Raw genomic sequence first — 72,089 nt, forward strand, 5'->3', positions numbered from 1 at the left:
GCAGAAAGGAAAAAGAGGTGGTCCCATCTCCATCTGTTCTTATCCGTTAATTAAAAGTTTCCTCAAGCACAAGTTTTGAAACAGAGTTTGCATCTCATTGACCAGAACTGGGGTGAGTGGCTACTCTGTGAGGCAGGCCACCCCTGAGAGAGCAACTGTCTGACTTTACAGTTTCTAATGGAACAGACTGGCTAGGGCAAGACACCAAGTCTGCCATAGATTAGAAAAACAAAAACAAAAAGACAACAGAAGAGTGGATTAAGGTTAATTAAGATATTAAGGTTACCAGGTTTGTTGAAATGAGTATGCCGGAGACCCTGGGGATTCTAGGGTATCAGTGCAAATGGATACATAGTTAATAATTCACACTGAGATATTTTCTCAACATTGTAGTTGCTTGTAATGACATAATGAAATGTTCCAATCTTGCATCTCATCTCTCTCTCTGTGTTTTTCAATTATGACAGTTTTCCTTTATCTCCCATTCACCCCAACCTCACTTTGGTTCTGTCACTGCCATTCAAAATTTCTCAGAGTCTAATATTAAATGTTTCATTCTCTATAAATGCTTTCCTGATTTTAAAATATTTTTCTCATTTCTCTGAGCTATTAGCACTTTGTACCATTCATAAAATACTTAATATCTTAAACTTTGCATTACAAGAATTTGCACAACTCTTCTACTCCTCTCTTCCCACAGACTGCTAGCTCTCTGAGGGTACTGAATCTTCCTCAGTCGTACTAGGTTCTGAAAAATTATTTTCTGAATTGAATATTTAATTCGTTTCATTTGCTTAGTGTTAGAAGGAAGGAAATGGGAGGAAAGACCAGCATGTATAAACACAGGGCCACTGCTAGTCTATGTTTATGTTGAAAAAACTAGAAAAAAATTTTCCATTGTGTGTTGAAAATAGCACTGCTGTGTGCAAGGGCTAGAAAATAGTGCCTCCTTTGAGCTGATGCAACTCAGGTCATGGAACTTGTAGGGCTAATATTCCTTCTGTGCAAATTACTTAAAAAACAAACTAACAGAAAACACTCTTTCTTCTAGGAAACACAGTCCTGTACCAGAGCATCCAGTTGGGTGAACACAACAAGGCTGGATTTCAGTCCCCAATGTACTCCCTTGACCTCTGCTTATTGCAAAAAACGCTCAATGCTCTGCAGCAGCCATTTCAAAAGGATTTTAGAAGTTCCATTTTCACCCAGTATATCTACAAGTCTTTTGTGATTTCTCCAGGCTCTGTTAATAATGATGGTAAACTTGGAACTTCATGTTTTTGAATGGGTCTAATTGTCCAAGATACTTGCTCACAATAGAGTCAAAATTTGTCTTCCTGTTTTCCTATCTGATAACCTGAGACTTAACTTCTGATGCTAGATAGAATAATCATGTCTCAAAGCAGTGTACATATCTCTGGCAGGAAGCTGCCTCCTAAGCAACACATAATAGAATGGAATATAATTATTTATAGGTAGGTACTACCAACACTGTATTTGGTTATCCAACATTTGTGTTAATGTGCAAAATTTTCCTCTATTTTGTTACCTACCCATTTTATAGTGGGTAATGTGGGCTCACTTGCCATCCCACACAGCTCACTGACAATTTGACTATTAAATATGGGATTTTAATTTGAAAACATTATTGATAAAAAAATGCTTGCAGCTAAATTTATAGAACAATAAAGACTGACATTTAAAAGGTAGCAGTATTAAAAATCACTGTTTCTCATGTCCTCTAAGCATCTTGGGAAAGGCTTGAAATTAAGTTTAAAGATGATTTCAGAAAATGAGGGGAAGAACACCTTTAATTAATAATATTTTCTATTTGAGAATTACACTTTAGTAACCTTAACTGTGGCTGTATGTTAACAATAAAAGTGAGATTATAATGATTTTATGTGATGTGTTTTACGTTTTAAAACATTTTCTGTATAATTAAATCAAAGAAATACAAAGGCTAGCTATAGAAACACATTATGCATATGCTTAGAAAATTCAGAATATCCAAAGACTCATTTTCTTTGTTTGAGGTATTTAAATATCAGAACCGTGAAAGAGAACGAATTAACTAATATTATAAGATTTCATTTATTCAATGATAACTTACTAATACATTTTGGTAAAGAACATAAACTGAGTTACAGTTTATTTGTATTAGATACAGTAGAAGATTTGCTGTCAAAGTGTCATATACTTATGGATATATTTTTATTTTCTATATTTATAAATTTTATTTTAAGTCAAAACATATAAATAGATATTCATTTGTCAATCTTTATTAGGCCAAAGTCTTGTCTTTGTTGACTGACTTCCGATTAGGGTTCTGTATTGTTCTTCTAGTTCTAGGGTTCTTGTATCGTTCAGAAATCATACCAAAAATGTATCAGCTCTCATTTCCAGGTGGGGTTTCTTTAAAGTGGATTGAGAACTAAGAATGGCTATAAAATAATCCAAGGGCAGAATCATTCTAGACTTTTATAATTTTCTCCCAATCTTTCACTGATGACTCCTTTACAATGTATCAATAGTATTAACTCACCATTATGAGATCTCTCTAAAGTATTCTAATTAGTTTTTGTAGAAACAACTTTTTCTTTTCACATTCATATAACTAATTTAAATAAGCACAAGTGGCATCAATCTCTGAAAATACAAATGATACTTTAACTGGTAGCAGTTTAAGTCCACGGTAGTACCAGGGAGAGGCCTCTTAGGCACAAGCAGACCTTGTCCATGGGCATCAGTGTGCTTTACAGAGAGAATGGATGAGTTGGCTAATCCAGCAAGTGGGTTAAAAATAGAGATCAGTTAATACAGCTTCCACTTTTTGGAGAAAGTGGTTCAAAAAAATACTAATGGCGATGGAGTCTTTTATAATTTATTAAGAAAATTGTAAAAAATTACTATCAGGACAGTTACTTAACTACTGAAAAGCATATATATTTAAAGCCATTTTTCTTGGTTTCTATAATACTACATTTCCCTAATTTTCCTTCTAGCTTTCTGACCACTCTTTTTTAGTCCAGTTTCTCCTTTCTCAATAGACGTCTAAAGGTTCCTAGTGTTAAGTCTTGGATTCTCTTTATTTCCCTACATGTACTTTCCTCCTAGGTGATCTCATCAGTTTCATAGCTTTAAAAACCATATATAAGCTAAAGACTCTTAAATTTATTTCTCCAGCCCAGCTTTTTTTTTTTTTTTTTTGAGACTGAGTCTCGCTCTTCGCCCAGGCTGGAGTGCAGTGGCGCCATCTCGGCTCACTGCAAGCTCCACCTCCTGGGTTCAGGCCATTCTCCTGCCTCAGCCTTCCGAGTAGCTGGGACTACAGGCGCCCGCCAGCACGCCCAGATAATTTTTTGTATTTTTAGTGCAGACGGAGTTTCACCGTGTTAGCCAGGATGGTCTCGATCTCGATTTCCTGACCTCATGATCCGCCAACCTCAGCTTCTGCAAAGTGCTGGAATTACAGGCGTGAGCCACTGCGCCTGGCCCAGCCCAGCCCTTTCTTTTGACTCCAAACTGGTATAAACAACTTGCCAGTAACACCTTGACTTAAATGTTTCACAGGCAACTTATACTTAATTTTTTCCAAGGTTAAGTTCTATTTCTCAAAAACTGATCCTGTCTGCAATCCTCCTCGTTATACTAAGTAAATCTGTTCCAACCTCCTTTCATTTCTTTGAGTAGGCAGCTCTTTGCTTCAGTCTGGAAAGCTTTCTCCTACTCATCTTTTAAATCTTAAATCTTACAATGAAGGGCCCAGCACGGTGGCTCAAGCCTGTAATCCCAGCACTTTGGGAGGCCGAGGCGGGCGGATCAGGAGGTCAGGAGATCAAGACCATCCTGGCTAACACGGTGAAACCCCGTCTGTACTAAAAATACAAAAAATTAGCCGGGCGTGGTGCCGGGCTCCTGTAGTCCCAGCTACTCGGGAGGCTGAGGCAGGAGAATGGCATGAACCTGGGAGGCGGAGCTTGCAGTGAGCCGAGATCGCGCCACTGCACTCTAGCCTGGGCTAACAGCAAGACTCTGTCTCAAAAGAACAAAAACAAAAACAAAACAAAAGTCTTGCTATGAAGACAGACTTTTCTTGTCCTCCCTCCATTTCTATCAGAGCAACGTGTTCACCACAGCCACAGCACTTTCTCAGTTTGAAATTACATATATATTGATTTTCCGGTTTATCATTTGCTTTCCCAACTTAAGCCATAAGCTCTCTAAAGGTAGGGATCATGTCTGTTTCATCCATCCGTGCATACTATGGGCCTAGCAAAATGTGTGACGTATCATAGGCCCTCAAAAATGTTTGTTGAATAAATGAGTTGTGTTTCAGTTTTACTCCTTAGAACACTTACCACAATTTGTAATTACAACAGTAAACTTAAAAAAAAAAGTCCAGTTATTCCCTAAAAAGCATATGTTCCAGGAAGACGGTGTCTGTTTTATTTTTCATTCAACACAGGGTCTGACACATAGGCACTCAATCAATAGCTGTTGGTGAAAGGAAGGGAGTAGAAGTGATACTATGAGGGAGAGAACAGAATCTGAAGGAGATTGTTTTACACCAATACTCTGAGACTATGGCAACAATTCAGAAAAAGCTAAAAACATTCAGTCCATCATTCAGTTGTTTTGCCCACATAATGTAAACATCTGTACCTTTAGAAACAGCTGGATCAGTCAGTTTTTCACTTGAAAGCAGATGTTCAAAGTTATTTTAGATACAGATGAAACTATTGTGGTTTTTTTTTTTCGATTAGTGAAGCAAATTTGGGTAGACTTATGTTTCTTAAAGATATGTAACTTTTTTTTTTTTGAGATGGAGTCCTGCTCAGTTGCCTAGGCTGGAGTGCAGTGGCGTGATCTAGGCTCACTGCAAGCCCCGCCTCTCAGGTTCAGGCCGTTCTCCTGCCTCAGCCTCCCGAGTTGCTGGGACTACAGGTGCCCACCACCACGCCTGGCTAATTTTTTGTATTTTTAGTAGAGACGGGGTTTCACCGTATTAGCCAGGATGGTCTGGATCTTCTGACCTCGTGATCCGCCCACCTCGGCCTCACAAAGTGTTGGGAGTACAGGCGTGAGCCACCGTGCCCAGCCCAAAGGTATGTAACTTTAAATGAGAGTCGTGCTATTTAGTCAAAGTCAGGGTGTTGGGAAGCCTTGATCCTGTGATGTGTGTTCAGTCAAATGACCTTGAATTGATCCAATTTCCTAAGAGTAACATTATGGCTCAATGCTTGGCTAAGACCTTTGGTCGTCATCAAAATCTGAATGGGCTATAGAGAAAAAATTTTACAACTAGTCTTTTACAGTAATGGCTGAGAGAAGAGGAAAGGCTGAAATCTGTCATATCACTTGACATGTAATAGAAACGGATAGCTGTTCGCTTTCCATAGCGTGAATACCTCTTACAAAATGAGATCATATGGTAGATTGTAATAGCAGGAAAGACTCTTCTAAGAGACAATAGATTAAAAAAATTGCTGGCCGGGTGTGGTGGCTCAAAGTCTGTAATCCCAGCACGTTGGGAGGCCAAGGCGGGCAGATCATGAGGTCAGGAGAGCGACACTATCCTGGCTAACATTGGGAAACCCCACCTCTACTAAAAAAATACAAAAAAATTAGCCTGGCATGGTGGCGGGCCCCTATAGTCCCAGCTACTTGGGAGGCTGAGGCAGGAAAATGGTGTGAACCCGGGAGGTGGAGTTTGCAGTGAGCTGAGATCACGCTACTGCACTCCAGCCTGGGCGACAGAGCGAGACTCCATCTCAAAAAGACAAAAAACAAAACAAAACAAAAACAATGCTTAGTAAAATGTCAGAGTCACAGTTTTTGCCTACCAAGAATTTCTTTTCTTTTTCTTTTCTTTTCTTTTGTTTTTACCGTCTTGAGAAATTATTTATTAGGACGATCAACTAACTGTCTCAAAAGTTGCCAATCCAAATGTTCTTAATGATTAAAGTTAAAATTACAATACAAACCCAATATAAAATAGAACACAATAGCCAACTCATGATTTTGAAATAATTAACAAAGTCAAACTTCCAGCTGCAAATTGTATCTAAGCGCGTATGGTTAAATTCCCCTTACAGAATTTTATCATATTTTGATAGTTTGCTGTTTAATATCATGTTTTCAAGATGACAGCAGAAAAGCTGTCACACAAATGATAATGGAATTTTGTACAAATATTTGACAAGCTGATGTGTTCAAGCTTTCATGGGCACCTGTTCTAGGGAGGGATAAAGGGTAAGAACTCACATTTGTCACTAAATGTTTAGTTTAGAGGTAAGACATATGCCCAAATATCTACACTCAATAAAGCAGGAGGGACAGTTACTACAAGAGAAGAGCAAAAAGGCACTGAGGTCACTCCAAGAACAGGATGCTCATCCAGAGGTGTAGAGGTGTGTTCCAGACAAGGCAGAGACACCAAACCTAGCTTTTAACCGAAGTATTATGCTCAAGCTAAATCAATGCTATAGGTAACTTCTCCAAATTAAGTAACCAAACTCCAAATCACAAGCTTTGGACTAGTTAGGTAATTTACAAAATACCTTTAGAAGCATTCTATTTCGTGATTTCTAATATATAAACACACCTTAGGCTCAGGAAAATTCACTTAGATCAGCGTCAAAACCTTAACATTGAATTTAGAAATGAGGAATACAAATCTGATCATAAAATATGTATACGTTACATATAATTACTGTACATATTTTGTATAAAATTATAAAGGGTATACAAATACACTTTTTTTCCCTAGAACTGAAACATTTCTATTAATCTGAGGCAGATGGCTTAACAGTAGCAAAATCTGCAGTAAAAATCCAGAAGCAACTACAAAATGTATTAAAACAATAAATTTGTTTTCACATTATATTCCTTTTTAATGTTTCCTACCTTTTTTTTGAGACAAGGTCTTGCTCTGTCACCCAGGCTGGAGTGCAGTGGTGCGATCGCAGCTCAGTGCAGCCTGGATCTCCCGGGCTCAAGCGATCTTCCCACCTCAGCCTCCTGAGTAGCTGGGACTACAGGCCTGCACTACCACACCTGGCTAGTTTTTGTATTTTCAGTAGAGGTGGGTTTTCGCCGTGTCACCCAAGGCGGGTCTTGAACTCCTGGGCTCAAGGGATCCACCTGCCTCAGCTTCCTGAAGTGCTATGATTACAGGTGACAGCCACCACTCCTGGCCTGTTTCTTAACTTCTAAAATTACACCTACCATTTATATGTGAAAATAGCTTGTTTTTTATATGCAAAAGATGCTGTGAGCATGGGCTAGACAAAACAGAAGAGGTTGGTCTTTCAAACATGGCTGAGTGGTCTTATATGAATGAAAATTATAATAAAGCAGAGTGTGATTTTTTAATTGAGATTTATACACAGAATATAAACTTCCCTTGATGACATTCAGCTGTCCGAGTGAAAATACCTTACACAAATCAGCGACTCTGGACATTATTCCTCCAGCCTTCATTAAGTAGCTAAGAAAAGTGCTGATATAAGGAAGTTTCACTGGCTTATAGTGATACTATTTTAGGTGGACTCTGTAATTCTGTATCTGCATTTGTCTTTCCCCAAACCTTCTGATACTCTAGCATGCAAATGCCCTCCTGCAATGATCTTCTGAAGCACAGTAAAAAGTAAAATTGGAGTTACCACTTCCTTTATGTTTGCTTCTTTCACTTGAACATCTGAATAATCTTGATAAAGCTGTTTTACATTAGATAAGAAATATGCTGCATTCCTAAGGGAAGACTTTCTGTCTTTAAGTTCATCATATTCTGTTTGTAGTTGTTTCGGCTGAGGCTCTAACCTAAAACAAAAATAAGTGACATATAATAAAATGTACCAGCCTATCTTGTGTGAGACTGAGGCTATAAGTATGCTGAGTGAGTGTGAAGAACCAGGGTTGGCCAACTAGATGACTTGCTTTGGCTCTGAAACTATGAATGTGTAAAATATTCTGAGTTTCAGTTTAAAATGTAGGAAATAAAAATCTCTGAAATACAATGCACAATGAATAATTAGCATATAAGAATATGCCTTATAAATGCTGAAATTCATCAAGCCATTCAAGTCTTGAGAACTACTGGATCAAATGTATGCTTGGCTATCATTCAGATGCTCATGCCTGAGGAACCAGGCACTACAGTCTAACACAGAAACCATGGACAGAAAGCTTTCCCAATGCTCCTTCCTTTTATCAAATCTTGTCCACTTTCCAAAGTCTAATAAAATCAGTGGAAGACTGTCAGTGCCTGGATGAAAATGTGTGACCTTGGGCAAACTGTTTCATCTCTCCGTGGCTGAGTTTCTTCACTTATGCTCTAGGTGTGTTTTCTCAAATTCAGGCAAAACAATATTCAACTCCATGATGTCACTGGTTTTCATTCCTTCTAGACACCAAATGTGCACATCATTGGAAGTATCTAAGCCTATGGCTTTACTTCTTGATTTCTTCCTTTTGTCACGAGACATTGTCCCTTTTTTCTGAGTTTTCGACTGACTTTCTATTGCCAAGTTCTCTTTTTTCAACAGAGGGCTGGGCACTAAGGGGTCCTGTCTTTTTAGAAGTGACCGACTCGGCTGGTTTCTCTGAAAGTTCTGAAGATGCTGTAGTTGGAATAACCTCATGTCATTGTGTACTTATTTTCTCTGCTGATTTAACTTCCCTTCTTGTATCACTTTCTTCATCACTAATGGGCTTTCAGTCATCACTAATGGGCTTGAGCTTTCTTCCTGGTTTTTTGCACTAATTGTTACAGATTCGATTTCACTTGCTTCATTTCCAGAATTGTCTGAACAAAGGTCTCATAAGGTTCTTCATCATTCTCATTTTCACCCGGCCCGCCAGTGCTTGAGACATCAGAATTATCAGGAAAATGGAACACGTCAATAGGCTTGCACTTTCGACCAGCTTTATCTTTCATGAAATGTGTTCCTTCTAAAGTGTTCTTTGAACATGTTGCACCCTCAGGCCTGTGAGGCCGAGCCTGCTGCCACCTCGGGGCCATCTGGGCTGTCCCGTGCACTACAGGGTATGTAGCTGCATCTCTGGGCTCTGCTCACTAGAGGCAACTGGCCTGGCGCCTCCCTAAATCATGACAATCCAAATATCCCCTAGCATTCCCAAATATCCCCTGTTGGGGGAACAAATCCTTCCCCGCCACCCAGTTGATAACTACTGGGCTAAAAATCACCAGCCGCAAGCCAGGTTCTGTGGCTCATGCCTGTAATCCCAGCACTTTTGGAGGCTGAAGCAGGCAGACTGCTTGAGCTCAGGAGTTCTAGATTAGCCTGGGCAACACAGTGAGACCCCATCTCTGCAAAAAATACAAAAATTGGCCAGGCTTGGTAGCAGGTGCCTGGGCAACACAGCCAGATCCTGTCTCAAAACAAAAACAGAAAACAAAATCACCAGCCCCAACTGGTTTGCTGGGTGAGAGCTCCAAATTTGCAAGGAGCAGAGAGTTCCCAACTCACCCAAACTGTTCACCAGCATAGAAAAATACACTAAATGGCCACTCAATTTATAACTAACAAAACCCTGGCCCCAAACCCAGATAGGAGAGCAAGGGAGGAGAAAGCTATAATTCAATCTCACCTGTAAAAAGAGATGCAAATAGCAAAATGAAACCGTGATTGTATGAAAAGAACAATATGTACATGATCAGGTAACTTTTATACTAGGAGTTTTAAAAAAAAAACTATCAATATAGTGTTATATTTAAACAGATTAAAGACCAGACCATATAATTACCTTAATATAACCACACTGATAAATTAAATTAATGTTGCAAGTAAATGCTTTGTAGGCAAACAGTGAGGCCCCAGCACACTTACCTGCAGCACCTTGTCTTTGGTTTCTGCTTGTTTATTTTATGCATCAATTTATCTGTTTTAGCACACAGATATACACTGTGTTATTTTCCAATGACTGGAGACTATTCCATTATAAATGGACAGTTGTTGGTTTATTTAAGCAATCACTCTGCCCAGTGGAAATATAGGTATTTCCAGACATTGCTGTTATTCAACAATGCTGCGTCACGTGAGCCTTGTCTATGTGTTATTGATTACATCTAGATAAATTCCTATAACTGAGATTTCTGGGTCAAAGAGCATGTGCATTTAAAACATTGTTCGATATGAGGAAATTGCCTTCCAAAGTGGCTCGCCATTTTACAGCAGTACAGGGTGCAAGTCCTCAGGGAGACCTGGTGACTGAGAGAAATGGGAGTGCTATGGGTGGTATGCAGGAGAAGAGGGAGCGTAGAAGCCAGCCAGGTCTGTAAGGGGCAGCTTTTGCTGGAAAAGACACTTGCAAATGACATTCTTGTAAACTTTGCTTATCATCAAAATCAAAAAACATTTTACATGCAAGGGAGTGATTTTAGAGCTTTTTGAGAAAATAAATATGCTTTGGGTTGCAAAAATTCCCTAGAAGGACCAAAAGCATCCTATTTAAGTAAAATGCCAGAGAAGTGATCAACATTAATTGTAGGTGGGAGAGGTGACAAACTGGTGGCCCACTAACTGAGACCAGCCCACAGGGGGGTTTCACACAAGCAGTCTTAGTAATTTGGGAGAGATGCCGACAGATGCTCTCGTGAGCTCCTTTCTCACTGAAATCTAGGGATGCCCCCAACAAGATGTATCTGGAGGCCAACTCTGGGTTGAGATTGTTTGGCTGAGGGAAGGAGCAGGCAGGGGAAGTGTTTTAAAGCCCTGGTTCTCAGTGTATAGGCCTTAGACCAGTAGCATTGCAGCACTGGGGAACATGTCAGGAATGCAGATTCTTGGGTCCCACCCCAGATCTACTGAATCAGCAATTCTGGGTGAGGTGGGGCCAGCCACTTGAGCTTTAACCAGCCTTCCAAGTGCTTTTCTGCACTCTCACATTGGAGAAGGAGTGTTCTAGGTACATCACCCCAGCCCATCCCTGATCAAATCACAATGTGGCCTTTGAATGTCACCAACCCTGGGAATGTTTTCTCCGCCTCTCTCTTGATTTGGTTCTCTTCTTACCTGCTTGTGTCTGTTTCTGCCTATGCATGTATCTTTCTGACTGCCTTTCTCTCTCTGTCTCTCTAACTCCCTCTTCTTACTTGGCCCTGTTGTTCTCTGCCACTCTGCCAATCTCTGTGGATGTCTTTGTCTCTCTGTCTCTACATCTTTGTGTCCCTCTTTCCAACTGTCTCTCTCTCTCTCTTGCTGTGGTCGCTCTGCATTGGTCTCTCTCCTGTGCTCTCCCGCCTCTCCTGGGCCCAGGCCATCCGTCTGAGAATGCAGCCCCCATATCTGATGATTCTGGGCACAGTCAGCTGCTCCTTTGCCTTCATGCTCCCAGTCTCGACGACCCCCAACTCCATCGCCTTTGCCACTGGACACTTGCTGGTCAAAGACATGCTGAGTCTGGGCATTTCCCAGCAGAGGCCCTGGGAGGTAGGTGGGCAGCAGGGGGTGGGCAAGGCCTCTGTTCAGGACTTCTGCACCCTGACCCCACTCCCCAATCTCTGAATAGGTCTTTCTGAGTGGGGCCAGGAACATACATTTTAGCAGAGACTATGGGATGATTCTCACACTTAGACAATTTCAGGAAACACTGCCTTACTGATTACTTTCCAAAATTTGCTTCAAGCACGAGGGACTTCCCCCTCCCTCTGGACCCTACTTTGGGCCCAGAATCTTCAGGAGAGAGAAGTAGCAGACACACCCTGGGACTCAGAGGTGGGCCTCAGTGCCCAGCCAGCTGGGGAGGAGACAGAAGCTGAGGACTGTAGCAGTGGGAAGACCCCACCAGCTTTCAGCAGGGCCCAGCCATTGGCAATGTGTTCCCTCTCCTGGAAGCTCCCTGCTGAACCAGCTCCTCCCTCCCCGCTCCTGAATCCTGCAGCCTCTTCCCTCTCCACTGGCTTTGCAAATAATCCTTCCAAAACTGTCAAAGCCAAGAAGGGCAGCCTGCTTAACCAATTCACGATGCAGGCACTGCAGGCACAAGACCCCTGCAGGACACATGGGGAGAGAGAGCAAGAGTGAGAGAGAGGCAGAAAGGGAGACACAGAGTAAACAGGGAAGAGGGGAGACAGAGAGACAGAGACGCTCATTCATTTGTTCATTCATTCATTTCAGCAGTATTTACTGAGTGCATTCTATGTTCCAGCCACTGGGAGCACTACAGAGCAGGAGAGACACAGATCTGCCTCTAAGGAAGGTGCTTTCTTTTTTCTTTTTCTTTTTTTTTTTTTTTTTTTTTTTTTTTTGAGGCAGAGTCTCGCTCTTGTCGCCCAGCCTGGAGTGAAGTGGTGCGATCTCGGCTCACTGCAAGCTCCACCTCCCCGGTTCACGCCATTCTCCTGGCTCAGCCTCCGGAGTAGCTGGGACCACAGGCGCCAGCCACCACGTCCGGCCAATTTTTCTGTACTTTTAGTAGAGACAGGGTTTCACCGTGTTAGCCAGGATGGTCTCGATCTCCTGATCTCATGATCCGCCCGCCTCGGCCTCCCAAAGTGCTGGGATTACAGGCGTGAGTCACCACGCCCGGCCCCAAGAAGGGTGCTTTCTATTGGTGGAAACAGACGTCAACAAGTTCAGCAGATTTTCTTAAATTATGTAAATTTCAATACTGCTAGGTGCTCAGAAGGAAATAAAACATGAGGAAGTGGAAGAGGACGGGGGAGAGAGTTGGCAGGGAAGCCCTTTCCAAGGAGGTGACATGGGAAGCAGCCAGCCTTGCAACGAAAAAGGGGAAGGGAAGTCTCAACCGAGGGCGCAGCAAGTGCAAAGGCCTGGAAGTGAGGAACAGCAACGAGTGCTCCAGAAATTGAGGGCCAGGAGGCTGGGGTGGCTGCAGTGGAGTTGGGGAAGGATAAGGTTGGAGACGCGGGGTCAGGGAACAGCGGGGCAGGGCACAGACTTGGTATCTTATTCAAACCGCAGTGGGGGCCCTTGATAGAGTTTTAAGCAGGACAATGATGTGATTTCACTTCTGTCTGTAGAAGATCATTTTGGCTGCTGGCTGGAGTGGATCGTTAGGGTGGGAGGGACAAGTGTGCAAGCAGGGAGGATACTTAGAGAAAAAGACAGCGAAGAGGGCAGCAATGCGAACAGCACATATATGGAGAACAAAGACAGCCAGAGTAATGGAGAATCTCCAAGAGGTAGAGACTTGCAAGAGATGTGGAAGGGTACAAGGGGCACCCCCAGTCAGCCAGTCCCAGGCAGGGATGGCCCACCTGCAGGTTTGCTCCTGAGAGTAATGAGTTAGGTGTTAATCACATAACTAACATGGGACCAGCAGGAATTTCGAGCCCTGGCAAAGGCAGATGCAATCCTCCCCTACTTTCCCCAATGTGTCGGCCAGGCTCCCTCTAATCCTCCCAAGGTGCTGGGGCTTCCACCTCTGTGCCCTTAGAAGAGAGGCAGGACAGCACACACAGCATGTCCCCCACCTGTCCGTGGTAATATTTATTTAACACTTTTACTAAATCAGCTTGACATAAAAAAAAAAAACCTTAAAGAAGAGTATTCCAATACATGCATCAATGGAAAACCAGTATTATTAATATATGCCATGGCTGGTAAGTCTAAAATAAATGCAAAGCACAAAAACAAAAGAATTAAGCTCTCCCTGGTAGCAGCTGCCTGGAGAAGGTTCTGAGCCTCTCCTTGTTAAAAGGGCAACTGACAGGAGCAGAGAAGTGCTGAAGCCACGGTGGCCCCTGTGAACCCCAAAACTCTGAGACAGATCTCAGTAAGTTTAGGAAGTTTATTTTACCAAACTTAAGGACACATGCCTGTGACACAGCTTCAGGAGGTCCTGATGAGACATGCCCAAGGTGGATGGAGCACAGCTTGATTTTTTTTTTTTAGACGGAGTCTCTCTCTGTTGCCCAGGCTGGAGTGCAGTGGCGCGATCTCGGCTCACTGCAAGCTCCACCTCCCAGGTTCACGCCATTCTCCTGCCTCAGCTTCCCAAGTAGCTGGGACTACAGGCGCCCACCACTATGTCCAGCTAATTTTTTGTATTTTTAGTAGAGTCGGGGTTTCCCCGTGTTAGCCAGGATGGTCTTGATCTCCTGACTTCGTGATCCACCCACCTCGGCCTCCCAAAGTGCTGGGATTACAGGCGTGAGCCACCGCGCCCGGCCCACAGCTTGATTTTATACATTTTAGGGAGGCATGAGACATCAGTCAACATATGTAAGGTGACCATTGGTTTGGTCCGGAAAGGCGGGAAAACTCAAAGAGGGGAGAGGCTACCAGGTCACAGGTAGATGAGAGACAAATGGTCACATTCTTTTGAGTCTCTGATGAGCCTTTCCAAAGAAGGCAATCAGATATGCATTCATCTCAGTGAGCAGAGGGATGACTGAATAAAATGGGAGGCATTTTGGCCCTAAGTAGTTCCCAGCTTGACTTTTCCCTTCAGCTTAGTGATTTGGGGTCCCCAAGATTTATTTTCCTATCACACCCCTAAGAGAGACTTTCTCTGGGAAGAATAGACAGATGGAGAATTGGAAAGGAAGTAACTGTCTCACCATGTGATTCAGGCTGGGCTATGTGAAGGCGGGGCAGCCAGAAGACCCAGGTGGGAAAACAGGGATTTTCAGCCCAAGGTGGACTGAGCGGTCCAAGAGGCCAGCCAGGGTGGGGAGGAGACGGGCACTTTCGCCACCAACAGAAGAAAAATGCTTCCCAATAGGACAACGGTAGCCTTGACTAAGACTCCCTGACTGGACTGAACCTGAAGTGTGTGTGTATGTGTGTGTGTCTGTATATATGTGTACATATATGTGTTTGTACGTGCGTGTGTGTTTGTGTATATGTGTGTGGGATAGGGGTGTTTAATGATCAGACAAGATTATTTTCAAGTTAGGTAACCTTGGGCAAGTCAACTTCTCTAGGTCTCATTTTCCTCTTCTATAAAATGGGGATTAATAAGAATCAGCTTTGTAAGGTTGCTTTCTGGGTTAAATGGCATAATCCTATGACAACTGCATAGCACACAGCGCCTGGAACCTAGAGGCCATCAATGAAGGGGGACATTTGCAACTTTTTGAGTGACAGCCTAGGGTAACGTAAAGATTGAAGGGCCCAGGCATTGACTGACCTGGGTCTGTGTCCTGGCTCCATCGCTTCCCGTCTGTGCGATCTCGGGTGAGTGACTTCCTGTCTCTGAGTCTGAATGTTCCCATCTGTATGGTGGGTCAGGTGCTGACCCCTCCCTCTGTCTGGGCTTTATTTCAGGTGTGGACAGGCCTCCTGATGAACTTGATGGATGTCTTGTTGCTCAGTTTGGCTATGAATACCTAGGCACAGACCATCTTCCAGCTGGGCACCTTCCCAGACTCGGCTGATATGCACTCCATCAATGTCAGAGCATTGCCACGCACCTTGGCCAAAGACACATTTTGGACCCTCTGAGTCCACCTGGGGGACTCCCTTGAGGCCGAACCATCTCAAAGGGCTGTCACCATCACCTGTTGCTAAGACTCTACAAAACAATCAAACAATTCTTTTCTGTAATCCAATATGCAGCAAGCAAGGGTGACCTCCAGTGGTCTACTTGGGTCCACGAGCCATTATCTAGGACACTTTCTCTCTCTCTCATGCAATTCAAGGCCCGGATATCTCTCAGATCTGCTGCCTGAGAAATGTGCTCCTTTATCAGTGAGCTGTTTTATCGTTAGGATGCAAGAGAGCCCAGTTTCATCAACATTGAGCAAATGTGGCACAGTGTTTGTCTCGTATAGTTGGGATGAGAAGCTATTCATTCCCATGGGCACAGCTAACATTATCCCCCAGTGACTACTTTTGATTACACTGGAGAGACCACCTTGTCTTTAAAGATCACTTTCCTGGGATACAGTGTTCCAGTCCATTTGTTCCAGTTGCTCCAGCTGTTCACAAGCAGTGTGTGTTTTTGCTTAGCTGGTGTCCATTCTGCAGCAGTTGTTTTACCCCTGCCGAAAACCAGCAGTCAGAGATTCTTTTTTAATCCTTGGAGACAGGGAAAGGGACAGATGGCTTTCCAAGGACATGAGACTATGCAAAGCCTCTTTGCTGTTTCTCTGGGCTCCTGAGCACACCAGGGGAAGTTCTGAAAACTCCAGCTGACATCTCGACCTGAGAGATTTAGGATTCTCCTGTTTCATCTGGGTCAGTTTGGCCATAATTCTGGGATCAGGCCAGGCCTGGGTCCTGTCCTCACATGGGGTGACCCCTCCAGCCAGGACCTTCTTGCATGTGGCCCCCAGGGGCCTCTGTGGCTGCAGGGCGGTCAGCTGCTTCTTGTCCCAGCAGGTGGCCTTGACCTCCCCACACCCCACCTTAAGCGGTAAGCATGTTTAATGATCAAAGGCCCCATTTCTCAGGGGTGAGAGAAAAGTCAAAAGATAAATTGGGGCCTTGTAAAAGGCCAGGGTGAAATGCCTCAGGCAAGCAAAATGATTGTCCCCTTCTACATATGGGTGAAACAGAGACATCCCCATGAGCCCAAGGATGGAAATGGTGTCTGCCCTCAAGGGTTTAATCCCTCTTTGTTCCAAGCAGAAGCATTCTGGCATCCCAGTGAGGAGCGCAGGCCCTCAGGGAGTGTCTGCTGAATGGAATGGCCCAGTGTTAGCCCAGTATCAGAAAAGACACCAGCCCAGGGGCCCTGAATCATCACTCTTCCCCTTCCTAAGCCTCTGAGGGTGGAGATTCCCCTAGGAGCACTTGGCCAGCTGGGAAGGCAGCACTCAGCTGCACTCATTCTTGATACAGCACGAGTGAATCATGGGCATTTCCCTGAGAGCAGTGGGAGAGGCCCTCTGAGTTGGAGGTTGAGCTCTACCTCCTTTCCAAGCAGAGCACTCTGTTGAATCACAGTTACAACCCACTGGGGCTGGCGGGAGGTGCGCTTGTATGGGACTGGAGGCGAGAGGTTCATTCAAAGAGAAACCCGTGGGATTTGTAACAAGATGAATCATGATTTCAAAGACTTCTGATCAAAAATACTGTGAAATAAAGAATGTTCATCAACATTGGGCCTGGAGATGATTTACCTTTCTGAACATAAGAGAGCTTCAAAGCCCCAAATTCCTGGGCTGTGGATTCTACAGAATTGATGTCTTCGACTTCATTTTCTTCTGCTCTTCCCTCCCCTCTCTAGCCATCTACTCAAACTCTCCTGCCTCAGGGCCTTTGCACGTGCTGTTCCCTCTGCCTAGAACACTCTGCTTCCAAATATATGCCTGGTTTCCCCACTTATTCTATTCAAGCCCCTGCTCAGGTGTCACCTCCCCCGAGACACTTCCCTGACCTCCTGTCTAAAATATCACCCTCAGTACCCTCCACCCTCTTACTCTGCTATATTTTCTCCTTAATACTTAGGGCACTGTATAACTTATTTTCCTCTCCCTCTGGAATATAAATTTATGAAAATACAAATGGTATTTTTTTTACTGCTCTAACTCCAGTTCCTAGAACAATTTCTGGCACATAGCAAGTGTTCAGTAAATATTTGCTGCTTGAATGTGCACCAGAATTAATGAGAAAGCCATCTCACCCTCTGATCTGGGGTCTGTTTCATTCATTACTTTTTTCACTCCTTCTTCCATTTATTCATTCAATAAACATTTATTGGGAACCTGTCATGTTCTGGTTCATTGTCCTGCCCACATGGAACTTACACACTGGCAGGGGAGACAGGCAATAGGAAGATAAACAAATAAATACAACAACTCTGGGTCATGATGCCGACGAAGAAGAAAATGAAACTAACCAAGATGATAAACTGATTCAGAGGCTACTTTAGCCAGGGTGGCCCGGGAGGACTTCTCTGAGGAGAAGGCATTGGATTGAGACCTGAAGGAGTCAGCCAGATGCTTATGGCAATGTGGGAGGAAGGGAGAAAGTGGGAGTGATGGGGAGCCTCTGGGAAGAACATTCCAGGCAGGGGGACGGCAAGTGCAGAGGTTCAGATGAGCAGATTGCCTCACTTAGCTGGGTGCTCTGAGCTGGAACTTTGTGGCATTTGTAAATCTAGATTCTGCCTCTTATGGTTACCAGGTCTCTCTGCAGCTTTCCTGAGAAGCCATCCTAGCTTGCTCTGACCGGATGTTACTCAGTCCTTGAAGCCTGAAGGGCTTTGCCATTCTTAGTGAAAAAGAAGATCTGCGGGTAGAAGGCAGCACCATTGCAGTGTGCTCATGGCGGCATGGGAGCAAGGAGGTGGCAGGGCTGGTTCAGAGTCCTTGGAATACACCAAGGGCTCATGTCCAGAAGATATGAGGAGCACCCCAACTCAGAAAAGACAAGACAAACAAAACAGACAAAACCTTGTTTTTGTTATCTGTGGCTGCATAACAAACCATCCCCAAACTTACAGCTTTGAAACACAGCAATTTCTTGGCTCACGTTTCTGTGTTTGGACAGAGCTCTGCAGGGATGGCATTGCCTCTGCCCCATGAGCTGGGAGTTTTGCTAGGGCTGGAAGCTCTGCAGTGGCCACTGACACTTCAGGGCCTCTCTTCACGTGGCTTCTCCAGGAGTCTATCCTGGACCTCTTTACATGATAGTGGTCTTCAAGGAGGACAAAAACTGAAGCTAAAAGGCCTCTAAGGGCAGGATGTGGAAGTCTAAGAACGTCAATTCTGCCAAATTCTATTGGTCAAAGTAGCTCACAGGACTGGCCTGGTTCAAGGGGAAGGAAATAGACTCCAGCCCTTGATGGCAGGGGCAGCATCCACCAGGGAGGGGAGGGACAGTGGGCTGCCATGTTTGGAAGCCATTTACCATAACCCCCAAGAGAAAAGTGGACAAAAGTTGTGAAATATCATCCCAAAAAGGGATATCTACATGGCCAACAGGGTTGTGAAGAGACACCCAAACCTGTGTGTTTATAATTTGCAAATAAATGCAAATTAAAATAAAATTCAACAACATGTCAATCAGACTGGCAAAAACAAGAAAAGTGGACAATAAGTCCTGGTAGGATATAAGGAAACAGAAACCCTGTCAGCCGGCCAGCAACTTGGCAGTAATTAGGGGTGCTCATTATCTGTATTTCCTACGACCCAGAAAACTACCCCATGGGCCCTAAGGAGACAGTGACAGAGGACGTTTGTGCCACTGTTGTTTGAGGCCACCTCGGTGGCCATCACCAGGGGAGTATTTAAATAAAATATAGAGGAAATACACTAAGAAAAACACAGGAACACATAGAGGTGATGAGCTACAGGTACACAGAGTGACAGATTAGACATAGACATATTCCAGTATGGGTGTCAAACAGATACAGAGTCAAGTAGGTGGAGAAATAGAGGTGGTGATGGTAGGTGTAAAAGAAGAGATGAAATAAAAGTCACTAAACAAGGAGTTCAATAAGCCTCATTGGAATCCTGCCTCCATCTCTAACATGCTGTGTGGCCTTGAGCAGATCTCTTTACTATTTTTGTTTTTTTTTTTTTTTTGAGACTAGGTCTTGCTCTGTAGTCCAGGCTGGGGCACAGGGTGCAATTATAGCTCACTGTAACCTTGAACTCCTGAGCTCCAGTGATCCTCCCACCTTAGCCTACTGAGTAAATAGAACTACAGTTGTGCACCACCATGCCAGGCTTATTTTCTTATTTTTTGTGGAGACAGGGTCTTGCTATGTTGCCCAGGCTGGTCTTGAACTCCTGGCCTCAAGCAGTCCTCCTGCTTTTGCTTCCCAAAGCACTGGGATTATAGGCACAAGCCACTGCACCTGGCCTACTATTTTGGATTTTGACTTTTTTTTGTCTGAGAAATGAGAGCACATAGGTGGGTCTCAAGAGGAAATAGAAAGCATGCAAACTAGCTAATTTGTGGAGAGTTTAGTAAAAGGTCAAGTTGCAAGGTGAGCAGAGAGTAGGAGGACTACAGGAAAAGTGTGGGACCCCAGTGCTGAGAAATCAGGGAGTGAGGAGTGGAGGAGCACCTCCCAGCCCAAGGCCTCAAGGGAGCAAGATCCCTGATGGGATCTGGTTCCAGGGACACAGCCGGCTCTTGGTGGCTGCAGGAAAGGGTGGGCTCTTCCTCTCCTCCATCCCTCAGCTCTTCTGCTGGGGAGTCAGGGCTCTCTAGAGAAACCAACCAACAGGGTGGGTGTGTGTGTGTGTATGTGTGTGGGTGTGTGTGTGTGGGTGTGTGTGCGCGCGCATCTTATCAAGAGAGGAGAAAGAGAGATTTCTTTTAGGAATTGGCTCACACCATTGTGGAGGCTTAGTGAGTCCAAAATCTGATGGGAGACCAGTAGGCTGGAGAGCCAACAAAGTGCTGCAGTTGGAATCTGAAGGCTGACTGCCGCAGAGCGCCCTCTTACTCAGGGAGGGTCAGTCTGTTGCAATATTCAGGCCTCCCACTGATAGATGAGACCCACTCACGTTCTGGAGGGTGATCCACCCTACTCAAAGCCCACTTATTCAAATGTTAATCTCATCCCAAAGCATACTCACAGAAACATCAAGACTGATGCATAATTAAATCTCTGGGCACCATGGCCCAGCCAAATTGACACATGAAATTTTATGTGTTGCACCAACAGGAGCCAGAATGCAAGAGGGGCTTTGATGCAGCCCGTCCAGGTCCACCTCCCGGATGCAGGGCAGGGAGGAGGAGCATGGGGAGGGGTCTGGAGAAACAAGCTTTGAGAAGAATGCGGCACAAAGGGCTGACACCACATCAGAGCTTGCAATCTGGTGGCAGCCCTCAGCCAGGTTTTGTTTGTTCTCTCCCCTGTGAGGTTTTCTTGTTTGTTTGTTTTTTTCTGTTGTTTTTTGAGACAGAGTCTCACTCTGTGGCCCAGGCTGGAGTGCAGTGGCCTGGTGTGATCTCAGCTCACTGCAACCTCCATGTCCCAGGCTCAGGTGATCCTCCCACCTCAGCCTCCGGAGTAGCTGGGAGTGCACACCATCACACCCACCTAATTTTTCTATTTTTAGTAGACATGGGGTTTCTCCATGTTACCCAGGGTGGTCTTGGACTCCTGAGCCTCAAGTTATCTTCCCGCCTCGGCTTCCCAAAGTGCTGAGATTACAGGCGTGAGCCACTGTGCCCGACCCCTGATGAATTTTAAATTATTATTTGCTAGTCATTAAAATTCAGGAGATTTCACATAAAAATTTGGATTTCTGCTTCTCTTGGAAAGGAAAATACCACATCTATCTAGCAATATGAGACCCTCATTGGCACCTGACAACAATTGTTTGGAGCTGAGTAGTTTGTGGAGGAAATCTTAAGTTGGAACATAAACATTCATTAGCCTCAGTCCCCACCACTCTTCAGTGTCTTACACTGGCTCTCCTCTTTCAACTCTGTCACTTTCCTGGCTTGTGAAAGCACTTGAATCTATGACACTTGGACTGCATGATCCGGGAGGTCCATTTCAGCATTAGCGGTCACGGGTTCTAATGGCCTAGAGCAGCCCTGCCCACTGAACTTTCTGTAATGATGGAAATGGTCTATAGCTGCCCTGTGCAACACATGAGCCACTTGCTGTGTGTGGCTATTGAACATTTATAATGTGGCTAGTTCAAATTGAGATTTGTCATAAGTAGAAAGTTGTAGTATGAGAAAATGGATGTAAAATATCCTGTCAATTTTTTATATTGTTTACATGTTGAAAGGATATTTTTGATATGTTACATCGACTAAAATATTTTATTAAAATTAATATCTGTTTTTTAAAATTCAATTTTTTTAATTTAAAAAATGTTATGTATCAACTTGGCTGGGCCATAGTGCCCAGATATTTGGTCAAGCATTATTCTGGATATTTCTGTGAGAGTGTTTTTAGATGAGACTAACATTTGAATCAGTGGACTGTGAGTAGGGCTACTAGAAAAGTTTAAATTATGCATACGGTTCGAGTTGGTGGCTCACGTACAGTTGCTATTGGATAGCACCAGCAATATAGGAAGGTTTTGGTTGCTTCTCCATATTCTCAAACCATCTCAAACCAATGGCAACATTGAAGAAGGCTGAAGAATTCAATGACTCTAATAGTCTATGCAGCTGGGTGCAGTAGCTCATGCCTATAACCCCAGCACTTTGGGAGGCTGAGGTGGGCAGATTCCTTGAGCCCAGGAGTTTGATACCAGCCTGGGGAACATGGCAAAACTTCATCTCTACTGAAAATAATATTCTATGGATCTCTGATTCTGATCCCAGACCAGGCTCTCCAGGAAGATCTGAAGGCTTACCTCTTCCTCTTCCTCTTGTGTCTTATGGCTTTGAATCCTCCATCCACAAATTCCCCTCAACAATGCTGATTCTATTTTTGATGATTCAGAAGCCCCTTCTGGATGTTGTGGGCCTTGAGGTCAGGCCAGCCTTACATAGACAGAGGTAACTGTCTACGTGTACCGAGAAAAGCCGCAAATATCTTTTGCCTGTTCACTCCCTTTGCCCCCATGCTCCCAAATCTTACATATCTACCTGAGGCCTTCTGGAAATGAACTGCCTGGTCCTTATCTAACCAGCTCCCTAGTGCCCATGCAGAAACTGGGCAAATGCTGGTGGCTGGCTTCTGGGACTGTTTTGTCTGACCAGCACAATGCCCTGAAGTTTGCTATGTGATGGGATCCAAGCCAGGGTGGCCTGGTGAGCATCAAAAGTCTGAACAATCAGATGTGAGCAGACAGGGGCTCACTCAGCAGAGCTGTCAGTGCAGGTAGGAGGGAACGGGGCATAAGCATTTACCTATTGCTTACTGAACACTCTACATGCATTATCTCATTGAATCCTCAAACAGTCCTTAAAGTAGGTACTATACTCCTCTCATTATAGCAGAGGATGCACAACTTCAGAGAGGGACAGTGTCTTGCCCAAGGTCACACAGCACAGTAAGTAGCAAAGCTGGCATTTGAGTTCAGGCCTGCTGCCTCCAGTCCAGGGCCCTTGCAGTTTTGGGGAATAGCTAGACACCTCCTTGCAGGCAGACAGCTGACAGCAGGCCTGACTAAGGCTTCCTGCAGAAGGTGAAAACTGATGGTCCTCATGCTGGCTTGGGCCCAGAGACCTGTTAAGATTGGTCTGCACAATAGTCTTTCATTAAAAAAAAAAAAAAATGCTGGCATTTACATGAAAAAGAGAATGACTGGCGTCTTTAGAAAAGTTGGAAAATCTGGTCACGGTGGGCCTCATTTTCAAGAGGCTTTGACCCTCAATTGGAGATGAGTGACAACTGCTCAGACAGGAGGGAGTGGGGGGCTACACTTTGCAATTCACTCCTGTTTGCATTTGTCCTGCTTTGTTCATAACTTGAGCAGGCTGGCCCCTGTGGGTGGATACACGAGTTTGCTGCTGCTGGTCAGCCTCGTGTACTTAGTTCTTTGCAGACCTGGTGGCTGGTCTAACGTCCTGCAGGGGGCGAGGTCTGGGAAGGGTGTTAGGCCCTCTGAGGCTTGTGGCCTCAGGTATTCCATTCAATCGCTGTGTGACTATGAGAATGTCACTTCCCCTATCCAAGCCGCAGGACATTCCCCTTCAGGCCTGAGAGTGACCCAGGCAACATGTCCTTATAATGGAAAATTGCTGTGCCCCAACTGGTCCATCCCACAGAGTGGGGGCTCAGGGGAAGCCTGCTGGGAGTGATGGGGTACAGAGATGCTGGAGAGGTGTCGGCATTCCAGGTAGGAACTGGCTTTCAGAGCAGCCTGATAGCAGACGTGCAGGGCAATAACTGCAGAAGGTGTGCATGGGGAACTTACATTATTGAGTACCTACTATTTGCAGTACCAGCTGCACTATGAAGTAATCACGAAGTCCGTGAATTGTCCCCTCCGCCGCAGCAGAGCCCAGTGGCTAACTTGTATAGCCAGAAGCCAGCCTGCTGGTTAGCAATCATGGCAGTACCATTAACAGCTGAGTGGCGTGGTTGCGACGTAGCTCTCTGAGTCTCAGTTTTCTGAGGTGAAGAATGAAAATAACATCCTTACCATAAAGGGATGTTCAAAGTAAGGGTTCCGTGAATTTGAAGGGAAATTGTTGAAAACGGCGCCTGATACACAGTAAGTGCTCAATAAATGTTAGCTGTTATTTTCATTAACCTTTTTTTTTTTTTTTTTTGAGATGGAGTCTTGCTCTGTGCCCAGGCTGGAGTGCAGTGGCACGATCTCAGCCTACTGCAACCTCTGCCTCCCAGGTTCAAGCGATTCTCCTGCCTCGGCCTCCCCAGTATCTGGGACTATAGGTACGCGCCACCACATACCAGCTAATTTTTGTATTTTTAGTAGAGACAGGGTTTCACCATGTTGGGGCTGGTCCCAAACTCCTGTCCTCAGATGATCCACCTGCCTCAGACCCCCAAAGTGCTAGGATTACAGGTGTGAGCCACTGCACCCAGTCTCATTAACCTTTTTTAAGAGGAGAAAACAGGCAGAGAGAGACGAGGTCACCTGCCCAAGGTCTCATAGCTAGGGAGTGACAGAGCTGAGATTTGAAGCCAGGTCCAAGTCAGGCTAAAGACAGGAAGGGAGCTGTGGAAGGAGACCAGAGCCACTGCTCCCAGCACTTGGCAGTTCCAAGAGCAGGGATCAGGCTCCCCTTGGAGGCACACAACTAGGGAGTGGGAGGGAAAGGGGAGCTGTATGGTTTCTCTGTGCCTCAGTTTCCTCCTCTGTAAAATGGGGCTAATTCTACCTTCCTACAAAGATTAGAGAAGTTGCTTGGAAAGGCTGTCTTTCTCTCTTCCCATACCTTCCACCCGCTCCTGCTTGTGGGCAGAAGATGTGGCAGCTCGCCCAACCCTCTGGGAGGTGGACCCCAAAAAGGGCAGGACAAGCCAACCAGGAGAGCTTCGTTAAAAAGTGGAAGAGCAGAAGCGACAGGGATTCCCAAGTCCCAGCGATTCCCCCACTTCCTCTCCACCTGCCACGGTGGCCAGCAACCGCCTGCTTGAAAGCACTGCCGTTCAGGCAGCATGCCTATAGTAGAAGGGGGTGTTTAGTCCCAAATTCAAATGCCTTCAGGAGCTGGGAAGGGGATGCGCCTGTGGGAGTGCTGACAGGCTCATTCATTGATTACTGGGGTGCAGTCTGCCGGATTGCTCCCCTGTGGAAGGGGGTAGTGGATACTCAGCTCCAGCTACCTGTTGCAAAGGTGGGAGCTCTAACCCGGGTCTTCTCATCTCTCAAGAAAAGATGGAAACCCAGATTTTAATGTGAAACTTATTTATTTCCAAATGGGGGCAGATCACACACACACACACACACACACACACAGCCACAATAAAGCACATTTGCATATGATTCAGACTTTAGGGTTTCAAGATTATGACCTCCACTCCAGCCCCACAGGCCTCACTGCAGCTTCCCACTGTTCTGGTCCTCCCAACTCCCTATTTCCCAATGGTCAGAGTGCAGGACCTTTGCACACACTGTTCCTTCTGTCAGGGATGTCCAACTCCCTTCTTCACCTACAAACTGATACTTGTCCTTCCACCCCCAGCTGGAATGTCACCTCTTCCAGGAAGTCTTCCTGACTCCCAGGTAAAACTGGGTCACTCTCCATCTATCCTACCACAGTCCAGGCCCAGGCATACCATGCTCAGAATTCTTTTTTAATGAACTTAAACTCTAATGATCTATTTAAGTTTCCTGAATTAGACTGTGAATTCCTTTAGTGGGACCACGACTTAATTCATCTTGGTGTCCACAGGGGTCAGCACAGAGCCTGGCACAGAGGAGACTCGAGTGAACTTTTACATCGTTGACATACATGTCATCAGAGTAACAAGAGGTGCAGTTTTATAGGATCCTTCTTTTGTGTCAGGTCCTGTGTAAGGTGCTTTGCATGGATTATTTCACCGTGATAAAGGCTTCTGTATTAGTCAGGACTCATTGAGTTGCAAGTGACAGATTGATCTTACACTGCCTTGGGAAAAACAGACATTTTCTAGTGTGTGGTCCTGCATAGATTTGGGCTTCAGGCATGTCTGGATCCAGGTACTCCAGCAAGGCCACTGGGACTCTCTCTCTGTTTCCTAACACTGTTTTCCTTGTGCTGCCTTCATCCCCGGCCGACTCACACTACATGGTGTTCCCCAAGGCTCGGGGCGTCCCTCCTACCAGCTTAGCATTCAAGGCAACTAAGAGCAGTTTTGTTTTGTTTTTTTCAGCCGTTGCAGCAAACCCCCGAGGAAAGCTCTCTTGGCCCACCTCCGGTCAGGTGCAATCCCCGCACCAGTCACTGTGGCCAGGGGATCAGAGGTACGTGGATCAACTAGACCCAGTCACATGCTTTTCTTCAAGCTGACGATGGTGGAGCAAGTCAGCAGCTATGCCTGTAACCAACACAGTGATAGCCTCCCCATTACCCTCCCTGCCCATTACAACCCTATTCCCATATAACCTTTCTGCCTGCTCTCACTTAACATAATGTATGATCTCAACCTCAAGTGGGCCTCAGTGTTGCCCAGCACATATGTTATTACCCTAGTTCATTTGTTCTCCCACTTTCCTGGGCAACCATTTTGTACTTCCTTCTTCCTCTTCAAGCATCCATCACCTCCTCCAGCATCTCACCTTCTCTGCTGACCTTGCTTCCTGCCAGTCTGAGCAAACAGAAGCAATTGGTCATGCTACTCTCAATGAATATTTTTGGAGCACCCACTACATGGCGACACTATTGTAGGCACTTGGGACATATTAGTGATCAAAAGGGACAAAGTTCCTGCCCCAGTGGAGTTGACTCTAGTGGTAGATAACAGCTGATGTGATGCTTACCATGTGCCAGGAACAAAGTGACCCCAGGAGGTGCCTGCTTTTATTGCTCCATTTTACAGATGAGATGGCTGAGACAGAGAGAGGTTATGATATGGACCCAAGGTCGCACAGCTGGCAAGTGATGGAGCAGGAATTTGAGCCTAAGCAGTCCAGAGTTCATGCCCTTTAACATTACCCTGTTCTGTGTATATCAGAGGATACTTTTCACAAGTGCACACACATTGCCTGTTCATTCACCATCATCTGTACCTATTTCCTCTGCTTTCCCACCTGCTATTAAGGATGAACGACCCCTGCTCCATTCTAAGACCAGCCCCACCTTGCGTGTTCTCAGTCTCACCCTCTGCCCCCTACCCCTACAGATGCCACTCCAGGGAGTCTCCCCTTTGTCACCGTCTCCCCTCTTGTTGAGATCTCCCACCTGTAAACATGCTATAGATTTCCTCACTTTACATCATTATCTTGGTCCAGTTTCCCGTAGCTACCAGCCACTGTTTCATTTCTCTGCTCTTTTACTGCAGAAATTACTGGAAAGAGATGTCTTTATTTGTGTCTCCTATTCTTCTCCTTCCAGTCTCTCCGGGACCCAGTCTCTTGCTGGAACTGTCAGAAAAGAGCCCAAGTTAGGTTTTGGCCTAAAAAGCCACCAAACTGTCCCTGCCAAGGTCAACTGTGTCTGCTAAGCAGCTAATTAGGCATTGCTCAGTCCTCATCTTTCTTGACCTGTTGGCTGCATTTGATGTACTTGATCACTCCCTTCTTGAAACATTTTGTTTACTTGGCTTCCTAAGCACCACATTGGTTTCTCAGTCTTCTTTGCTGGTTCCTCCCTCATCTAAGAACCCTTAACCTTGACGTGGCTTGAGGCGTGTCCTTGGATGTCTTTCCTCCCCAGCGGCACACTGTCTTGAGGAACATCATCATGCACCATAGCTTTAGGTAGGGATATAAAGTTGGGAGCCATCTATAAATCAATGACTCCCAACTTTATAACTCCAGCCTGACCTCCCCTCTAAATTTCTGACTTCTATTTCCAACTACGTTCTCAAAAGCTCCACGGAATGGCTCATCTGAATCTCAAATTTAAGAGTTCTGAACTGAATTCCTCCTCTGTCCCCCTCCACTCAAACCTGTTTTGACCACAGAGTTCTCATCTTAGGAAATGACACCTCAGTGCTTCCAGTTGCTGAAACACAAAAGCTCCTCATCATCCTTGACTCCCCTCTTTCTCTCACACCCCACAACCAATCAGCCTCTGCAAATCTTGTTGACTCTGCCAACAAAATGTGTTCAGAATCCAAGCTTTCCTTACTATTCCTCTGCCATCGGTCTTATCATAGTTCAAGCCCCATGAAGGCAGGGACTTCTGTTTTATTCACTTCTGTTTCTCCAGTGGTTAGCACAAAGTTGTTGCTAAATAAACGCTTGTTGAATGAATAAATATAAGTATGATAGAATATAAAAGTTACTCACAGGCCCACTAGTCCACCCTCCTCACTCCTAAATTATAGAGGAGACCCTGAAGTCCGGAAAGAATACAAGGTCCAGGATCATACAGCAAGCCACCAAGACTATGAATTCAAATGAAATTGTTTCTCGTTTTCTCTCTCCTCTTACTAATTCTCTTTCTTTCACCTGTGCTTCTCACTCCATGACTCTTTCATTCTCTTGGACCAGTTGCCTTCACAAAACTGTAATAATGGACTCAAGCAGGGCAGGCATTCATCCTCACATCTTCAGGAACTGCATGGGACTTGGGCTCTTTTCTGACAGTTTCAGCGAGAATAATCTTGGGGAAGGCTCTGATTGGTTCAGCTTGTGCTACGTGGCTATAGAGTGAGTTACTCTGATGGGTCCACGTGGGTAACTAAAAGGATGGAGCCTGTTAGCAAAGCTGGGTGATGGGTTTGTGGGGCAGGGGCAGTGGACAGACACTCCCCAACTTCCTGACAGAGATGCTCTTCAATTTCCTTGTGTGCAGGTGGAGGTCCTGGCACTTGGGGCTCTGGAAGGCCATTGCCCCACTGCGGGCTGCCTGGGATGCCTTCTCCCAGCCTGTTCCAGCCAGCTGTGGCCAGCTGCTGACCCAGCTCCTCCTGTGTGCCTCCCTGGCTGCCGCTGCTGCAGGTCTGGCTTATCACCGGCTGGCATCCTTGCTGCTTTATCCTCCTGGACCTTCAGCCATGGTGGCCACTGTCTGTGGCCTCCTGGTCTTCCTGAGCCTGGGCCTGGTGCCCTCAGTCCGCTGACTGTTTGCACTCAGCGTGCCCACCCTGGGCATGGAGCAGGGCTGCCGGCTGCTCCTGTCCTACAGCACTGCCACCTTGGCCATTGCTGTGGTGCCCAACATCCTGGCCAATGCGGGTGCAGCCGGGCAGGTGCTGAGGTGTGTCACCGAGGGATCCCTGTAGAGTCTCACCAGCTGCACACAGCATCCAGGGCTCTGGGCCCCACAGGCCAGGCGGGCAGCCGGGGCCTGACATTTGAGGCCCAGGAAAATGGCTCTGCCTTCTACCTGCACATGCTCAGGGTCACTCAGCAGGTCCTGGAGGATTTCTCTGGCCTGGAGTCCCTGGCCCGGGCAGCAGCGCTGAGGACCCAGCGAATGGTCACTGGGCTGTTTATGCTGGGCCTCCTGGTGGAGTCGGCATGGTACCTCCATTGCTACCTGATGGACCTGCGGTTTGACAATATCTGCGCCACACAACAGCTGACCCAGTGGTTATCACAGGCCCAGGCCACACACCGCGTGGCCCCTCCACCCAGCTGGCTGCTGCAGGCGGCTCGGCTGAGGCTGTCACAGGAGGAACTGTTGAGTTGTCTTCTAAGGCTGGGGCTGCTTGCCCTGCTCCTGGTGGCCACAGACCATGTGGCCTTCCTTCTGGCACAGGCAACCGTGGACTGGAATCAGAAGTTGCCAACTGTGCCCATCACACTCACGGTCAAGTATGATGTGTGATGACGGGAAGAGGGAAGGGAGTCATTGTCTTGAGGGAAAGGGGAGGGTCTGTTAAACCCTTGGCTTGTGATTACATTTGACTTGCCTCCAAGAAATAGCCCTTGAATCAGCCATGGGGCCCCACACCATGGGCAGAGGGACTCATCGGATACCTACAATGGCCCTAGGAAGTGGGTTCTATTTTCACTTCCTACTGCAGGTGAGGATGCTGACACCCAGACACCTTAAAATGACTTGCCCCCAAGGGCACTTTTCACAAGTGGCAGCATGTCCTAGCCCCGTTTTCCTCATTTGTACAAATTGGATCAATGCTCCTAACCCTATGAGGCTATTGTGCATCTTACGATGTGGTATTGTCTTAAAGTACCTAGTAAGCTCCACGGCACATAAGAGATATTTAATAAAGGGTGGCTGCTATTAATAGCTCACATCTGTCTGTATCAGACTGGAGGAGGGCTTTGGAATGGCTTTGATCAGGAGGCAGCCAACTACAGCCTTCAGGACAAATCCAATGGCTTCTTGGTTTTGTAAATAAAGTTTTTTTTTTTAAGAACACAGCCATGCCATTTGTTAATGCATTGTCTGTGGCTGTAAAGTTGAGTAGCTGCAACAGAGACTGTATGGCCTGCAAAGCTTGAAATATTTACCGTTTTAACAGTGATATAGAAAATATTTACTGTCAAGTTATAATCAGATACATTACTATCAGATCAAGAGTTGTGTTTTTCAATCCTTTCTTTTGCCACAGATCTTTTTATTTTTTATTTTTAGTAGTGAGATCCCACACAAAAGTCCATTGCCTAAAACATATCAAAGTGTCAGACCCTGAGCTAATAATATTAACAGCTTATATTTATCAAGTACTTATTACACACTAAGAAAATGTTTTTCAAACTGCAAAAAATCAGTTTAATCAATTTAAGGAGTCATAGACAGGCTTTTAATGAAATAGAAGAGACTGGAAAATTATAAGATTATGTTGTAGGCAATAAGGGAGTGTATGGCTTTGTGAGTATTTTCTTCAGTTACAATACAATCTGTGCTTTGAAGGTGCTGTAAAATGCATTTCTTTTCTTTTCTTTTTTGAGACAGGGTTTCACTCTGTTGCCCAGGCCAGAATGCAGTGGTGCAATCACAGCTCACTGTAGCCTTGACCTCCTAGGCTCAAAGGAGCCTCTGACTTTGCCTACCTCAGCCTTCCAAGTAGTTGAGACTATACGCAGGCACCACCATCACCCAGTTAATTTTTAATTTTTTTAGAGATGGGGTCTCACTATGTTGCCCAGGCTGGTCTCAAACTCCTGGGCTCAAGCACTCCTCCCACCTCAGCCTCACATGCCTGGGATTACAGGCATGAGCCACCATGCCTGTAATGCATTTCTTACATCACATTAAAGGGCAATGTTCTCAGTATGTTCCCTGATTGACTGTGTTTCGCCAAATCTCAGATAGTCATCAATTACAAGTCACACCATTATTTTATGTATCCTTAGGGCAGAAAATGCTACCAATTCAATTTTGACACAATGATTTCTTATCACTTAGAATTTTAATTGTATTTGTATAGAACAGTTCGCTTGTTATTTAACATAGGTTTATTTTGTCATATCTTTCTCGTGTATACATACAAAGAAAAATAGGGGGCTGGGCATGGCGGCTCACGCCTGTAATCCCGGCACTTTGGGAGGCCAAAGTGGGTGGATCACCTGAGGTCAGGAGTTCAAGACCAGCCTGGCCAACATGGTGAAACCCCGTCTCTACTGAAAATACAAAACTTAGCCAGGCGTGATAATGCATGCCTGTAATCCCAGCTACTCAAGAGGCTGAGGTGAGGGAATCACTTGAACCTGGGAGGCAAAGCTTGCAGTGAGCTGAGATTGCTCCACTGCACTCCAACCTGGGCAAGCAAGACTCCAAAAAAAAAAAAAAAAAAGGAAAAGAAAAGAAAGAACAGAGAGAGAGAGAGGGAGGGAGGGTGGAAAGAAGGGAGGAAGGAAGGAAGGGGGGAGGAAGGAAGGGAGGGGGGAGGAAGGAAGGGAGGGAGAAGGGAGGGAGGGAGGGAGGAAGGGAGGGAGGGAGGGAGGAAGGAAGGGAAGGGGGAGGAAGGAAGGGAAGGGGTAGGAAGGAAGGAAGGGAGGGAGGGAGGGAGGAAGGGAGGGAGGGAGGGAGGGAGGGAGGAAGGAAGGGAGGGAAGGAGGAAGGGATGTAATCTGATGGGTTTCCTAAAACATTCAAGCCGACTTTTCTGAATGACTCTGGCCAAGGAGTCAGTCTCTGAGGATTTTCCTGCAATATCATTCTCTGTGCCTTCCAGAGCCTGAGATGCCCCACAATTGCTTCCAGCATTTTCTTGCAAGCTGCGGGCCCTCACTCTGCAAGTTTTGTGGCTGGCACTCTCTGACGCTCTGGGAAAGCATAAATTGGCTAGGCCCACTCATTGCTTTGACATTATTTCATCTTTTCTGAAAGGTTTGGGAGTTTCTCCTGCATTCAGTTGAACCATTTGGGGTGTGGCAGGCTATCCTTCTGCACCTGGCTTAGTGCAGAGTCCAACCCAGGTTGGTTCCAAAGTTTAAATGGTGACCTTCTTTCTTCCCTACCTCTCTAAATACCATTCTTCCTCACCTGGACATACCCATGGAAACTGCAGAACCCAGTGCTTATAAGCAGGACACAGGGACCCACCTTGGCTGAGACTGACCCCTGGGTCGGCACATGTAACCCATGTGTGGCTTTGGGCTTCCCATCTTTTTTGTTTGTTTGTTTTTTGAGGCAGAGTCTTGCTATTTCACCCAGTCTGGAGTGCAGTGGTGCAATCTCATGGCAACCTCCCCTCCTGGGCTAAAGCTATTCTCATGCCTCAGCCCCCCGAGAAGCCGGGATTACAGGCATGCACCACGACACCCAGCTAATTTTCTATATTTTCAGTAGAGACGGGGTTTTACCATGTTAGCCAAGCTGGTCTCGAACTCCTGGCCTCAAGTAATCCACCCGCCTCGGCCTCCTAAAATGCTGGGATTACAGGAATCAGCCACTGCGCCTGGCCACTTCCCATCCTTTAAATTAGGCTCCTCCTGGGCTCGACCCATAGAATTGTGCATATTGGATGGAATAGGACATTTAAAGTATTTACTAAGGACTCAGCAAGAGCAAACATCCATCAACAATTTGTTTGCTCTAAAATATTCTGCTCAAAGATACTAACGATAGTAACATTTGTATGGTGATTTTTGTTTGGCAAAAGAACCTGTTTCAGACTCCTAGTCTCATTGGGTCCTCCTCAAACCCTGGGAAATGGGTTATTTCTGTACCCATTTTGCAGATGAAGGCAGGGAAAGCTGGACAAGCCTCCTCTAGGGGTGGGGAGTGGCCAGAGGGGCCCTGAGTTGACGCTACCTTTTTCTCCTTTCCCAAGGTGGCATACACCGTCCTGGGCTTCATCCCTTTCCTCTTCAACCAGCCGCCTGCGGAGAGCCCCTTCGTCTCTGTCCACAGCTCCGCTCGTGCCCACTGCTACCGTCCCCGCGTCCCCGCGCGGCCGCCCCGTTGGCCGCGGGGGCCCTGCAGCTCCTGGCGGGGCGGGCTCCATGGTGCTCCTGGAGGCCTGCGCCCGCCGCCTGCGGCACGCCATCGCCGCTTCCTTCTTCACAGCCCAGGAGGCGAGGAGGGTCCGCCACCTGCACGCCAGGCTTCAGCGAAGACAGACAGGCACCAAGGCCAGCAGCTGTCCCTGGGGGCTCCTTCCTGCGCCCCACACCCAGACCTGCCTGCAGGCCTCCGGCATGGATAAACTGCAGGCTGGATGCCTTGAAGAACCCAGAGCAGTGAGGAAGAGGGGAAAGAGCTTTGGAGTTGCAGAGACCTGAGTTGTAAACTTGGCCCTGTGCCGCCTCCCTGTGTGACCTTGGGTAGGTCACTTCACCTCTCTGAGCCTCGGTTTCTACATCTGCATAACGACTGCATATTTACCATTGACCTACTTTCCACGCAAGGATGTGGTCAGGACGGAAGGAGATACTGGGTATGAGAGGCCTGGATAACATAACATATAAATAACCATGCAAAGGTGCAGTCAAGGAAGTGCCAGACAGCTCATGGCTCCTGCAGGCCGGTTGGACATCAGGCTCATCTCATCTGCACCAACTGCTCTGCCTGTTAGATGGAGACCTTGCATCATGAATTTCTCTAAATGCACCTGGGACTTATTTATATGCCTCGAAATCCTCTAAACTCATTTATAGTAACCCAGAGTTTAAATTTTATAAATAAAGGTATTTATTAAATCTTAAATTAGATTATGTTATTCCTCTGCCTCAAATTCCTTCAGGGTCTTTCCATTGCCAGGATTAGATTGCCAAATTAAAATACAGGACACTCAGTTCAACTTGAATTTCAGATAAACAACAAATACTTGTTTAGTTAAAAACTTAAATGAAATTTAACAGAGTTTAATTGAGCAAAGAATGTAGCCCCCAGAGCCAGAATAGGCTCAGAGCAACTCTGGGGGGGTGCAACATGGTCAGATAATATTTATGGACAGAAAAAGGAAAGAGATGTACAGAAAACACACATGAGGTACGGAAACAGCTGCATTAGTTACAGCTTGGCATTTGCCTTATTTGCACACAGTTTGAACAGTTGGCCACCTTTGATTGGTTGAAACTCAGTGATTGGTACAAGAGTAGGTTACACTCTGTTTACTCATCCAGGTAGGTTACAGTTCACTATGTATAGAGAAACCTTTAAGACAAACTTAAAATACGTAAGGAGGCAGCCTTAGGCTAAAATTAATTTAACAATGGCGTTATTATCATCCTTCTTCTAGAGGAGAAGAAACAGATTCAGAGAGGTTAAGTATTTTTCCCAAAGTCACTCAGCCAATAAGCCAGGATTTAAACCCGAGTAGTCTAGCTGCCATGGTTCATGAAATTAACTGGTCTCTCAAATAAGAGTAAAATCCCCTTTGACAACCACAGTCAAGTCAGTTTGCCTTCTTTGGCTCCACAGTCATAACCAGGATTGTCATTGGGTGGGTACTCTTCAAATATTTTTCTGCATATACATGTATATGTAAATAGAGTATAGAAATATATAATATTGTTTGTTGAGTTTTAAATAACATGATACCATATATATACATACATATATGTATGTATATATATATATCTGCATATATATGTATGTATATATATATCTGCAAATTGTTTTTTCCTTCAACAGTATGCCATGGCCCCTACTTTTTATTGTTAAAGAGCATTGATATGTCATTAGCTATTTAGCAGTTCCCCCATTAGTAGATGGTTAGGTGGTGTCTAGTTTTTGCTATTATAAGAAATGTTGTAACGAACATCTTTGTGCATGGCTTCTTGTTTACATCAGAAGCTTTCCTTAGAACAGATGTAGAACTCCTAAACAACATGGGCTACTTTTGAGATTTTAGTTTTTAGATGTCTGTTAGTTGGTATGGTGAAGAGACATCTAAAATAGCCATGAAGGATCCCCACCTTCTGGTATTCATGCCCTTGTGTGGTCCCTTCTCTTTGAACAGGGACAGGACCTTGACTTTCTTCTAGCTCATCAAATGTGACAAAGGTGATGGGATGTCATTTCTGTGATTAAGTTACGTAAAATCATAATTTTCATCTTGCTAGCAAACTTTCTCTGTTGCTTTCTTTTTGGCTTGTATGCTTTTATAAAGCAAAAATGCTATGTTGGTGAGGCCTATGTAGAAAAAACGGCAGGCTCCAGTCCCCTGTTGCCCCACCTCACTCCTCGCCTGGAAATGAGTTCCAAGTACTGGGTTCCAATCCCCACGCCAGCGCTTGCTGGCTATGGCAACAATGTCAGCACATTCCTCAGCTGCTCAGCCTCTCAGCTTTTCCAAGTGTGAACAGGGGGTCCTGAGGCCTAAGTTTGAGGGCGGCCAAATCTAGTCCCAGAAGAGTAGGGATAGTGAGCAGTGGAAAGGGTGGGAGAAGAATGGCCCTTGTTTATGGTCACACTGTATAAGTATCCTTAAAACAGCTTTATTGAGCTATAATTAACATACAATAAAATCTCCCCATTGTAATTACACAGTTTGATAATTTTTAGTGAATTTTGGTGTTATGCAACTATCACTACATTCCATTTTAAGAACAATTATATGATCCTAAAATGTTATTTTATACCTATTTCCATTCACCTCTGCTATTACTCCCAACCCAAGTCAACCACTGATCTCTTTCTTTATCTACAGATTTGCCTTTTCTGGACATTTCGTATAAATAGGATCCTACAATAGGCAGTTTTTTGTGTCGGGATTCTTTCATTTATCACAATGTTTTTGAGGTTTCTTCATGTTGTAGCCTATGCCAGTAGATTGTCCCTTTTTAGTGCTGAGTAGTATTCCATTGTATGGATATGCTACAATTTATCTATTCACCAGTTGTTGGACATTTGGAGCTATTATCAATATTGCTGCTGTGCACATTCACATACAAGTCTTTGTGTGAATGTACGTTTTCATTTCTCTTGGATAGATACCTAGGTGTGAAATCTCTGAGTAGTGGGGAAGTGTATGTTTAAATTTTTCAGAAATTATGAGACTGTTTTCCAAAGCGGTTGTTCCATTTTTCATGTCCATCAGCAGTGTGTGAGGGTTCCAGTTTTTCCATATCCTTGCCAACATTTGATGTGATCATTCTTTTAAATTATAGCAATTCTAGTGGATGTTTTCATATGCGTTTCCCTAATGACTAATAATATAAACATCTTCTATGTGCTTAATATCTATTCTTTGGTGAAATACCTATCCAAATATTTGCCCAATTTTCAATTAGGTTGTTTGCCTTATTTTTGAGTTGTAAGTGTTATTTATATATTCTGGATATGCATCCTTCATCAAATATATTATTTGCAAATATTTTCTCCTAGTCTGTGGCTTGTCATTTGGTTTTCTTGGTGGTGTCTATCAAAGAACAGAAGGGTTAATTTTGATAAAGTCTAATTTATTTTTTTTTTTTCTCTTGTAGATTGTTCTGTTGCTGTTCTATCTAGGAAATCTTTGCCTAACCTAAGGTCCTGAATATTTTTTATAAGTTTTTTTTTTTTTTAAGACAATGTCTCACCATGTTGCACAGGCTAGAGTTCAATGGCAATTCAACAGGCATGATCATAGCACACTACAGCCTTGAACTCCCAGCCTCAAGTGATTCTCCTGCCTCAGCCTCCCAAGTAGCTGGGACTACAGGCATGTGGCACCACACCCAGTTATTTGAGTTTCACGGTTTTAGCTCTTCATTTTCTGTCCATGCTCCATTTTGAGTTAATTATTGTGTATGATATAAATAAGAGTCTTTAAGTTTTTGTTTGTTTTCTATATATGGATACCTGATTTACCAAACACAGTTTGTTGAGAAAAACCTCAGTAAATTGCCTTTACATATTTGTCACAAATAAATTAACCATACATGTAGAGATTTATTTCTGGAATCTCTATTCTGTTTCATTGATTGAATTCTCTATCCTTAAGTCAATATCACACTGTGATGATTGCTATAGCTTTATTTTAAGCATCTTATTAGCTATTTGAACTTAAGTTGCTATGCTTCTCTGAGCCTCACTTCCTTGTTTTAAGAATGGAAATAATAACAGATTCTACCACTTAGATTTATTATGTGAAAAACAAAGTCATTATGTTATGGGGTCTTTGGAGTGTTGCTTTTGTGGCCAGAAACCTCTGTGGCCAGTGGTGCCTTTGCCTGAGTTCTTGTCTTGCATCCAGGAAGAATAAGGTATGTAGACAAGTAGAGGTTGAGCAAAATGAAGAGGAGATTTATTGAGTGTTAGAACAGCTCAGAGGAGACCCACAGTGGGTAGCTCCTCTCCATAGGCAGGTCATTCCCACGTCTGCAGCTCTCAGCAGAGAGGAGGCCCTGGAGAGGGTAGCTTCTGTCTGCAGTGGTCATCCCTTCCTCTAAGTCCTCTCCCTGCTCTGGCTGAGCCCAGGGCATTTATGAACCTCAGAAGGATGGAAGTGCCCATGGATTGGTCCATGGGTGGCCATGCCAGGGCCATAAAAGGCACCACAAGTCCCATTCTGGTCCATGGGACTGGCAGCCTGGCCCCCAGACTTCAGGCCCTGCCTGGCCTGAAGGTGGAGCATTGCCAGGGACCCCTCTCCTTCCTCCCAGGAATCCATCTGCCTCCTGATGTCTTCATGGTATCAGCCAGACTTTGCTCTGAGATCTGTCTGAGTGGGTGCTCACAGCAGGGAGAAGCCAGGCAGCGGGAGCAGGCACTTCTGAGCCTCTGAGGGCATGGATGCCTGAGTCTGCAGCTGTCCCCAGGAGGGCAGGGATATCCCTGCCCAGGGAGCAGGAGGCCTGGGTCTGCAGCGGCGAGTTGGATGGCTGCAGCTGCACCCAGGGAGCTCCTGCCCCACCTTGGAAGGGTCAGGGTTCCTGTTTGTCCCCAGCTCCTGCAGGCTCCACTGAGCCTATGGTGCCAGGAGCATCTAGCTGCAGCCAGCGTGATGGCAGTGGCAGGCCATCTGGAGTGGGCACTGCCATCAATTATTTCTTCCATTTTGCAGATGAAGAAATTGAGATCCAGGGAGAATGAAGCCAACTGGGCCAAGGTCAGTGAACTGAAGAGGACTTTGGCTTTTCTTTTTTGCTACCCACAGCAACCCCTCTCTTTATGAGGCTGGGACCACCTCCCTTGAGAAAAGCTAAGAATGCCTATTTCTCACTTTCCCAGACCTTCTTGCAGGTAGGCAGAGAGGCCTCACATAGGCCTCAGGGATTGGAGCACTCAATCCGACTTCCAAGTTCATGGGAACTAATGTCTAGCATTTCCAACATTCATTCCATAGACGTCTGCTGAGCCCCTTCTGTAGCCAGGCTGTGTGCTAAGTTCTTGGCAAGCATGACATACACATAACAACTCTCAGTGGTAGAATCTGTTATTATTCCAATTCTTAAGACAAGGAAGTGAGGCTCAGAGAAACAAAGCAACTTGTGTTTACACAGCTAGTAAGTTAGAATTAAGATTTAACCCAGAACTCCAGACTCATGTATATCTCATTACACGACACCTCAGTGACTCGTTACACAGGAGGAAAAGATCAAGATCATTCTTACTCTCTCATTTGTTCTTTTGGAAATTTTCAAATATATATCAAAAAAAGAGAGAGAACTGTAATGAACCTAATGTAATCATTGCTGGCTTACATGGGTATTTCAAGATACTTAAAAGAAAATATTTATTTTTAAACTGCCGATGTCCAATGATAGAATAGGCTTAAAATTGGTTATTTTTAACACAATGGAATGAAAAAATATAGCAGAAAAATTATTAATAGCTAGAGCTACATGTATCAACATGGATGAATTTCACAAATATGTTTTTGAAGTAAGTTTTAGAAAAATACAGAGTATGATTCCATTTACAAAAAGTTTAAAATAATTTTGAACAATGCCATATATGTATGTATAGTTCTGTAATCCAGAGGCATGTATACATGTAGTAAAAGTATAAAGGAATGCTTCAAAATAATAAACACTAAACTTAGTTTAGTGATTATGTTTCGTCAAGAAGGAAAGAGTGAGGTCAGGAACGAGGGATGAGTTTCACCTTCATTAGCAGCATTTTATTTAAGAAGTTATGTGGTAGGTATGTAGGTGTCTGTTTTACTATACTTTATATATTTTTATTTATCGTATTTATTGCATGATTTTTAGGTAATGCATGACAAACTAAGTAGCCAATCATAGGAGAATGGACCATCAAATTATCATTTATTTCATTTCTTCTCAGCCTTGACTGCACCTTGGAATCACCTGGAGAGTTAAAAACAAAAACAAAACAACAACAACAGCATTGAAACTCAGTACCACCCATCTGCGACTTTGATGTATGTGGTTTGGGGTGCAGCCTGGGCATCAGGGTGTTTAAAACCTGGTGATTCTAACATGCAGCCAAGATGCAGAACTATCACTGCGGAACAGCTGAAATGATATAACCTGGGTTACATGTACCAGTATAGACAAAGCTTTAAAAAATACAGTGCTGAAAGAAAAGTCAGTTGCCAAAGGATATATACAATGTGATGGCTTGCATAGAAAATTTAAGAGCATGGAATATAATATGATATATACATAGTATGGATATATATAATCTTTTGTTAAAAAATATACATATTGTATGGATACACACATAATTTTTTGTTAAAAAGCATGAGAACTAAAAACCCCAAGTTCAGAGTACTGTTTAGCTCTGGGGAGGGAAGATGATGGCTAGGGCTGGGATGAGACTGGGAATTGGGACTGGAGACTCAGCTCCAGGTGATGGCTATTCGAGTTCCTTCTAGGGTGTTGATTCCCCCAAACAGTGCAATAACAGATGCTCTGCAGCAAACACAAATCTCATGTAGGACAGCTCTTTTTCTTGACAGCAGCTGAAGTCCCCTCCCCACCCCATCCCATCCCTCATGCAGTTTCCCTCTGGCTCCGGTCCTGTGTCAGCTTGCAAGCACTGTGCTTCCGCCAGAAGACGGATGTTTCCCCTCTTGGGAGGAAACTGGCTTGGAGCCTAGATCTGGGCCAAGTTTGGGACAAGCTATTGGGAATCACAACTTCTCAGCAAGGTCAAACGACTTTTCTTGTATAGTGCCCTCTTTCCAGAGTGTAGAAAATGCTTCCCAGGGGGAAGGAGCAACCGTATGACATCAAGGAGACCTGATATTACCTGGCTGTGTGATATTAAACAAATCCTTCTCCTCTCTGAACCTCCATTTCCCTATATATATATCATGAGGAGGTTGGTATGTAGGAAATGTTAAGTCCCTCTCTAGCTCCAGGAGCTGAATCATGATTGATTTAAAACAGTGCTTCTCAATCCTAGTGAGAGGTGACAGTATGCTGGCAGCCCTTGCTGGGTCTCAGCGCCTCCTCAGCCTCGGTGCCCCCTCTGGCCGCGCTTGAGGAGCCCTTCAGCCTGCCGCTGCACTGTGGGGACCCCTCTCTGGGCTGGTCGAGGCCGGAGCCGGCTCCCTCTGCTTGCGGGGAGGTGTGGAAGGAGAGGCGCGGGCAGGAACTGGGGCTGCACACAGCGCTCTCACACCAGCACGAGTTCCGGGTGGGCGCGGGCTCTGCCTGTCCCGCACTCTGAGCGCCCCGGCCCCCGGGCAGTGAGGGGCTTAGCATCTGAGCCAGCAGCTGCGGAGGAGGCACCAGGTCCCCCAGCACTGCCGCCCACCCCCACCAGCTAGAATTCTCGCCGGGACTCAGCCACCTCCGCGTGGGGCAGAGCTCGGGACCTGCAGCCCACCATGCCTGAGCCCCCGGAGGTGGGCTCCGGCAAGGCCCGAGCCTCCCCACGGGTGCTGCCCCCTGCTTCACTGGCACCTGGTACCATGGACCACCCAAAGGCTGAGGAGTGCAAGCTCGAGGCACGGGACTGGCGGGCAGGTGGTCCTGGCGCCTGATCCAGGTATCCACTAGGGGAAGCCAGCTGGGTTCCTGAGTCTGGCGGGACTTGCAGAACTTTTATGTCTAGTTAAAGGTTTGTAAATACACCAATCAGCACCCTGTGTATAGCTCAAGGTTTGTAAGTGCACCAGTCAGTGCTCTGTGTCTAGCTAAACTAGTGGGGACTTGGAGAATCTTTATGTCTAGCTAAAGGATTGTAAATACACCAGTCAGCACTCTGTGTCTAGCTCAAGGTTTATAAACATACCAATCAGCACCCTGTGTGTAGCTCAAGGTTTGTAAATGCACCAATGTGTGCTGTGTCTAGCTAATCTAGTGGGGACTTGGAGAACTTTTGTGTCTAGCTCAGGGATTGTAAATGCACCAATCAGCACCCTATCAAAACGGACCACTCAGCAATTTGTAAAATGGACCAATCAGCTCTCAGTAAAATGGGCCACTCAGCAGGATGTGGGTGGGGTCAGATAAGGGAATAAAAGCAGGCTGCCAGAGCCAGGAGGGGTAATCCTCTTGGGTCCCCTTCCATGCCGTGGAGGCTTTATTGTCTCGCTCTTTGCAATAAATGTTGCTGGTGCTAACTCTTTGGGCCCACGTGAGTTGTAACACTCACTGTAACACTCGCCCTGAAGGTCTGCAGCTTTACTCTTGAGGCCAGCCAGACCACGAACCCACTGGGAGAAATGAATAAGTCCATATGGGAGGAAGGAACAATTCCAGATGTGCCTGCTTAAGAGCTGTAACACTCGTCTTGAGGGTCTGTGGCTTCATTCTTGAAGTCAGTGAGGCTGAGAACCCACCAGTTCCAGACACACTAGTATTTACTAGAATAATCTGGGGTATTTTAAAAAAAATAGTGACACCTGGGTCTATTCTTGGTAATTCTGATTTAGTTAATCCAGAGTAGGGCCCAGGCACCTATATCTTTGTAAAGCTTTTCATGGCTGGGTTCGGTGGACCACACCTATAATCCAAGCACTTTGGGAGGATGAGGTGGCAGGATTGCTCGAGACCAGGAGTTAAAGACCCCCTTGGGCAACATAGACCTGATACCTATTTTTTAAAAAGTAAAAATTAGCCACGTGTAGTCATGCATGCCTATAGTCTCAGAGACTCAGGAGGCTGAGGTGGAAGGATTACTTGAGCCCAGGAGTTTGAGGGTGCAGTGAGCTATGATTGCACCACTGCTTTCCAGCCTGGATGACAGAGTGAGACCCTGTCTCTAAGAGAAAAATTGAAAATAAGATAAAAGTTCCTCCAGTGATTGTAATGTACAGCCAGGGCTGAGGGCTAGTGGTCTAGGACAATCAAATCTAGGCGTCTCAATGGCCTTTGCCTGAAACTCTTTTTCCTAGCCTCTTTTGCATCTGGGAGTAGCCACGTGACGTGCTTCTGACCAATGCGGTGCAAGGACGTCTCCTGGGGGCTGCTGGGAAGTCTTCTGCTACCTGACAATGAGGTAGACGTGGAAGGTGCTCTTTCTAGCATCGACCTCTTGCCCTTTCATCCTGTCTTGAGCATGACTGACAGGGACATTGCCTTTGGAGCTGTGGTAGCTGTCTTGGGATGAGCCTCAGAAGGTAAAGCCAACACACTGAGGATGACAGAGCAGAAAGACAGGGAAGTCCTGGGCACTTGATGAGGATGCTCACTGCTGCTTTCCTCTCAGAATCACCTACCTCTTGGCCTCTTTCTATGTGAGACAATGAAGTAACTTTATGCCAAAGCAATTTTCTTTTATTTATTTATTTTTTTGAGATGGAGTCTCACTCTGTCATCCAGGCTGGAGTGCAGTGGCGCCATCTCGGCTCACTGCAAGCTCCACCTCCCGGGTTCATGCCATTCTCCTGCCTCAGCCTCCCGAGTAGCTGGGACTACAGGCGCCCGCCACCACGTCCGGCTAATTTTTTTGTATTTTTTTAGTAGAGATGGAGTTTCACCGTATTAGCCAGGATGGTCTTGATCTCCCGACCCTGTGATCCGCCAACCTCAGCCTCCCCAGAGTGCTGGGATTTCAGGCGTGAGCCACCGTGCCAGGCCAAGTAACTTTCAGTCAGTTAATTTACTTGCTCACCTTGATTGATAAAGTCAAGACAATTCTCTTTGTCTTGACTAGACAAGAATAGAACGCATATTCCAGAGAGAGGAGCAATGTTGAAATGCAGGAAAATGCTGACACCTCCTACTCTGCCTGAAATTTTCTGCCAAAAAATGCCCATACCAGGGCCTCAAAGAGCAATCCTGCCCCATGAGACCTCGTCAGGATTTTTTTTTTTTTTTTTTTTTTGAGACGGAGTCTCGCTCTGTCCCTCAGGCTGGAGTGCAGTGGCACAATCTCGGCTCACTGCAAGCTCCGCCTCCTGGGCTCAGGCCATTCTCCTGCCTCAGGCTCCCCAGTAGCTGGGACTACAGGCGCCTGCCACCACACCGGTTAATTTTGTGTATTTTTAGTACAGACGGGGTTTCACCCTGTTAGCCAGGATGGTCTCGATCTCCTGACCTCATGATCTGCCCACCTCGGCCTCCCAAAGTACTGGGATTACAGGCGTGAGCCACCGCGCCTGGCCTAGGCCTCATCAGGCTTTCTAAGCCCTATTGATGTCTTCCTTTCTCCACACCTGACTTGTCCTAGGCTCCATTAAAGGGAAGGAAAGCAAAACCAAAATCTCCGTAAACTGGAGGCAGGGGGCTAGGTGGCTATTTCTAATCCTTTCTCTATTACAGGCTCGCCTTGTTGCAGGATGAGTGTGCTTGGTTATCTGTTACTGGGTAGCACACTGCCCAAAGCACAGAGACTCAAGGCAATAATTTATTATTATCTTTCACAGTTCTGTGGGTTGTCTAGGCTTGGCTGGGTGATTCTCGCTTGGGGTTTCTCGTATGGGAACAGACAGAGAATGTCAGGGACTAGGGCCCTTTGAAGGCGTGACTGGGCTGGTCACCCCTGATAGTTTCTATACTCACAGTGTCTGGGCCCCAGAACTCTTTCACATGGCCTGAACAGAGTACCCTGAACATCTTGCATGGCAACTTGAGACTCTGAGAGGTGGGAAGCAAAAGCTGCCAGGCCAGTTCAGGGCTACACTTTGATCTGGCATAGCATCTGTGTCTAGACATGGCTTTCATCAAAGGAGTCCCAGGACCCACCCAGATTCAAGGGGGTAAAGACATCGATCTGCCTCTTGACTAGCGGTGGTAAGGTCAAGATCACATTGCAAAAGAGCGTGTGAGGTCTATCTTTGGAGCATCCTTGGAAAAGGTGATCTGCTACAATGGAGCAGGAGGAGCCAGATGAAGGTTTTGGCTTTCAAAGATCAGGAGCCTTTCTGAACTTATCTGGGAAAGGCTGGGTGGAGGAGGCTGTCTATCTGTTTGCAGTCTCCAGAAGCCACTCCAGGAAGAAGGGGAAGGAGGAAAGGAAATAATATTGTATAACTTGGCAATGTTGTTTTGAGTCAGCCTGAGCTGGATTCAAATCCTAGCTCACTCACTGAGAACTGGGTGAATTTGAGGTATCACATCATCTCTCAGGGACTTTGTCACTTCAGTGTTTATCTAAACAAAGCCAAGGGAGTAAGAGCTATCTGTAAAACTGCAATGTGTCTAAGCCCGTGGTAAATGTCTACGGAAGGGAAGAATGCCTTAGTGAGTGAATAAATGACTGTGTGAGTGAACAAGTTAATGACGATCTTGTTCATTTCTGCATTCCCAGAGTCCAGCATGCTCAGTGCATGTTTGCTGAATGACTGAGTGAATGGAGACTCTCTGAGGGCAGCACAGCTTCTGTTTATCCCCAGCCAGGTGTTGCCTCCATTCCCACCCTAGGAATCACATGCCCTGGACTGGGGGCATCTGGGCTGGGCCCTGAGCTGAGGAAACTCTGATTTTAGGAGAAGCTGACCTGACTCTCAAACATCAGGCTACCGACAGCAACTACCCTAGGAAAGGATCCAGTGGTGGACATTGGTGATTTGCTGGCTACTGTCATCAAGGGGAAACAGATTTCCCAGTGACTCTAACTCCACACCCACCTGGGAGAATAGTATGTCTGTTCTGTTTGGAGCCAAGATGGGTGGCAACTTCAGGCTCCTTATGTCACTTCTAGTGTCACCTTGGGTGACAACTGTTGATACCAGGAATGGGGAGGGAGGCAAGGGCAGGGGCAGAAATAAGGAAGAGAGGGCGTTTGAGGTGAGTGAAGCCTAGATAGGTGACTGTTAGTCACATGAAGACTTAGGTGAACAATTCCCAAACTGGAGTCATTTGTGTATTATTGTCTTTAAGATTTTTCTTTTGCATTGTATACCATTTTTACTATTATAAATGCGTGGTTTAAAAATTGATATTCTTTGCATTCTTAAGTATATTTAACTTTAGCTATGTGCTAAAGCCTGGAGCTGCACCAGGCTGTGCTGAGATGGATTTCTATCGGTTATGGAAATCCCACCAGAACTGGTGAGGTTGGGGCAGGGGACAGATACCCTCTACATGGTCATTGGACAAGTGGGCAGAAGCAGCACAAGGATTCTCTCCCTTCCTCAGCCCTTATCACATGCAGTCCCCCACCAACTGCAAGCTGGCGAAGAGGGAAGAGATCTTGTCACTCAGAGCACAGCCTGTAGGAAAACAGGCGCTGTCCATGCTTCATCACACAGACATGTCTGAGGCTACCCCTTTCCTGCATCCCAGATGGTTTTGTCAAAAGCTAACCAAACTCATAATTCCCCTCCTCCAGGACATCCTCCCTGCACATATATTGCACACTGTGTTGTGCAATGAAAAGAGCATGAGCTTTGGAATCAATTGCATTAATGTGAAAATTACAGCTCCTAGTTCAGTCGTTTGCCAGCTTTATGACTTAGGACAATCCATGTCACTTTCTAAGTCCCATTTTTTTCATTTACAAAATGGGGATTAGAAAGATACCTTTCTAGTGGACCTCTATTATTTTTCTCTGCCCAGCATACTTTCCCACTTCTTGTAACATCATTCAACATTTCCGCAGAGGAACCACTATTCCACCAATACCTGTTTCATGTAACTCTGATGCCCAATCCCAGGACCTTGTCATTTCCTGTCCGTAGGTCTGGCCAACCACAGTTTCCTAGAGGGCTTGAGCTTCTTGCTGGAGCCAGAAGCCTAGGGCACAGCAGTTAAGGGGGTGCACACTCTTGCATGAACCTGAGGCCCCAGGTGCCTTACTCTTAAGGAGCCACTCACTAGGGTAATCATGAAATTCACTCAAGAGTGAGTGCTTCATTAAACTTTGCACTGAGGTGCCTCAGTCAGCCTACCTTAATCCTAGTGCTGGTTCTCCATTTCTCTGGATAGCGTCACTGATCTAACCGAAACCAGCTTGGTGAGTGACTTTTGCTGGGAAGAGTATACAGCTGCTGGGAGGGAGAATTTCTCTCTTCCTCATGGACTGCAAAGTAATAAGGTTGTAACCACAGAACTTCTGGCAGCTGTGTCCCCTTCACATGTAGAAAGCTTGCAACACGAGAGAATAAAGCCAGACAGAGATGATACCAGGAATTCTGACAACCTTGTTTGAGTTTCTGGATCCAGTTTTTCCCAGAGCCTGCTTTACCATTGTCCTTCCTAGTTACATGAGCTGATTTGCTTTGTTCAATATGACTTGTGTTTCTGTCACTTGCAATAAAAGAATCTTGAGTAATTAAACCTAGCTCACAGAATTGCATTATTTGAATCTACTTTCCCTCTCATAGATGTTGATTTGGGGCCAGGAGTGGTGACTCACACCTGTGATCTCAGCACTTTGGGAGGCCAAAACGGGCAGATCACCTGAGGTCAGGAGTTCAAAACCAGCCTGAACAACATGGTGAAACCCCGTCACTACTAAAAATACAAAAATTAGCCAGGTGTGGTGACGGGTGCCTGTAATCCCATCTACTCTGGAGACTGAGGCAGGAGAATCGCTTGAACCCTGGAGGCGGAGTTTGCAGTGAGCCGAGATCACACCACTGTACTCCAGCCTGGGCGACAGAACAAGACTCCATCTAAAAAAAAAAAACAAAAAACAAAACAAAAAAAAGAAAAGTTGGTTTCCTGAAGCCTTCATGAGTTTAAGACTAAATTTTGTGAGTTTAAGACTAAATTTTGGGGCTGGAGTGTGGGAACTTAGGATCTAACACAAGGGGCATCCATAACAGACAAGAAGGGGAAGTGGAGAGCCTTTTAATATGAATAAAAAGCACAGGAAAGCGAAAGAGAGAGATTTGGAGGGAGCAAGACTAGTGAAGATGCTACCTAGATTCTTTTTTCTTTTTGATTTATGAAAAATAAATTTATTATATAATACCTTGTTTTTAACAATGTTCAATTATTTTTTATTCAGAATACTTGTGTCATTCATGTAAAATACAGTACACTGTATGTTATAGATTTTTTTTCCTCAAAAATTCTAAGGCTCTCCTACTCGTTCTCCTTTGCTGAAGTAAGGGCACCATAAACAATGTGCGAACAAGTTTTCAAAAGGAAAATTAACTAAACAAAATTTTAATAGCACTACACCAACCAGGTTTAAAAACAGGATGCAAATATTTGGATTGGATGCCACACCTTTTTACAGAAGTTATCATTCATGCTTTTTTCATCTTAAAGCATGCTCACAAATCAGCAACACCAACAGGAAAAATAAACCACGGTCTATGACAATCATTTTAGTTTGTTTGCTGAACCAAACAGGTTTATATCAATGGCAACATATTTAATTACTATCAAATAGCAGCTTTAATACCAGTCAAGTCATAGATTGAAAATAAAAACAAACTTATAAGTTGGAAGTTAATCTTTGAGAGTTTTGAAACCTTTCTGGAAAAACTATGTGGCTTTTTTGTACCTTCAAAAAAATCCAAGCAATATTCTTGGTCAGAAAACACTGATTAATGTAGAAAATGAATCAGCCCACTGATAAGACACTAAAAAGAAAGGTGTACCAAAATAATCTCATTTTGAGTCTTGGTTATTTTGTTAACATATACTGTATGTTTCAAGTACCAGTTAAACTTTGTGTCTGTGTGTATACTATTGGTCATATAATGTTGTTACACTGAAAAAATTCCCCACATACAAAGACAAATGCTTACCCCTAGCACATTCACAGACTGTGAATGCTACAGACTGTCACTGAAAAAAATGCATTGGTCAGTCTGAACCATGTCAGGTAAACTATGGAAGTAGCAAATCCACAACACAAACTGTGCTAGCACTTTCTTTTCAAGTCTAACTCCAAAATAGGTACAACTTGGAAGACACTACCCCAGTCTGTGAAAGGTGGTGGAACTTGGCTACTGGACATTTTGAAGATGTGGTTGTACAGTACATTCTCATGGCCCATACCAGGTTCCCGCGGAGAGCTGCACAGTCAGCCCTGCAGCATTCGCAACAGTGCATGGACAAGATTCCGATGCAGCTCAGTGCCGATGTGTCTGATGTGAGTACTGTGGAGGCTGCTGGGAGGTAGCTGAGTATCCCATGCTGCTCTGCGGCTGGGAGGTGCTTGGTCCAGGGTTGGGGTAGGCAGCATGTGGATTGGAGCGCTGATAGTCTGAGGTCATGATAAGTCCACCTGAGGTAGTGGTGGGAGAAACAACTCTCACTTCCTTCAACAGGGGTCCCTGTGTGTGACTGCTGTCTTGATTCACTGGGTGGCCAGTTCCATTCATGTGGTTATTGCCCTGCTGCTGCTGGTTCTTTTTGTCTCCTTTGTCATCAGGTTCTTCTTCCGTTAAAAATTCTCATTTTGGGTAAAGGATTTGACAATCGGTAAAAACGTCTGATGTAGGAAGTGGGTCTTCTAAGAAATAGAGATCCTGCATAGCCTGTTCTGAGGTAATTCGCTTTATTGGGTCCATGGTAAGCAACTTTTGAAGCAAGTGGAATGCTTTACTATCTGGTTTAACTTTGTTTTTCCATATACTTGATAAGACTGCAGTTGGTATATGTATTTCTTCTGAAATCTTTCATTAATGTTGAATGTTCAGGCATCTTTTTTACTTCTTCTCAATCTTTGTCTGCAGGAAATACCATTACATTGAATATTCTGTCCAGCTGGTCATGGTGATGAGGATTACTAGTTTTGATGTCCTCTTGTCGACAGTGAAATATTGGTTCTGATGTTAGTAGTTCTGCAAATATACACCCTACAGCCCAAATATCATTAGCTTTGGTATAATGCCTTGCTCCAAGAAGTAGTTCAGGGGCTCGGTACCAGAATGTGACAACCACTGGATCCAAATTTGCTAAAGTCTTCAAAGGGGAATTAAATAATTGGGCAAAGCCCATTTCAGATTTGAATTTGATGCCACCAAAATGGACTGGAGAAACTTCTTTAAAAGCACATGTAAAGACTTAACAGGCATTTCTGAGGGCACTAGAGTGAGTGCTGACAGGGTCTGTAATTTTTACTCTTCGTCACTCAGGACCTTCACCCATAACTAAAATATTAGCAGGTTTCAAATCTCTGTGCAACACCCAGTTAGCACGCAGGTAGTGAATACCATCTAGGATCTGATATAATAGTGACTTCACCACTCCCCGAGGTAACTGAACTGGCTTCTTGTTTGCTTTAGAAGCTCTGAGAAACTTGATTATATGCCAGAGGTCATGTTCAGTGTAGTCAAACAGAAGCCACACCTTCCTATCAGCATGAGACACAAACACCTTTTGAAGAGAAATGACGTTTGGATGCTCAAGCTCTCGAAGTAATGCTATTTCTTTACACGCGGACCCAGAGATCCCAGTTCCTTCTATTTGTTTTAAATCATAGTCTTTATCATCCTTCCCATCTTTCCTCTTGGCTTTGTAGACGTGACCATAAGTGCCTTGGCCAACTTGGCAGCACTTGTATTCAAACAGGTCCTCGACCCGCTCCCGCTCGCTGCTTAGCTTCACTTTAAAGTCATAGTCCATTGTCACAGCCTCCAAGGCCGGGAGAGCTGGGTCGGGGGACCGGGGGCAGGGGTGGGGACCGGGGAAGCACGGGCAGCCGCAGTCCCCGGGAATCCGCCCGCTCTACGCCCCCAGGCGGCAGCACCAGCCCGACTGATGCGGCAAGAGCAGGAAGAGGCCCTGGGAAAGCGCCGGGGACATCCAGTGGGGCGGAAGGGTAGAGGCTGGCTGGGGTGGAGGAACGGGGAGGATCCCCCCCGCGAAGGAGAGCCGAGGGACCAGGGCTGGGGGTGGGGAGCGGTGTCTCTGCCATTGTCCCTGCGGGCTTCCTGGGCGCCGGCTCCGCCGCTCTCTCCCGCCACGCGCGAGTTCTGCTCCTGCTGTGGTGGGAGCGGCGGGGTGGCCAGGGGGGCTCTCGTCCTCTCACACGCGCACTCACGCCTCACGAGCTCACACACACGCTCACACTCACTCACTCTCCCATACACTCAAATATGGGCAGCGCCGCACAGCAACCGGCACCTCCTCAAAGCTATCTAGATTCTTTTTTTTTTTTTAATGTTATTATTATTATTTTTTTCTCTTTTATTATTATTATTATTATCATTATTATACTTTAGGTTTTATGGTACATGTGTGCAATGTGCAGGTAAGTTACATATGTATACATGTGCCATGCTGGTGCGCTGCACCCACCAACTCGTCATCTAGCATTAGGTATATCTCCCAGTGCTATCCCTCCCCCCTCCCCCCACCCCACAACAGTCCCCGAAGTGTGATGTTCCCCTTCCTGTGTCCATGTGTTCTCATTGTTCAATTCCCACCTATGAGTGAGAATATGCGGTGTTTGGTTTTTTGTTCTTGCGATAGTTTACTGAGAATGATGATTTCCAGTTTCATCCATGTCCCTACAAAGGACATGAACTCATCATTTTTTATGGCTGCATAGTATTCCATGGTGTATATGTGCCACATTTTCTTAATCCAGTCTATCATTGTTGGACATTTGGGTTGGTTCCAAGTCTTTGCTATTGTGAATAATGCCGCAATAAACATACGTGTGCATGTGTCTTTATAGCAGCATGATTTATAGTCCTTTGGGTATATACCCAGTAATGGGATGGCTGGGTCAAATGGAATTTCTAGTTCTAGATCCCTGAGGAATCGCCACACTGACTTCCACAAGGGTTGAACTAGTTTACAGTCCCACCAACAGTGTAAAAGTGTTCCTATTTCTCCCCATCCTCTCCAGCACCTGTTGTTTCCTGACTTTTTAATGATTGCCATTCTAACTGGTGTGAGATGGTATCTCATTGTGGTTTTGATTTGCATTTCTCTGATGGCCAGTGATGGTGAGCATTTTTTCATGTGTTTTTTGGCTGCATAAATGTCTTCTTTTGAGAAGTGTCTGTTCAAGTCCTTCGCCCACTTTTTGATGGGGTTGTTTGTTTTTTTCTTGTAAATTTGTTGGAGTTCATTGTAGATTCTGGATATTAGCCCTTTGTCAGATGAGTAGGTTGCGAAAATGTTCTCCCATTTTGTAGGTTGCCTGTTCACTCTGATGGTAGTTTCCTTTGCTGTGCAGAAGCTCTTTAGTTTAATTAGATCCCATTTGTCAATTTTGGCTTTTGTTGCCATTGCTTTTGGTGTTTTAGACATGAAGTCCTTGCCCATGCCTATGTCCTGAATGGTAATGCCTAGGTTTTCTTCTAGGGTTTTTATGGTTTTAGGTCTAACATTTAAGTCTTTAATCCATCTTGAATTGATTTTTGTAAAAGGTGTAAGGAAGGGATCCAGTTTCAGCTTTCTACATATGGCTAGCCAGTTTTCCCAGCACCATTTATTAAATAGGGAATCCTTTCCCCATTTCTTGTTTTTGTCAGGTTTGTCAAATATCAGATACTTGTAGATATGTGGCATTATTTCTGACGGCTCTGTTCTGTTCCATTGATCTATATCTCTGTTTTGGTACCAGTACCATGCTGTTTTGGTTACTGTAGCCTTGTAGTATAGTTTGAAGTCAGGTAGTGTGATGCCTCCAGCTTTGTTCTTTTGGCTTAGGATTGACTTGGTGATGCGGGCTCTTTTTTGGTTCCATATGAACTTTAAAGTAGTTTTTTCCAATTCTGTGAAGAAAGTCATTGGTAGCTTGATGGGGATGGCATTGAATCTGTAAATTACCTTGGGAAGGATGGCCATTTTCATGATATTGATTCTTCCTACCCATGAGCATGGAATGTTTTTCCATTTGTTTGTGTCCTCTTTTATTTCCTTGAGCAGTGGTTTGTAGTTCTCCTTGAGGAGGTCTTTCACATCCCTTGTAAGTTGGATTCCTAGGTATTTTATTCTCTTTGAAGCAATTGTGAATGGGAGTTCACTCATGATTTGGCTCTCTGTTTGTCTGTTATTGATGTATAAGAATGCTTGTGATTTTTGCACATTGATTTTGTATCCTGAGACTTTGCTGAAGTTGCTTATCAGCTTAAGGAGATTTTGGGCTGAGACAATGGGGTTTTCTAGATATACTATCATGTCATCTGCAAACAAGGACAATTTGACTTCCTCTTTTCCTAATTGAATACCCTTGATTTCCTTCTCCTGCCTAATTGCCCTGGCCAGAACTTCCAACACTATGTTGAATAGAAGTGGCGAGAGAGGGCATCCCTGTCTTGTGCCAGTTTTCAAAGGGAATGCTTCCAGTTTTTGCCCATTCAGTACGATATTGGCTGTGGGTTTGTCATAAATAGCTCTTATTATTAATAATGGGAGACTTTAACACCCCACTGTCAACATTAGACAGATCAACGAGACAGAAAGTCAACAAGGATACCCAGGAATTGAACTCAGCTCTGTACCAAGCAGACCTAATAGACATCTACAGAACTCTCCACCCCAAATCAACAGCATATACATTTTTTTCAGCACCACACCACACCTATTCCAAAATTGACCATATACTTGGAAGTAAAGCTCTCCTCAATAAATGTAAAAGAACAGAAATTGTAACAAACTGTCTCTCAGATCACAGTGCAATCAAGCTAGAACTCAGGATTAAGAATCTCACTCAAAACCGCTCAACTACGTGGAAACTGAACAACCTGCTCCTGAATGACTACTGGGTACATAACGAAATGAAGGCAGAAATAAAGATGTTCTTTGAAACCAACGAGAACCAAGACACAACATACCAGAATCTCTGGGATGCATTCAAAGCAGTGTGTAGAGGGAAATTTATAGTACTAAATGCCCACAAGAGAAAGCAGGAAAGATCCAAAATTGACACCCTAACATCACAATTAAAAGAACTAGAAAAGCAAGAGCAAACACATTCAAAAGCTAGCAGAAGGCAAGAAATAACTAAAATCTGAGCAGAACTGAAGGAAATAGAGACACAAAAAACCCTTCAAAAAATAAATGAATCCAGGAGCTGGTTTTTTGAAAGGATCAACAAAATTGATAGACCGCTAGCAAGATTAATAAAGAAAAAAAGAGAGAAGAATCAAATAGATGCAATAAAAAATGATAAAGGGGATATCACCACCAATCCCACAGAAATACAAACTACCATCAGAGAATATTACAAACACCTCTATGCAAATAAACTAGAAAATCTAGAAGAAATGGATAAATTCCTCAACACATACACCCTCCCAAGACTAAACCAGGAAGAAGTTGAATCTCTGAATAGACCAATAACAGGAGCTGAAATTGTGGCAATAATCAATAGCTTACCAACCAAAAAAAGTCCAGGACCAGATGGGTTCACAGCCGAATTCTACCAGAGGTACAAGGAGGAGCTGGTACCATTCCTTCTGAAACTATTCCAATCAATAGAAAAAGAGGGAATCCTCCCTAACTCATTTTATGAGGCCAGCATCATCCTGATACCAAAGCCTGGCAGAGACACAACAAAAAAAGAGAATTTTAGACCAATATCCTTGATGAACATTGATGCAAAAATCCTCAATAAGATACTGGCAAAGAGAATCCAGCAGCACATCAAAAAGCTTATCCACCATGATCAAGTGGGCTTCATCCCTGGGATGCAAGGCTGGTTCAATATACGCAAATCAATAAATGTAATCCAGCATATAAACAGAACCAAAGACAAAAACCACATGATTATCTCAATAGATGCAGAAAAGGCCTTTGACAAAATTCAACAACCCTTCATGCTAAAAACTCTCAATAAATTAGGAATTGATGGGACGTATCTCAAAATAATAGATTCTTAAGAAGAGACCAAGGCCAGGTGCGGTGGCTCACGCCTGCAATCCCAGCACTTTGGGAGGCTGAGGCGGGTAGATCACCTGAGGTCAGGAGTTCGAGGCCAGCCTGACCAACATGGCGAAACCCCGTCTCTACTAAAAACACAAAAATTAACCGGGCGGGGTGGTTGGGGCCTGTGATCCAACTACGCGGGAGGCTGAGGCAGGAAAATTGCTTGAACACGGGAGGCAGAGATTGCAGTGAGCCGAGATCATGCCATTGCACTCCAGCCTGGGCGACAGAGCGAGACTCCGTCTCAAAAAAAAAAAAAGAAGAGACCAGCATTTTCAGTTATCTATAACTCAGCCCAATGGGTAGAAGGTGATGATAGAAATTCCAATAGAAAACTCAGGCATACTGAGGAGAACCCATGTGTGGTATACACTGATGGTTGCCTAATCAACACCATTACCTGCCCGACCCCCAAATTATTTCTTAATGGCTTCCCATTGTGGAGGTTGGAGATTCCTGGTTCTCACTCTTCCGGCTTCTCTTGCAGCTGGGGCTTGGGTATGTGCCCCGATCCTGGCCAGTGGAGCCTACAGGAAATCTTCTGGAAGATTCTGGAAGAAAAAGATTTTTCTTCCTGATAGAGACATATAAAGAGAAATGGTCCTTGGTGCCTTTAAACATGACTCTATGTCAATATGATGCTTGGAACTGTGGCAGCCATCTTGTAATTATGAGAAGACAGGTTTGAGGGCAAAAATTCACAAGCTAAGGATGGATGAGGGGAAAGATGAGAAGAGTTTGAGTATTTGATAGTATAATTTACTGACTCGGCCAGTTCTGCCATTGCCTACCTCAGACTCCTTGTTAAGCTGAGATAATAAGGTTCTCCCCCTTTTCAAAATAAATTTTTAAAGTTTAGAATAGTTTTAGATTTTTAAAAAATTGTGAAGATAGCGGAGAGAGCTCCTATATACCCCACACCCAGCTTCCTGTATTATTACATTTATGTTACATTTGTTATAATTAACAAACCAACATTAATACATTATTATTGGATAAAGCCCATACTTTATTCAGATTCCTTTTGTTTTGACCTAATGTCCTTTTTCTGTCCCAGGATTCCATCCAGGGTGCTACATTACATTTAGTTATCACATCGCCTTAGGAACCTCTTGGCAGTGGCAGTTTCTCTGACTTTCCTTACTTTTGATCACCTGGATGATTTTGAGGCATACTGCGCAGGTAGATTCTCCCTCAATGGGGATTTGTCTGATGTTTTTCTTGTGATTAGACTGGGGTTATGGATCTTTTTGAGGAAGATCACAGACTGCAAAGTAATAAGGTTGTAACCCCATAAAGGAAGAGACTTTATTCTCAACACATCATATCAAGGGTACATATTATCACCATGACTTGCCACTGCTGATATAGCCTTCATCACCTAGCTGAGGGAGTGTTTGATACAAGGTTCCTTCACTGTGAAGTTAATCTTTTCCTTCCTTGCCTTCCTCTTTGGGAGGAAGTCACTAGACACAGCCCACATTAAGAGGTGGGGAGTAATGCTTTACCTTCTTGAGGGAGAAGTAGCTACATAAATGATTTGAAATTCTGCACATGAGATTTGTCTATTCTCTCCTCATTCATTTATTATTGAGTCACTTATTTTTTATCTGTATGGACTCATAGATATTTATTTCATTATTTGGGTTATAATCTAATACCACCCTATTGTGTTACCAAATTGTTCTGGCTTTGACCATTGGGTGTTCTTTCAGTTGGCAGGGGGTTGGGGGAGTGAAGGGATCTTATATCCAAGGCCTATAGTAGGGGCTACTGAAATGTAGACCAAATAGGGGTCCCAGCAAACCCTCAGGGGATCTGAAGCACTTGCAAGAGCTGAAATTGAAGCTTTGTCAGCAAGGAGATATTGTCGAACTTCTCTGAAAACAACTGCTGTGCTTTTCTCCTGTTGAAAGAAAAAACAGAAGTTAAATCAATGATCGATGTCCAGTAGTGGCGAATATTTTTCTTATTTTTTTCTCTAATGCCTTTGTAAACTGAATCCTATCATATACCAAGAGATTCAAATGTTTTATAAGTTCATTTATAGATATTCTGTGAAGTGGCATTTTCTCTCCCAAACTGGACTGAAGCTTGGACAGGGGACAAGGAAGATGCCCAGTGGACTAAATAAGCCAGCTCAGGAATTAAGCGAAGCAATGAAGGAAGAGCTGCCCCAACAAGGTCAGGTAGTGGAGGGGATTTGAGTACCCAGGAGGAATGACTTCAGATCTTGTACACAAAAGCCACGAGGTGGGTTTTTCAAGCACCAACCTTAAATTCAGCACCAGGGGTCAAAGACAGCTACCCAGAGTTCTACTGAGATTTCTTCTGGCCTTAAATTAGGGCTGATCTTCCAGGTCAGGGCTTCTCCACAACGCAGACTTCATTTTCCAGCTGATTGTGTAATGTCTCAACCCCAATAACTGAAGTAGAATTAATCTCTTTCCTGTCGCCTCCCTTATTCATAGGACCTCATCCCAAATTGTATTTATTTCTCGCTTGCATCAAAGTTGGTACAGTGTTATTGCATAATAGTTATGAGCCTGTGCTCTGGACTCAGACGGCCTGTGTTTAAATAAAAAGTCTGCGGCTTCCTAGTGGTGTGACCCTGTGTAAGTTTTTTTATTTTTTTGACCATTGTGAGTCTTTGCTTGATGCATTCATGTAACAAATATTTATTGAATTCTTCCAATATATAAAGGACATGTCTGGGTCTTGGGAATAAAGCTGTGCTGCTTATATAAGCTGCATTCTCTTGGGATGAAACAGACAGCACAAGCATACTTTAAAAATCCATAAAATAATTTCAAAGTGATAAATCTTTTAAAGAAAATTAAACAAGACATTGTGGCACAGAGTAACTTAAGGGAGAGACTTTAGCTGGAATAGTTGGAGGAGCTGTCTCTGAAGAGATGAGATTTTAGTGGAGACCTGAAGGGGTGAGATGGAACCAGCCATATAACAAGTCAGAGGAAGAGGGGTCCAGGTAGAGTGTAGCAAGTACTCAACCTCTGAGGCAGGAAGGAGCATGTCATGTGTTTTAGTTTCCTAGGGATGATGTAACAAATTAACACAAACTGAATGGCTTAAAACAACAGGAGTTAATTATCTTGTGGTCCTGGAGGATTGAAGTCCAAAGTCAAGGTGTCAGTAGGGCCATGCTTCCTCGAAAACCTCTAGAAACATTCTTATCATACCCCACTGGGCAAGGGCCCAACTGAAGGGACATCCCTATTATATCCTGCTGGGCAAAGGTCCAAGGAAAACCCTATTCACATCCCACTGGAGAAAGGGCCAAACCGTCTGATCATAAGTACATCTTTTCAATATCCTGCTGGGCAGCAAGCCATATTGCCCAGACCCCTCCCACCCATACCTGTAAGTACCCCAGCCTGTAAGCAGCAGAGGGCTCTGGCATTAAGCTGATCCCCTACTTCTGCAGGTTTTTTGCAATATACCTGTGTGGCTGTTGAGCCACCCCCTGTGTGTGTGTGTGTCTTTCTTTAACACTCGCCTTCCCTTCAAAACCTAACAGGGAGCTCTGAGAGCAGGGACCCTCTTGGCATTATGTTTGTAGTGCCTACGATGCCCAGCAGGCTGCCCTGTATGTAGAAGGGCCTCAGTAAAGACATGATGATGGCAGCGAACTTGCCTACTGGGAGCAAGGCAAAGGAGGACTGCATGGGAAAGGTCCACAACCAGTGAGAGTGCAGTCAGGAAGGCACTGGACCAGGAACACGCTGGGAAATTACCTGCAATTCCCCTGGCCTTGGTTGTCATGAAAAAAAATTCTCATCAATAAAAAGAGTCAATGAAACCTGGGGAAGCCTTGTGGCCACACAGAAGATCAGACAGACACTAGGAAGGTAAGAGAGGAAAGTGAGACCTGGGGGAGGGAGCGTGACTGCCTAGAGGTGCTCCTCCCGCTCCAGGCACTTGTTATTCTGGGAAATGCAGGACCAGTGGGGCCCAGTCTTTTGTTTTCTAAAAAAATCAGAATGGATTTTGATGTGCAACTTATCTCCTTTAAAATATTGACTCTATTAAAAAGGAGGAAAAGTACAGACTGAATAAAGCAGGTTTGTGGCTGCCAGTCTGCGAACACTGCTGGATCATCTAGCTCTGGAGGCAGTGACTTTTCAAGCCTCCTGGGTCTCACTCACAACACAGTCAGCCTGATGTGGCTCAAAGGACATCAAAGCCATCGGAGAAGATCTCAGTTCAAACTCTGCATAAACGTCTTTAAGCCCCTACTTCCTGGGGTACAGTCTTGTCCTGATTGTTTTAGCAGAGTGTTGTGGATCCATTGAGTCACCTTGAAAAGTCCCGTGTTTCCACATGTTCTCACTCATAGGTGGGACCTGAACAATGAGAACACTTGGACACAGGGCAGGGAACATCACACACCAGGGCCTGTCAGGGGGTGGGGGACTGGGGGAGGGATAGCATTAGGAGATATACCTAATGTAAATGACGAGTTAATGGGTGCAGCAAACCAACGTGGCACATGTATACATAGGTAACAAACCTGCATGTTGTGCACATGTACCCTAGAACTTAAAGTATAATAAAAAAAGAGAAAAGCCCTGTGTTTTATACAACAATGATAGTAGCAGTCATTAGTGGTGATGGCTGACACTGATGTCCTTTGTATCCAGCACTGTGCTAACTCTTGTTATAAAAGAGTTATATAAAAGCTCACCGCAAGTCTTCCTCACAACTCAAAAGGATAGGTGCTATTTGCACCCACATTTTTCAGGTGAGGAAATTGAGGCTTGGGGGCATTAAGTGACTCCCTGAAGGTCACATGACAGGTAAACTGATGGAGCCAAGACTGGAACTCCAAGTCTGTATGATCTTAGAACCTGGATTCTGGACACCATTAGGTACTCTGCTCTTTCCCTAAAGTAGAAGTTGAAGCTATGCAGCCCTTTAAAAATGAAATTATATGTGGAATCAAAGTGGAGGTGTTCTTGTCAAAGAGGTAAGGGGAGGCAGAGCCCAAACCCTGTGCTTCTCTGCTGCTGTGGACATTGTGGTGACTTCCCCAGAATCTACACTGCCCCTTCCTATTTTATCACAGCATAGCTATGCTGATTGGGTAGAACGAATCCACCCCAGCTCCAGGGACTAGGCCTGCTTGGCCTTAGCCAAGGGGTGTTCTCATCTCTTTGACTCACTGATCAGGGCAATGCCAGGTACATAAATCAGGCTAAGTTAATAGCACATGGAATTCCCCCAACCTTGCAATTGGCTCCAGACTTTTGTTTGCTGTTTGTTGAATCAACGTGCTGTTTCCTCCCAGATGAGAGTCAAGACACAGGTATCCCTGGATGCTTCTGGAAACCAGCTTGCAACTGTAAGAGACATCAGCTTGAGCATGAAGCCAATACACAGAGGGAGCAGAGTCTAAAGAATCCAAAAGACTCAGAGCCAGAACCTGATCATACTGTGCCTGAAGTTCCCATATTGATTTGGTGTTTTGGGCTGTGAGTGACAGAATATCCAGCTAAAATTGAGTTAAATAACAGAACGTTACATTATTTCACTTAACAGTCTGGGAGCAGGCAGTTTTAGGGCTGATTCAGTGGCTCAGTGGCATCCTAAATAATCTAGGCACTTTCATTATTTGACTAGTCAGTGTGTCAGCCGTGTTTCTCCTTATGATCACATTTAGCTGCAGCAGCTCTGTGCATCACATGATAATAAGCAAACAGAAACATAAGGTAAAGCTTTCTCATCCCCTAATTCTTTTGTCATCCAAGAGGAATGTCTTTCCCAGAAGTTCCTCAGCCGACTTCCCCTTACCTCTCATTGGCCAGAACTGGTCATGTGCCCACCACTAAACCAATCACTAATCACTTCCATGGGAAAGTGAGATTTTCATGATTGACGTAGGCCAGTCATAGTTCATTTTCTATGGCTGGGGAGAGATGTCACCTTTATGGACACACTGTAGCCCAAACAAAGTCAGGTATCTGTAAATAAGGGAAAGAGGGGAGAATAGCTGTTTTGGTCAGCAACCCACAGTGTCTGTCCCACCTACCCTGTTGCTGAGATTTCTTGATTCCGTGAGCCAGTAAGTATTGTCTAAACCCAGTTGAACTGGGTTTGTTTTTATAACTGGAAGCCTTCTAATGGATATAGTCCCGGAGGCACCTCCATGCAAACCTAGAGCTAAACCAGGCCCCACTACTGGCTGGGGCTTACTCAGACTTATTAGTAATTAGTGATCTCTGAGGGGAGGAGCCAAGATGGCCGAATAGGAACAGCTCCGGTCTACAGCTCCCAGCGCGAGCGACGCAGAAGACGGGTGATTTCTGCATTTCCATCTGAGGTACCGTGTTCATCTCACTAGGGAGTGCCAGACAGTGGGCGCAGGTCAGTGGGTGAGCGCACCGTGCGCCAGCCGAAGCAGGGGCGAGGCATTGCCTCACTCGGGAAGCGCAAGGGGTCAGGGAGTTCCCTTTCCAGGGGTGACAGACGGCACCTGGAAAGTCGGGCCACTCCCACCCGAATACTATGTTTTTCCGACGGGCTTAGGAAACGGTGCCCCAGGAGAGTATAGCCCACACCTGGCTCAGAGGGTCCTACGCCCACGGAGTCTCGCTGATTGCTAGCACAGCAGTCAGAGACCAAACAGCAAGTCGGCAGTGAGGCTGGGGGAGGGGCGCCCGCCATTGCCCAGGCTCGCTTAGGTAAACAAAGCAGCCTGGAAGCTTGAACTGGGTGGAGCCCACCACAGCTCAAGGAGGCCTGCCTGCCTCTGTAGGCTCCACCTCTGGGGGCAGGGCACAGACAAACAAAAAGACAGCAGTAACCTCTGCAGACTTAAATGTCCCTGTCTGACAGCTTTGAGGAGAGCAGTGGTTCTCCCAGCATGCAGCTGGAGATCTGAGAACGGGCTGACTGCCTCCTCAAGTGGGTCCCTGACCCCTGACCCCCGAGCAGCCTAACTGGGAGGCACCCCCCAGCAGGGGCAGACTGACACCTCACACGGCTGGCCAGGTACTCCAACAGACCTGCAGCTGAGGGTCCTGTCTGTTAGAAGGAAAACTAGCAGAAAGGACATCCACACCAAAAACCCATCTGTACATCACCATCATCAAAGACCAAAAGTAGATAAAACCACAAAGATGGGGAAAAAACAGAGCAGAAAAACTGGAAACTCTAAAATGCAGAGCACCTCTCCTCCTCCAAAGGAACGCAGTTCCTCACCAGCAACGGAACAAAGCTGGACGGAGAATGACTTTGACGAGCTGAGAGAAGAAGGCTTCAGACGATCAAATTACTCCGAGCTACGGGAGGATATTCAAACCAAAGGCAAAGAAGTTGAAAACTTTGAAAAAAATTTAGAAGAATGTATAACTAGAATAACCAATACAGAGAAGTGCTTAAAGGAGCTGATGGAGCTGAAAACCAAGGCTCGAGAACTACGTGAAGAATGCAGAAGCCTCAGGAGCCGATGCGATCAAATGGAAGAAAGGGTATCAGCCCTGGAAGATGAAATGAATGAAATGAAGTGAGAAGGGAAGTTTAAAGAAAAAAGAATAAAAAGAAATGAGCAAAGCCTCCAAGAAATGTGGGACTATGTGAAAAGACCAAATCTACGTCTGATTGGTGTACCTGAAAGTGACGGGGAGAATGGAAACAAGTTGGAAAACATTCTGCAGGATATTATCCAGGAGAACTTCCCCAATCTAGCAAGGCAGGCCAACATTCAGATTCAGGAAATACAGAGAACGCCACAGAGATACTCCTCGAGAAGAGCAACTCCAAGACACATAATTGTCAGATTCACCAAAGTTGAAATGAAGGAAAAAATGTTAAGGGCAGCCAGAGAGAAAGGTCGGGTTACCATCAAAGGGAAGCCCATCAGACTAACAGCGGATCTCTCGGCAGAAACCCTACAAGCCAGAAGAGAGTGGGGGCCAATATTCAACATTCTTCAAGAAAAGAATTTTCAACCCAGAATTTCATATCCTGCCAAACTAAGCTTCATAAGTGAAGGAGAAATAAAATACTTTACAGAGAAGCAAATGCTAAGAGATTTTGTCACCACCAGGCCTGCCCTAAAAGAGCTCCTGAAGGAAGCGCTAAACATGGAAAGGCACAACCGGTACCAGCCACTGCAAAATCATACCGAATTGTAAAGACCATCGAGACTAGGAAGGGACTGCATCAACTAACGAGCAAAATAACCAGCTAACGTCATAATGACAGGATCAGATTCACACATAACAATATTAACTTTAAATGTAAATGGACTAAATGCTCCAATGAAAAGACACAGACTGGCAAATTGGATAAAGACTCAAGACCCATCAGTGTGCTGTATTCAGGAAACCCATCTCACGTGCAGAGACACACATAGGCTCAAAATAAAAGGATGGAGGAAGATCTACCAAGCAAATGGAAAACAAAAAAAGGCAGGGGTTGCAATCCTAGTCTCTGATAAAACAGACTTTAAACCAACAAAGATCAAAAGAGACAAAGAAGGCCATTACATAATGGTAAAGGGATTAATTCAACAAGAAGAGCTAACTATCCTAAATATATATGCACCCAATACAGGAGCACCCAGATTCATAAAGCAAGTCCTGAGTGACCTACAAAGAGACTTAGACTCCCAAACATTAATAATGGGAGACTTTAACACCCCACTGTCAACATTAGACAGATCAACGAGACAGAAAATCAACAAGGACACCCAGGAATTGAACTCAGCTCTGCACCAAGCAGACCTAATAGACATCTACAGAACTCTCCACCCCAAATCAACAGAATATACATTTTTTTCAGCACCACACCACACCTATTCCAAAATTGACCATATACTTGGAAGTAAAGCTCTCCTCAATAAATGTAAAAGAACAGAAATTATAACAAACTATCTCTCAGATCACAGTGCAATCAAGCTAGAACTCAGGATTAAGAATCTCACTCAAAACCGCTCAACTACGTGGAAACTGAACAACCTGCTCCTGAATGACTACTGGGTACATAACGAAATGAAGGCAGAAATAAAGATGTTCTTTGAAACCAACGAGAACCAAGACACAACATACCAGAATCTCTGGGATGCATTCAAAGCAGTGTGTAGAGGGAAATTTATAGCACTAAATGCCCACAAGAGAAAGCAGGAAAGATCCAAAATTGACACCCTAACATCACAATTAAAAGAACTAGAAAAGCAAGAGCAAACACATTCAAAAGCTAGCAGAAGGCAAGAAATAACTAAAATCAGAGCAGAACTGAAGGAAATAGAGACACAAAAAACCCTTCAAAAAATAAATGAATCCAGGAGCTGGTTTTTTGAGAGGATCAACAAAATTGATAGACCACTAGCAAGATTAATAAAGAAAAAAAGAGAGAAGAATCAAATAGATGCAATAAAAAATGATAAAGGGGATATCACCACTGATCCCACAGAAATACAAACTACCATCAGAGAATATTACAAACACCTCTACGCAAATAAACTAGAAAATCTAGAAGAAATGGATAAATTCCTCAACACATACACCCTCCCAAGACTAAACCAGGAAGAAATTGAATCTCTGAATAGACCAATAACAGGAGCTGAAATTGTGGCAATAATCAATAGCTTACCAACCAAAAAAAGTCCAGGACCAGATGGGTTCACAGCCGAATTCTACCAGAGGTACAAGGAGGAGCTGGTACCATTCCTTCTGAAACTATTCCAATCAATAGAAAAAGAGGGAATCCTCCCTAACTCATTTTATGAGGCCAGCATCATCCTGATACCAAAGCCTGGCAGAGACACAACAAAAAAAGAGAATTTTAGACCAATATCCTTGATGAACATTGATGCAAAAATCCTCAATAAAATACTGGCAAACAGAATCCAGCAGCACATCAAAAAGCTTATCCACCATGATCAAGTGGGCTTCATCCCTGGGATGCAAGGCTGGTTCAATATACGCAAATCAATAAATGTAATCCAGCATATAAACAGAACCAAAGACAAAAACCACATGATTATCTCAATAGATGCAGAAAAGGCCTTTGACAAAATTCAACAACCCTTCATGCTAAAAACTCTCAATAAATTAGGTATTGATGGGACGTATCTCAAAATAATAAGAGCTATTTATGACAAACCCACAGCCAATATCATACTGAATGGGCAAAAACTGGAAGCATTCCCTTTGAAAACTGGCACAAGACAGGGATGCCCTCTCTCACCACTTCTATTCAACATAGTGTTGGAAGTTCTGGCCAGGGCAATTAGGCAAGAGAAGGAAATCAAGGGTATTCAATTAGGAAAAGAGGAAGTCAAATTGTCCCTGTTTGCAGATGACATGATAGTATATCTAGAAAACCCCATTGTCTCAGCCCAAAATCTCCTTAAGCTGATAAGCAACTTCAGCAAAGTCTCAGGATACAAAATCAATGTACAAAAATCACAAGCATTCTTATACATCAATAACAGACAAACAGAGAGCCAAATCATGAGTGAACTCCCATTCACAATTGCTTCAAAGAGAATAAAATACCTAGGAATCCAACTTACAAGGGATGTGAAGGACCTCTTCAAGGAGAACTACAAACCACTGCTCAAGGAAATAAAAGAGGATACAAACAAATGGAAGAACATTCCATGCTCATGGGTAGGAAGAATCAATATCATGAAAATGGCCATCCTTCCCAAGGTAATTTACAGATTCAATGCCATCCCCATCAAGTTACCAATGACTTTCTTCACAGAATTGGAAAAAACTACTTTAAAGTTCATATGGAACCAAAAAAGAGCCCGCATCGCCAAGTCAATCCTAAGCCAAAAGAACAAAGCTGGAGGCATCACGCTACCTGACTTCAAACTATACTACAAGGCTACAGTAAGCAAAACAGCATGGTACTGGTACCAAAACAGAGATATAGATCAATGGAACAGAACAGAGCCCTCAGAAATAACGCCACATATCTACAACTATCTGATCTTTGACAAACCTGACAAAAACAAGCAATGGGGAAAGGATTCCCTATTTAATAAATGGTGCTGGGAAAACTGGCTAGCCATATGTAGAAAGATGAAACTGGATCCCTTCCTTACACCTTATACAAAAATTAATTCAAGATGGATTAAAGACTTAAATGTTAGACCTAAAACCATAAAAACCCTAGAAGAAAACCTAGGCAATACCATTCAGGACATAGGCATGGGCAAGGACTTCATGTCTAAAACTCCAAAAGCAAGGGCAACAAAAGCCAAAATTGACAAATGGGATCTAATTAAACTAAAGAGCTTCTGCACAGCAAAGGAAACTACCATCAGAGTGAACAGGCAACCTACAAAATGGGAGAAAATTTTCGCAACCTACTCATCTGACAAAGGGCTAGTATCAAGAATCTACAATGAACTCCAACAAATTTACAAGAAAAAAACAAACAACCCCATCAAAAAGTGGGCAAAGGACATGAACAGACACTTCTCAAAAGAAGACATTTATGCAGCCAAAAAACACATGAAAAAATGCTCACCATCACTGGCCATCAGAGAAATGCAAATCAAAACCACAATGAGATACCATCTCACACCAGTTAGAATGGCAATCATTAAAAAGTCAGGAAACAACAGGTGCTGGAGAGGATGTGGAGAAATAGGAACACTTTTACACTGTTGGTGGGACTGTAAACTAGTTCAACCCTTGTGGAAGTCAGTGTGGCGATTCCTCAGGGATCTAGAACTAGAAATTCCATTTGACCCAGCCATCCCATTACTGGGTATATACCCAAAGGACTATAAATCATGCTGCTATAAAGACACATGCACACGTATGTTTATTGCGGCATTATTCACAATAGCAAAGACTTGGAACCAACCCAAATGTCCAACAATGATAGACTGGATTAAGAAAATGTGGCACATATACACCATGGAATACTATGCAGCCATAAAAAATGATGAGTTCACGTCATTTGTAGGGACATGGATGAAATTGGAAATCATCATTCTCAGTAAACTATCGCAAGAACAAAAAATCAAACACCGCATATTCTCACTCATAGGTGGGAATTGAACAATGAGAACACATGGACACAGGAAGGGGAACATCACACTTCGGGGACTGTTGTGGGGTGGGGGGAGAGGGGAGGGATAGCATTGGGAGATATACCTAATGCTAGATGACGAGTTGGTGGGTGCAGCGCACCAGCATGGCACATGTATACATATGTAACTTACCTGCACGTTGCGCACATGTACCATAGAGCCTAAAGTATAATAATAATAATAATAATAATAAAAAATAAAAATAAAAATAAAAAATAAAAAATAAAAAAAAAAAAAAGTAATTAGTGATCTCTCCCTGTCAGCAGACATAACCCACATCTGGCTGCCCTGTGCACAGGTTCCCAAATCTTCATGCCCTAGTTTAGGTCACTTGAGAGGCTTCCACCCCATTCACCTTCTGTTGCTCAGTCCTAAAATTCCACCATTAGCTCATGACCTTTGTGGCTTTCTCTTTTCTGGTGTTCTCGTAGGGGCCTGCCATTAAGACACTCACACCTTCAACTAAATGACATTGTCAGACCTTCCCCGGTGGAGGCAGGCTGGAGGGGAGGGATACATGTTTGAGGTTTGAGGGAGGGTGGGGAAGATGAAAATAACTCAGAAAGGCTTGGGTCTGGTTCATTCATTCATTCAATTTATGCATTTAGCTAACATGTATTGAGCACCTAATACCTGCCAAGCACTCTTCTGGATGTAGGAGGGCAATAACCTCTCCTCCTCCCCCCTCCCCCTCCTCCTCCTTCTCCTCCTCCTCCTTCTTCTTCTTCTTTCTCTCTCTCTCTCTCTCTCTCTCTCTCTCCATATAGGAGATGAGGGAAGCAGGCAGTAGCCTTTAACTCACCTTACTAAATCTAGCCAGCTCCCCATCCCAGCCTGTATCTCCCTCTCTCCTCTTGATCCACCTGCATCAATGGCTTCATCCCAGCTGATGTGTCTCAGCTCCCAGAGGAGGCTCCATAAGCAATTCAGAAGGCTCGTGTGACCCTGGCTACAGCTCTAGTCAAGATGATGACAAATGGCAGTAGAGCTGCTAGCCCTCTCCCAGCCCTCCTCCCCTTTATCTGTCAGTCCTACTAACTCCTGAAGAACCAGCCTTAAGTGATGCAGGTGGAGAAAGGCGTTTGATTCAGCCTGGCACTGGAACTCTGGCTGACGAGCCCAAGGAGGTACTAGGTGGGAGCCTGGAGGCACCTGCCTGGTCTAACCTGGGCTCGAGCCCTGAGTCCAGGCCTATGGGGCCACCCAGCTTGCTAGTATGGGGAGGGAGGATGGTGAAAGACATCCAGGACCAGACTTACTAACAACAGGGTATCCCTGTTTCAATTTAAGCAACTGGGACATTCCCTCTCCCCAAACAATCTACTTCTACTTATTCTCCACAAGTGACACCAAGTCACTCTTGGTGCTTTATTGGAAGTTGTTAAGCATTGCCTTTCCAAGATACACACATGTCCTTGGGAGAAGGATTTGACTGAGTCCCTGAAACTTCAGTGTGGTTAATGAAGTTCTTGAAAGTTTTTCCCCTAAAAAGAGGGACTTGAGACCAAGTGATCCAGAACAAAAAAAAGGAACATTGACAGGACTCCATCCTCATGACCTAATCACCTCCTAGAGGCCCCACTGCCTGTATCATCACACTGGGAGTTAGGATTTCAACATATGAATTCTAGGGGGACACAAACATTCGGTCCATTGCAATGACCCAGCTGGCTCAAGGTCCAGGCAACCCCATGAGAACTTGCAGGGGATGCTTTTGGACAACTGTGATCATTGCACCACAGTCTTTTTCCTTGTGCATTATCTATAAAATGACACGAGTGCATCTGAGATCTACAGAAGTTGTGCTAGACATTTTATTTGTATTCATTTATTCATTCTTTCTAATTACCTGACTTCTGATCATCCCCTTTGTGTATGGCAATTCATCCACTGTGTAAATCTTGCTAGAAGGCAAGGCACCTTCTCTCACTAGGGAAACCGGAAGAGTGTATTTGGGAAAATGCAGTCTTTTATGCATTCATTTTATGCCAGCAACAACAGCAGTGGTACCCATTATTCAGTGGCCCTAGAAGCAGCGACAGCAGCATGGCATCCACTTTCCAGGGATGAGGGACTGGAGAAAATGAGATGAAGAAGGAGAAATGCCAACTTAAGTGGGTGCAATTAAGGTCCCTGCTATGGACAACAGGGATTTGATTCTTCCATGAACTCTGAGAAGCATATGGAATGCTCCCAGAATTGTCTCCTGAAGGACTAAAGATGAGGACATTTGTTCATCATTGTTTCCAATGGAACTGTCTACCATCTCCAAGACCCAAGATCTCTATCCCAACAAAGTCTAACATTGTTGGGGCTGGGTGTGGTGGCTCATGCCTGTAATCCCAGCACTTTGGGAGGCTGAGGTGGGTGGATCACTTGAGGTCAGGAGTTCCAGACCAGCCTGACCAAGATGGTGAAACCCTGTCTCTACTAAAAATACAAAAAATGAGCTGGGCATGGTGGTGCACATCTGCAATCTCAGCTACTCAGGAGGCTGAGGCAGGAGAATTGCTTGAACCCAGGAGGCAGAGGTTGCAGTGAGCCAAGATCGTGCCACTGCACTCCAGCCTGGGTGACAGAACAAGACTGTCTCTCAATAAATAGATAAATAAATAAATAAATGAATAAATAATAAAAGTTGTGGGCTTGGAAAGCACAAATTCAGAAAGTGGAAGTGATGATGAAGCAGGTGAATTCTACTGTCATCCCTGCGTTTCCAGCCACTTCAGGATACAACAGCATATATCAGCCACTGGTTCCGTACATCAGCTACATCCTGGTGGACAAAATCCAAAACTCTTAGGGTGGCATTCCAAAACTTCTGCCTTAGCTGAGCCTTTACTAAGCAATATCATACTTCTATCAGGATGGCCACTTTAGGCTGATGCCTTCTATGGTAGGATTAACTGATCCCATAGAGCAGCGGTCCCCAAACTTGGTGGCACCAGGGGCCAGTTACATAGAAGACAATTTTTCCATGGACGGGGTTGGGGGGCATTAGATTCTCATAAGGAGCATGCAACCTAGATCCCTCACGTGCGCAGTTCACAATAGGGTTCCCGCTCCTATGAGGGTCTAATGCCACCGCTGATCTGACAGGAGGCGGAACTCAGGCGGTAGTGCTCACTCGCCTGCTGCTCACCTCTTTCTGCATGGCCCGGTTCCTAACTTTGTTGGGATAGAGATCTTGGGTCTTGGAGATGGTGGACAGTTCCACTGGAAACAATGATGAAAAATGTTGTAAACTTTAGTCCCCCAGGAGACAATTCTGGGAGCATTCCATATGCTTCTCACAGTTCATGGGGGTTGGGGACCCCTGCCATAGAAGATCAAATCCAGCATCTGTTAAGAAAATATAAGCTTGCACTACAATAAGAGATTAAAGCCCATGAGCAATTACATCTGCCACTGGAATAAAAAACCAGTAATACTAATTATTATTATTATTATTATTTTTTGAGACGGAGTCTCTCGCTCTGTTGCCCAGGCTGAAGTGCAGTGGCATGATCTCAGCTCACTGCAAGCTCGGCCTCCCATGTTCATGCCATTCTCCCTCCTCAGCCTTCCAAGTAGCTGGGTCTACAGGCGCCCGCTACCATGCCCCGCTAATTATCATTTTAAAAGATTTATGCAAGCTTTTGAACTTCTCAGTTGCTCAATACAACAGGAAGCTTTTTCTGAAATGGCTCCCAATGATCTCCTTCTCCTGGTATTTATGCCCTTGTGCCATCTCCTCCTCTCGAGTGTGGGCTGCACCTAATGACTTCTTTTTTTTTTTTTTTTCTTTTTTTCTTTTATTATTATTATTATTATTATACTTTAGGTTTTATGGTACATGTGCGCAATGTGCAGGTAAGTTACATATGTATACATGTGCCATGCTGGTGCGCTGCACCCACCAACTCGTCATCTAGCATTAGGTATATCTCTCAATGCTATCCCTCCCCCCTCCCCCCACCCCACAACAGTCCCCGAAGTGTGATGTTCCCCTTCCTGTGTCCATGTGTTCTCATTGTTCAATTCCCACCTATGAGTGAGAATATGCGGTGTTTGGTTTTTTGTTCTTGTGATAGTTTACTGAGAATGATGATTTCCAATTTCATCCATGTCCCTACAAAGGAAAAGTCCAGCATCATCCTGATACCAAAGCCTGGCAGAGACACAACAAAAAAAGAGAATTTTAGACCAATATCCTTGATGAACATTGATGCAAAAATCCTCAATAAAATACTGGCAAACAGAATCCAGCAGCACATCAAAAAGCTTATCCACCATGATCAAGTGGGCTTCATCCCTGGGATGCAAGGCTGGTTCAATATACGCAAATCAATAAATGTAATCCAGCATATAAACAGAACCAAAGACAAAAACCACATGATTATCTCAATAGATGCAGAAAAGGCCTTTGACAAAATTCAACAACCCTTCATGCTAAAAACTCTCAATAAATTAGGAATTGATGGGACGTATCTCAAAATAATAAGAGCTATTTATGACAAACCCACAGCCAATATCATACTGAATGGGCAAAAACTGGAAGCATTCCCTTTGAAAACTGGCACAAGACAGGGATGCCCTCTCTCACCACTTCTATTCAACGTAGTGTTGGAAGTTCTGGCCAGGGCAATTAGGCAGGAGAAGGAAATCAAGGGTATTCAATTAGGAAAAGAGGAAGTCAAATTGTCCCTGTTTGCAGATGACATGATAGTATATCTAGAAAACCCCATTGTCTCAGCCCAAAATCTCCTTAAGCTGATAAGCAACTTCAGCAAAGTCTCAGGATACAAAATCAATGTGCAAAAATCACAAGCATTCTTATACATCAATAACAGACAGACAGAGAGCCAAATCATGAGTGAACTCCCATTCACAATTGCTTCAAAGAGAATAAAATACCTAGGAATCCAACTTACAAGGGATGTGAAAGACCTCTTCAAGGAAACTACAAACCACTGCTCAAGGAAATAAAAGAGGATACAAACAAATGGAAGAACATTCCATGCTCATGGGTAGGAAGAATCAATATCATGAAAATGGCCATCCTTCCCAAGGTAATTTACAGATTCAATGCCATCCCCATCAAGCTACCAATGACTTTCTTCACAGAATTGCACCTAATGACTTCTAACCCATACAAGATAGCAAAAGTGCTGGCATATCACTTCTGAGGTTGGGTTTTACGAGACCATGACTTTCATCTCTCTCTCTCTCTCATTTGTTCTGATGAAACAAGCTGCCATGTTGTGAGCTGCCCTATGGAGAGGCTCAGAGCAAGGAGCTGAATCCTGCCAACAACCATGAAAGTGTGCATGGACGCTGATATTTCTGAGTTGGCCTTGAAAGGAGTGCGGCCACACCTGACACCTTGATTGCAGAAAGAGATGCCAAGGCAGAGAACCCATCTAAACAGTGCCCAGATTCCTTACCGTGAGAAAATGTGAGATCATAATAATGTTCTAAGCCACTAATTTTTGGGGCAATTTGTTACACAGCAAGATATAACTAATATAAGAACATTGTAAATAAATCTGAAACTATAGATCAAAAGCAGAACACACAACACTTGTTATCTTCCTTCCAGAAATGACTCTGCCTCATGGTAGATTCACAACTTTTTAATAATTTTACAATAATAGGATCATG

The 72,089-nt window shown here is 44.6% G+C and overlaps 3 pseudogenes; 1 reads left to right on the top strand and 2 right to left on the bottom strand.

The window, feature by feature from the left end:
* Positions 1–7,544: 7,544 nt before the first annotated feature.
* On the bottom strand, positions 7,545–9,025 carry LOC129014402 (centromere protein U-like; annotated as a pseudogene).
* Positions 9,026–10,159: 1,134 nt separating this feature from the next.
* On the top strand, positions 10,160–33,742 carry LOC129014576 (osteoclast stimulatory transmembrane protein-like; annotated as a pseudogene).
* Positions 33,743–48,360: 14,618 nt separating this feature from the next.
* LOC129014254 (cyclin-dependent kinase 8-like) lies at positions 48,361–50,107 on the bottom strand (annotated as a pseudogene).
* Positions 50,108–72,089: the final 21,982 nt, after the last annotated feature.

The sequence above is a fragment of the Pongo pygmaeus genome, chromosome 16, assembly GCF_028885625.2.
Source record: "Pongo pygmaeus isolate AG05252 chromosome 16, NHGRI_mPonPyg2-v2.0_pri, whole genome shotgun sequence".
Classification (NCBI taxonomy): Eukaryota; Metazoa; Chordata; class Mammalia; order Primates; family Hominidae; genus Pongo; species Pongo pygmaeus.